We start from the raw sequence: 72,089 nt of genomic DNA, 5'->3' as shown, positions 1-72,089 counted from the left end.
GGGGGGCTCAAGTTCACACTACGATAATAATGAAAAAAAAAAAAGAATCATCATCCTTCTCCAATCGCAAAAATGGTTTTTTAAATCTTTTGGCTACTTCTAGCATTAGATAAGTCGAATTCCATCTCGTGGAAACATCTAGGCATACCAACTTTGTACAACCAACTTTCTTATTCTCTATACAATTTTTGAATTTCTCCATTGTTGCGGGAGATGATCTAACATACCTAACCGCAATGCGCACCCTTGTGATTGAGTCATCACAATCTTTTAGCCCATCATTCACAATGAGGTTCATAATATGGGTGCAACATCTTATGTGAATATATTTCTCATCCAACAAATGATCTCCTATGAATTTCCTCAAATACTCGATGGCGACATCATTTGAGGAAGCATTATCTGCTGTAACAGTAAATATCTTATCAATACCCCAATCTTATAGACATGAATCTACAAACTTTCCAATAGATTCTCCTTTGTGATTAGGAATCATACAAAATTTTATAATTCTTTTTTGTAGTTTCCATTCACAATCGATAAAGTGTGTAGTAAGACACATAATTTAAATTTTGAATCGACTTGCATGTGTCAGTGGTTAAACTAACCCGCCCAACTGTGATGGCCCTAGTTTTTGTCTAGGCTTGGCCCTTAGATTTGTTATAGGTTGCCATGGTATTTTAAGAGCATTAGTTACTTTCAAAGGCCTTAGAAGCCTTTCATGTAGTAACTTAAGCCTAAGAGAAGAGTGGCTCTTGTTTACTTTAGAATTTTGGCCTTATTGGGAATTTAGGTCCAACGGTTTAGGCCCATGATCCAATTCTAAATTTGCTAAGTGTTATGTAACCCAAGAATGTTATACTTTTAACCTAGTCTTGAAAGTGGGCTAAGGGGAAAAAAGAAGTGTAGGAAAGCACCAAGATAGGCTTGCACGCCTAGCCCATTGCTTTTTATCCAGAATCCAACTTCCAAGGTAGGTTTCTTAGAAAGGGGAGCCTAGGGAAGTGAAATGGTATCTTTCTAGAAGTTTTGCATAGGAAACTGAAGGGGGCCTTTGGGATTTCAAATTTTGTTAGGTTTTGCCATGTGTCAAGAGTGCATCAAGTTTCTAGAAGACTTTTAGGATGAAACTTTTGTATCAAGGACAAGTTTGCCCCTAGGGTTTTCGGCTAGCAAACCCCCAAGCATTTCATTTGCTTGCCACTTGTCACTTGGTGTATTTTGGACCAATGAAATGTGAAGGATCACCAAGGGAATGAATATTGGGAAGATGAAGCAACACCTTGGGAATGGAAAGTGAAAGGGATGGCTAGGGTTATGACACATGCCCAATGCCACTTGTCCTCTATGCTAAGAGTTCCTTGTTGGGAATAGGAAAAGACATGCACGGTTTTACCAAGTTACCCCTTGAGAAGACATTGACTTGTTAAAGGAAAGGAAGGGCATGAGAGGGAAATGAGATTTTCGGCCAAGGAGGGAAGCCAACACTCCACTTCCATGAATGCCCCTTCCCAATGCAATCTAGGTGGGGAACTCCAAGAGATTTTTGGTTTATGAGAGAGGAAGAAGAAGAAACCTTGCCACTTGTCTCAATTGTTTTGATTCAAACAAGGGGGGAAGTGAAGGGTCTCTATATAAAGAGAAGGGTTCATGCCTAGGAGGCTTTTCCCTTGCCATTTTTTAGATTTTGCATGAGTTTCCACTCTCTCCACTCAATTCTCTCAAGTTCTTTTGAAAACTCTCTCATTTTCTTGTGTTTTCTCTCCAACCAAACAAGAAGGATCCTTGCAAGAGAAGGATTTCTGCACTACCCAAGGATTTGCAAGGTAAGGTTCAGTTTTTCCTAAGTCTTGCTCATACACAAGTATTTTCTCAATCCAAAAATGAGATTCAAATCTCATTAGATTTTGAGAAATGATAGAACACACACTTTCTACTGTTTTCTTGGAAATAACCTAGGGTTTCTAAGAAAAGCCCTTGAGACCGAATAGTGAAGGGGGAATTTATCCTCCATGTTTCGACCATCACATGTATTCTTGGCTAGCTTAGGTTTTGATTTACCTTATGAATGAAATGAAGAGGGTTTTAACCTAATAACCCTAGAAGCCGAATGGTTTAAGACCAAGTGATACCCTCGAAACACACACGCACTCAAGAACATGAGATAGGGTTTTAGATGGTCTTTCTAATATGGTATGTTAGGATTTACAGCTTGCTAGAGTTTCTTTACAATGATTTTGTAAGTAAACACTTAACTTGCCCTTGGTTAATATTTGTATATGAATGTGTATATCTTTTCATTGCCATGTTTGCTTTGTTCACTATTTCATGATTGATTGTTTGATTATGTTAATATGATCTTGTATCAATCTATGGAAAGAATTATATGCTTTGAAATTGTGATGAATATGCTATGAAATACTTGTATATGTTTCGGTTTTCACATGTTTAAGAAGGATGAAATATGCATCATGATATTTCAGCCATACCATGTCTTGAATGATTCGGATCTTAGCCAAAAGTTATGATTTCATGCATTGTTTTACTATGCTTTGATCCCTATGTTATCTGCTTGAAGATTGGAACATGTTTAAGTGATGAACATCATGATTTTTACCCCTATATGTTTCGGCCTAAGCAAGTTCTTATGGTTCCATGAATATGTTTGGATGTTTCATGTGTTTCATGTTATCATGCCATGAATTGGACATGTTATGTTTGGCTATTTCATGCATAACATTCCATATGTCATATGTCAAGTATAAGTACGTATGTCTTAAATTCGATGTCACATGCATTTGGGAAAAATATTTTTAAAGGAAAGTGTTTTTTTCAATGAAAATAGTCTAAACGTTTTATCACAATCCCGAGTGCTAGGGTGTGGGAATGTCTTAGTGGAACTCCTCTGTCCACTCTGAAGTGCTTAAGAATGAAGTGGTAACCCCTGGGTCGACAAAGAATAGTCGACGAGTCTCGAATAGTTCCTTTTAAAGGATGCCGGAGCGAGGAAGCGCCTAACGCTAGTGGGTGCATAAGGCATGTAACCCGACGAAATAAGGTCGAGTTAATATGATTCTCTGTTTATGATGTATTCATCACGGTGTACGGACCGTTGATGGTGCGGTAACTAGTAGGAACACGTGGTATGTTGTGATATGTTCTAATAAGACAAGTTTTGAATAAGATCACATGAATAAAGAAAAAGTTAAGAAGTTTTCACGAAAAACTTAAGTCTCTGTTACAAGTCTTTTGCAAATGGTCAAGTGCATAGATCAAGTTCTGGTTAAGGCATAAGTCTAGTACATGTCCATGCATGCATATCATGATATACTTTTTGTATGCTTGTATTAACTGTGATATGTTGTGTGACTTTTTGTATGCTTGTATTAACTGTGGTATGTTGTGTGATAACTTGCTGAGATTTCTCGAAATTTCATTGTGGTAGTTTCCACTACCATTCCCCAACTATAATGGTAAAAGTTGTAACAAGTACCCCAAATACCCAAGAAACATGAACCAGGACGGTTCTCTGATAGAAGACGAGTTCACAGTTTAGGCTCATCAAGACTACACTGCGGATGTATTAATTCATTTGGCTAAACTACTCAGAGAGATCTTACATAGTATTAGTGAGACAGAAATTGACACTACGATCTATCAACCCTCTAAGAACTTGAAGTTTTGGTGGAATATGGACCAGTTGTCTACATATTTAGAGCGAGCCTCTAAGGCTTCAACTGACACGAAGACAGTAGTAAAGGATTTAGGTCTGTTACTGCCCGAGCCTCGGCAATCCCATGGGGTCTTTTGGTGTCTATCTCCCAATCGGACAATGGTTATAAATAGTACTAGAGTTTAAGTATTCTGTTTAAAAAGAAAAAAAAAAGGCAACAACATTTATGACCAACTTTGTGGATTTATGTTCTTTCGTGGGAATTCCCATGTTTTGGGAATTTTAAAATGATGCTTTATGCTTTCTTTTGGGATATTATGCATTTATGGCTTATATTTACGTTTGGGACAATGTTTGGGGTTATCATATTAGTTTATGGTGCCATGTACTTTGCAATTGCATATCGCGTTGCTTAGTTTACCTGACTTTTATTAATTTTTTCCCTGCACCATTATTGCATACTACTAATGTACTTAGGTGCATAGCATATTATTTGTCATTTACGAGAGGTGTGTAGTCCTGTGTTACATGTCCTGACGTCTCAGTCACCATCCAATCCCAAGCGGGGCCTAGGGGGCGCCACACCAACTATCTTAAATATTTTCTTTAACTTCTCATTCTCTATTTTAAATAGTTTAACGTAGTCTCTTGCTATAGTGGTTTGAGATGGAACTTGGAACCTTAGTTCAAGTGATCTACATACCTTCCTAAATCCCTCGGCTTCCACTATCATAAATGGAAGCTCATCACAAATTATCATTTCAGCAATTTCTATTCGTACATTTTCTGAATCAAACTTATGTGCATTTGCCGAGATATTGACATCACTATCTCTAACTCCCTCAAGAGCCCCTCACGGCTCATAGTCTGTTGATCTATAAGTCTAGTTATATAAGGATGTTGCTTACAAGTACCAAGATTTACTGACATCATTATCTCCAACTCCCTCAAGAGCCCCCTCACGACTCGTAGTCTGTTGATCTATAAGTCTATTTCTATGAGGATGTTGCTTACAAATACCAAGATTGTAACGACCCGACCCAATAATTCCAAGATCGGAATATTGATAATTTTTTTTGTTTGGGCCTAAGTTATGTTTAATGGGTCCAAAAATATTTCAATTGATTATAAAATTTTATTAGGCTTACTAATTATATTTAAGCCTATTTTATATTAATAAACCGTGAACTCCATGCCATGCACGTCTTCATCATCAAAGTTCACATGAATTCACATCTCAATTGAATTCCCTCTCACTAGGGATTACAATTCTATAGCCCTTCACATTAAAATTTTCAAATGTAATTTCCTTCTATATATATATATATATATATATTCCCATGTAACTCCATGCACATGCCGTTATCTTCCCCATGAACTTAGGGTTGTCAAACCAAATTGTCACACACAGAGCACTAGCCCCAACAACAAACTGCCTCCACCACAAACCACCCTTCTCATAATTTCCTCTCGGGTTTCCTTGTTGTTATAAGTCATAGCAGTTCCCTCAAGCCGCCAACCACTCCCTCAACCTTCTGTCGTGCAACAAAATCAGTAGCCTCCAAGAAGACCCACGCCGCTGCACCATGAGGTAAGCGAGTAATCCACGACACCACATGGAAAGTGCACTGTGAAAGCTGCACGTCCAACTGAGAACCCAATGTGCCCTTGACCCCTGCACCTTGGTAAGCTGCCAAGTACCTATTGCATCACCAGCAACCAAACCGAGAACCACCATAAAGTATCCCTGTTGCACTACCGGCTGTGAGTCATCCTCAACCCCTTGGAATACTCTATTTTCTATACCAAAAACAAAGCACCTCGAACGTCTTCTCCCTCTGCCACCATGTACCACTAAGCGACACCATTGTGTACAAGCTCTTTTCACCACCCAGAACCTCCCTCGTGACCACCACCGGAAGCCACCGTTGCCCTGCTTATAGGAAGCAAAATGGAGCGATTTTTCTTGCTCCTCCACCCTGCACTGCACCGGACACAACCCAGGCCACGAGGTTTCACGTAGATTCCACCGCACGTGGGGCCAACCACCATGCCTAGTTCTCCACCCCTCTCGTCCAAACTCTTTTCCTCACGTTAATTCTCTCTCCAGCCAATGCCTAGCCCCTAGCAAGGAGCTGCCGATAGTCGTTGGTCACAGTAAGCCCACTGGCCACTGCCTCTTGGGTAAGTCCATTTCCAAATGCATGAAACCATGCAGTAGCATGAATTTTAGGTGGGTTAGTTAAACTACAAGGATGCCCTTGCTTTTTAGGATTAACTGTTGAGAATAATTTAGTGTTAAGAAGATTTTAGGCTTAGGAAATATAGGTTATTTTAGTAGTTTAGATTTTAAATAAAATCACATGTTTAATTAGAAGTTTATGCAAATTACATGTTTATTTTTATAGGCGACCAATTACGCACCGAAAATAGTGGATTAGTGCTGCAAGGTAGGTAGCATGATTATGCATGTACACCCTCTATTGGAAGCCCCTTTTTATAAACCCAAGACATGATAAAATCATGAAAATCCATGATTTTATGAAAGGAGTTATGCATCAAAAGATTTATGAAAAGTTATGATTTTATGTGAGAGTTATGCATTAAAATAATTTATGAAAAGCCATGCATGATTTTATGTGAAAATTTATGTATTAAAATATTTATGAAAAATAATGATTTTATATGAGGAAACATGTATCAAAGAAACTATGAAAGAATGCGATTTGATTTGAAATCTATGATATAATATGACAAGTATGCATGCGATTTCTTTTGAAATATATGATATGACAAGTATGCAAGTATGATTATGATGAAGTATGACTGATAAGATATGTAACAGCCTATGTTATGATATGAAGACGGTACCTATATTATGGGTAGATTGCATTGCCAGGTTGTACATGCTAGTAGTGCACCCAATATGTCTTCCTTATGTATGCATTCCACAATCCGCGGCCACAGGCGAAAACGAAATCTACTTAGATTCGCTAACCCTAACTAATAGCAGTCAACAGTGGGTATCGGCCTATGATAAGTGAAAGATAAATTCTTGTTCATGTTCATTTTATTTACGTATGTATTTATGAGTATGCACGTTTTTCAAAAAACCTTATGTTTATTATGTTTATTGTATGTGTGTTGCTTATTGAGTATTCGACTCATTTTTATATATTTTTATGCTTTTAAACCACCCAGGTGATGACGTTTATGAGAATGAGACTGCAGGATAGGACTTGACCCAGGGAGGCGAGGCAGAGGCTTAGATAGTTTATGTCATGTTCAGTTTGTGAATTTAAGATTTAAATAAATTATTTTGATAAACCACCCAAACTCTATTTTAGATTTTAAGTATTTAATAAAGTTTGTTTTATTTATAGAATCTTTCGCATCTGGGTCGTCGTTAAAAATATTTTTTTTTTTTTTAAGTTCAAGTTAGTAGGCTAGCAGCACACTGGCTCCTCGAAAATTCTAAAAATATCTTTATTGGGGAGCAAAGTGTTACAAAGATGCTACAGTATACTTGATGTACCGCCTTTTGGGATGACAAGAGTAAATCTTGTGACAATAATTACACTTCGCTTTGGTCATTTAAAAGGCATCCATCTATTTTAGTAAAATGGTCTCACACTGCCGAGGGGTCCTTATTTGCCCTCCTTTTACTAGGAGGGAGACTTGTGTCACTAGACAAATTAATGTTTGAAGCTATTTGTGATCGGTTTTTCAAAGGAGTAACAGCCTCATTATCTCTTAAGTTTGTATGAGTGTCACTTTCGAAGCAATCCATTATGAACTAACATGTTATACATATAAAAATCAAGATATTAGTGAGGCATAGATGCATCCAGCCACACACAACAATAAAACTGGTATAAATTAAAAGAGAAGCTGAAATTAGTTATGTAAAGAGGAACCATCTTGGTTCAGGGAAGGTAATAAGTCAGCTGACTTTCTTGCCAGATTAGGGAGTAGTGGTTACTGGAATGCGTAAAGCAATATTCCCTCTCTTCTCAGAGGATTATTACATACAGATCGGAGTGGCATGCCTCACATCAGAATCTGCTAAGGTTCTTTTGTCCTTTTTTATAGGCCTGTTTAGATTGATTCTAGGCCTGTTAGATGTTTTGCAGCTTTTGTTTTGTTATCTTTGGCTTTGGTTGGTTTTTGGTACTTGGGTTTTTTATTTTTTTTCTATTTTTGTAACTCCCAAGTGGCTTGTTTGTTACTACGGTATTCCTCTGCCATAAGTGAGGGCTATTAATAAACTTGGAACGAGCCTACTATGTGGGTGGCTTCTGGCTCTTCCTTAAAAAAAATAAATAATAAATAAATAAAAAATGAAAAATAAATAAATAAATCTTGGTTCTTTCATGTTTGCATGCAGTAGTGATTAACAGTTCCGTGAAGAGGATATATCACAAGGATCAAACTGCATAATGTATGAACTCACTCTACGTAAAACTATGCACTTCTTTTCATTAAACACCATAAAAAAACCTCATAATGACCATAGAATAAAGCAAATGGAGACTGTTTGATTTTTAAGTTCGAAACTTTTCCCCAATTGGTTGTCCATATCCATCACGAATTCTAAAGTTCTAGACCCCTTGGTGTTTGGTATGCAATTAATAATGCAAGTATAAAATTATTCATAGCCTTTGCTTATCTCGTGTAATTGTCTCTTCCAATCTAAGTACAAACCATGCATATATGCATTATCCCAATGTCACACTGAATGGCTACTTCGTGCCTATAATGAGGTTTGGAAGTACTACTGTTCATAAGATAATAAACAAGTTGAAGAAAATCTGTCGTTTTAGTACTACTGGTTTGAATTTCAGTGCTTTTTTAGATGCATTCTCTGCCAGTTTCCATTCTCTTTATATTCTTCTATTCCCCTTCCCACCTGTTCCACTTCAAACTCCTAAAAAGATTCCACACCCACGATTCCCTTATCTCTTTCTATTTTTTCAAGACTAGGGAATTTAAAGAATTTTTCTATAACATTAATTCAATAAATGCATGCTAACAATTCAATAATGTGGCAAATAAACACCGAATCATGGTCCTTAACCATTCCAACATCTTCATCCTGCCTTGGAATTTTTTTTTTTTTTTCCTTCTAAGGAAGTTCAAGAATTCATCCAATTTTTAAGTTACTCAAATGCTGCCATAGAACCCATCAAAGTACTATATAAGTACTCTAGGAAGTGGTTTGGATTCAAAAATGAGTTGAGATGAGTTGAGATGGTTTGTGAATAGTAAAATAAAAATTAAATTATTTATTATATTTTGTGTGAGAATTTGGAAAATTTGTTTTGGAATTTGAAAAAAATTAAATTGTTTATTATATTTTGTATGAGAATTTGAAAAAGTTGTAATAATGAGATGAGATGAGTTAGGATGAGTTGAGGTGAGTTCTGAATGCAGACGAGGCCCGAACCCACAAATTAAGTGTATAAAGCAGTAAGTGATAATGACATCTAACTTGAACCTCTGAATCCCAAATACCTCAGTTGAGATAAAATCATGCCTATTTGAAATCTTCAAGTCATTTTAATTTATTCATAATTCAATGACTATCTAGGTAAGTTCAATCATTGGAATGAATCCCTACCATTCATTTAGAGAAAAAAAAAATAATAATAACACTACAACAAAATTGACTTTTAGGGATGAAATTATTTAGAGACGAACTAAATTTGGTCCCTAAAAGTTTTTTTTTAGACGAAATTCAACTAAAACTCATTTTTTGGGATAAAATTTAAATTTCGTTCCAAAAAATTGATGACTTTACAAAACCGTTCGACCGGATAAATATCCGTTCGAACGGTATTTTCTGTGATGAATTAAATCATCTCAAAATTTTTTTTTCGTTTGAACGGAAAGAAATGCATTCAAACAGAAAAATCTTGGCGGGAAAGTAATTTATTATGCCGAGAAAAGTTCAAAACCATTAGAACGATAATTATTTTTGTTTGAACGGAATATATTTAGTTCAAACATATTCAAGCACCACATTTATACATTCGAATGTATAATATTAATCTCGGTTCGTAACTCAAAATATAAAATATATATATCATATATACAAATTCATTAATTAATTTTATGTGATTAATTTAAAAATATTTTAATGATTTCTTTTATGTTAAATAAGAATTTTAGTTAAATAAATATTATCAGCCAAACATCACACAATATAAATCAATAATTACTCCAGAAACGATAAAATATTTAATTTAAAACTAAAGCAAATTATAAAAACACCATATATATTATCCATAACTATAACAAAAAAAATAAAAAATAGAAAATAATGTGATGCGAGATCTCTATACACATCCTAGACTATAGCTAATTGTCTCTCTACTTGTGTCAGTCGAGTACTGAGCATGACCTTAGTTGCATTGTTGGCATTAATCTCTGCACGTAACTCATTAATCTCTGTACATAACTCAAAGACGATAGCAGTAATCTCTGTATGCAACTCAGACATGGCAGTATGCACTGCATCGATCAACATTGATGTGTGTATGTCGATCTCAGCATGCAGTATGTTGGACATCTTCTCACGAGTAGATATGCGTGATGCCTTGGCCTGTGTAGATGCATCACCAGCCGATACTCCAGTATCTCCCTGCTGTGCATCTCTTTGAATATTATCCTTATCAGGAACATGTCCACGAAAATGAAATCTCGAGTGTCCCACGCTCCGTGACAGGGTGGTGTTGTCGATCTGTCCCATCGGCTCCTGCGCATGCTCGACAACTTCTGGCACGACCTTAGAATGTAGCAAAAACCGAGTGATCAGGATCCCAAATGGCAGTATATCTGTCGTAATGTACCGAGCCTCTGATCTGATCCTCTCATATATATATACCCCAGGAGGTCGATCGGAATGCCACGAGCGACCCGTATCATAAATCTTGCTAGATCCATGCCAACTTCAGTCTTGTGCTGCTTATGGCAATATTGTTGGCAATGATCAAATTCATGATCTTGAAGAAAGAAGATAAATCTGACTGCCTAATGCTCTTCATCCCATCATACACTGGAGCACTCTGGACCAACAATCAAGTCTCTGATCTCATGACTAATCTCATGATCAGCAAGTGTATCGATCTCATCTGTGTAAATTGGTCCCTCGTGCTAAGACATCTCTGCATCACTTGAAGGATCAGACCCTCTAGGCAGTAAGTTCGGATAGGCATCGAACAACCTAGGAATACCGAGATATGCAGCGAGTAGGTCCGCTGAAAACGTAACAGGAGCTCCTCGGACACAAATCCTATATGTTCCTCCATCGTCTAGGCTGGCACCACCAAACTCTTTATAGAACTCAGCAACAATATCAATGTAGGAAATGAGCTCCACTCCTTCTTCTTGCTTATCTAAAATTGGTGCCCAATCACGATCATTGAATACTGATGGGAGAGAATGACCCTTCCATATAACAGTCACAAAATTAGAGAGTTTTACCTGCTGTTCAAGTAAAGCAATCCGCTCTTGAACTATTTGGATGAAAGGTTTCCCTGATCTACCACGTTTACGGCTCCTATAAAACATTATTATGAACCTGAAATTTTAAAAATAAAATATATATATTCAACGTTAGTTATAAAATCTAATATGAGAAAAGATTTACAAAATTATATACTAATAGCAATTTAATAAATTAATTGATAGAACAATTTCATAAAACGATGAAAATAATTTAATAAGCTAATGCAAATTAAATCATTTGAACGTAATATAAAATGGTCGAACGGCAATTTTTACGTTTGAAAGACAAAAAAAGTGGTCGAACCAAACTATTCGAGCGTTTAAAAAAGTGTTCGAACTGTAGGTTAAAATCATTTGAACGGAAAATAAATCAAGCTCGCCCATGGTTGAGTCAACTCAGCGGCCATGAAAACAATTAAAAATGTATCGATTCCGTGGGTTTTTTCGACAAAACACATACTATTCTTCATTTCTAAACATCCTATGGTGGATTTGTGGTGTTCTATAATGACTATTGATGAAAAAATATAATTTCTCTAGAGAAAATGAATAAAACCATAAAAATAAATGGTAAAATAACTTTTAAAGTGCATATCTTCATTTAGGAGGAAGAGTGTTTGACGTAGGTGGTGGTTACGACAGCAGACGGCAATAGCTCTGCCCGCGATAACTTGTATCTGCAGAACTGTTCGAACATTATATTTAACCATTCAAACGGTTTTAAATTATTGTTCGAATGTTATTATTTACCGTTTGAACATATTTGTTTCAATTTTAGGAAAAATTTATATTATAGTTTATTATATTTATAATCCTATAATTTAATATAATATATATACTATTATAGTAGATTATATATACTATAATATATATATGTAATGTTATAGTATATTATAATATATATTGTGATAGTGTAATACTTTAAATGAAAACATAATAACAAGCTAGGATGTGGTCTGCTCCTCACAACGCTCAACCTTGAGTTTCTTCATCCACTCCTCACGGGACCTCGACTTTTCCTTTAGTTGCAAATGGGCACAGACAACTCGACGTACAAGTCCTCAACCTTCTCCTTATCTCTTCAATGAGCTGTGTTCTACATCGCCAATGCATCTTTCCCAGATTGGAGTTCTTGAAGGCGCTCGTCCAAGTCATGATGGACATCCACAGCTTCGGCCAGCGTGGCTAGATAGTCCAAACAATGTTGTTGAGCCTCTGTCACCTCATCCTCCTCCAAGCGCAATGCCTGCGCCTATTCCCGACCACTCTCCTCCGCAAGCCCTAACAGCAACCACAAGGAGGTGCCCGTTCTCGGCCTCAATCTCCTTGTAGGCCATCTCGACGTGCTCAAAGGTAGCCTTGAGCCAAACATCTCGCGATAGGCCTGCCTACTCAACTTGCGCAAGATTTCAGCCTCATTTTCTACCTCAGCCAGTCCGTCCATGACCCAGGCCACCAAGAACTCAAACCCCTGTAAAGCAAGGTAGAAGTAATTAGATAGACCAAATTCAAAATCAGATTTTCATGCTAAACAGAATGGGGAGAAGAGCCTCAATGGGGAAAGGATGCTATTGAGCTAGTCGACAACCCCCCATATCACCTTCGCCCTGGCCCCATCTGCAACCCCTCTCAAGGGGTGAGACGACGATGCAACATCCCCACTCTACAATCTAGACCTGCTAGGGAGCTCGAGGGCGGAGTCACAAGAAGCATCTAGAACGTGTGTCACTACTGGTTTTTCTATCCCAGGGTCACGAGTCATCCCCCCCCCCCTCTCAACCGTAAAGAGGGACAACCATCTGTAGACCTACCTGAGTGGGAAGTGCTGTCAAACTCGGTGGCAGCAACAATTCATTTTTATAATAAAAAGTGCATTCATTTCAATTTTCTACAAGAGGGGAAGAATCCTGCTTGACCAAAGGGTCAGTCGAGGATGGAGAAGACAAGGACCCATCTTCACTCAGAAGTACAGGGTTTTCGTGGGAAGGGCCCTTGGGAGCGGAAGGCTCGGGGGGCGTCACGCCAACATGAGCCACGCCTAAGCCGGAGCTAGTGGGATGTGGGATATCATCGCCATCGGCCTGGGCGATCCCTTCCGGCTGGCAAGAAACACCCATTAGGACCGACGTGGCCTCCCGATCACTGAATCTCGAAGACAAGCAAGTGTGCCTTGACACCTTTGGGCACTCGATGATGAAAGCCCCCCTGGGGGCTCCCAAACTCGATTGACGCAAGGCATCAAGGAACATTGCCTCCAACACTTCGTCATCCCGGTCATGACTGAGCTCCCTTTGCTCACCTAGTGGGGTAGTAGGAAAACCCTGGAAGAATAACGGGGTTGATGAGGCTCCTGGGGAAGAAGATCTAGAACGCCTTGAGCCGCTAGTAGGCCCCTCCAAATCAGAAGAGACTTCCTCACCTTCAAGGTAGAACCAATGTTTTGAATACTGTACCGGTCAAAGCACTGGAACGAAATATTTCAGTACCAGTACCGTTTCGGGATAGTCGATATATGAATAAATTATATATATATAAATGATATATATAAATATATGTATATAAATTATATTTTAAAATAATAGTCTATATATGAATAAATTATATACAAATACATATATGTATAAATTATAAATAGCCTAGTCTGAATTGAGGGTCAAAAAATGAGCTTGTAGTGTGAAAAAATGAAAAAAAAATTAAGACCGAAATATTGGCCTATACAGCAAATACTGGCTGTACCGGCCGGTACGGTACGGTATTAATAACATTGGGTAGAACCTCTTCGCCACACTCCCTGACTAGCCCTCTGGTGGCCCTTTCACTCCTCGCAACATCAAGCACTCCCCTAGGAAGTCACGACTCGCCATGTGAGACCGGTCAAGCGCGACAAGAAATTGGGTGATGTTTGCCTTGGTCAGGAGACCGTCAGTCTCCACCTCCTCCTCGTGCTTCCAAACCCATGAGTATACTAGCTGAATGCAGACCCGCTCATGCTTGAACAGGTCAAACCCTATCCTTTTGTCATCGGGGTTGACTCCCTAGTCAGATCGTATGGGGAACTCCTAGGTGGCGGCTTCCCCGAGGGGGAACTCCTATCCCTTGCCCAACACAAAGAAGAATTTATTTTGCCACCGTCTGGCATTGGAATGGCGACCCTCAAGCTGGGCAAGTCGGAACTTAGGGCACAAACAAAAGCTACATATATTCCCCTACAACGAGCGGACCGTGTGGGTGAACAAAAACTCTCAAGCAATCAGGTTTGTCTGACTAGGACCATACGCCATGGCAAGCAGCATGATGTCAGGATCCTTTAAGCATTGGGGTGCACCTAAGCCAGGGCCATGCCCAAGAAGTGCAAGACATCGCATATAGGGCAACAAAAGGGGAGCCTTGTGCCTCGTGACAACATGCTAGAGTACAAGGCTACCTTCTCGGCATTGCCCTTGACGTCAACGGCCCCACTACCGAGTGCTATAACCTCCAAGGTCACCAATTATGGGATTTTGTATGTGCTATGTAGCACATCGAGGGTTGTGGAGTAGATGACTATGGACCACCCGTGTCCATCGTAGAAGAGATTTGCTACAAGAAATACTCAGGGAGCCTATCATAAACGAATACGGAAAAGGGGGCTGAAGCAAGATTGCTAGAGGAGGAGAGAAATGCGATGGCAAAAGGAAGCAAGAGCAGGAAAACCAGTGAAAACCACTACAAAGGCATAAATGGGGAATAAACAGAAGAGGAGCAACGATTTAGGTGCCCCAACAAGAAGAGTGATGGCATGTGAAAATGCAATGGTTACGACAGTTCCCAAGATGTGGAAACTTGTAGCCATATTGCAAATTCAAGAGGGGAAGTGGGAGTATGCGGGAGAATAAAATTCCTTCCACATTCACGTGGCAGAAATTTACAGGGTAACTAGAAAGAGGACTTTGTACCTAGCCGAGTCGGGCTCAGGCCTCCCACGCCGAGGCCCAAAGTCCATGGTAGGACAGACCAGGAAAGGGCAAGGAAGAAGGCCCAAGTTGGCCCAAGATAGGGAAAATAGCCGACAATCTCCCCAGTCACACCGCTTTAATGAGAGACACAAGACTGGGATCCTGTCTCCTACTAGATCGGCCGCATTGAATGCAACTTGGAGTGGCCAACTCTAAGGTTGGATCCCTGTAGCTGACAGAAGCAGCCACATTGAATGCGATGCCACGCCACCAAGGACGCAACAGAAGGGTCTTATGAGGAATCGGATATAAATGGAGAAAGGCCAACGGCGAAGCGGAGGTTACACTCTTGATCACTCTCTCTAGCTCTCTACCATCTCTTGCTCCCTTTGCTTGAAAAATTCTGACTTTGGCATCAGAGGTGACGCGGCCACCCCCCTTGTCGCCCCCTTTCTTCTACGTTTACAGGTACAAGAGCACCATCATTATCGACGGCTACAAAACATGCCTCAATATACATAGTGCACCAAACATTAGCCAGCTTGAATTAATCACATTTTGAAGTGCAATCACAAGCCCACATATAGAGAGGAGAGTGAAATCATGCACATAATCAAACATGAATATAATAAAAATGAACAATTAATCACGGTGATATCCAAATGAAATCAATTTAACCCATAAATAGTTAAGAGATGCATGTTTTGTAGTAAATTTCATTGCCTCTAACTCTACCTCTATCATCACTGGAAAAAGGTCAATTGGATCTACCTCAACTATGCATGGGAAATGGAGAGGTTGATTTGTTTTGTAACAATGTCATTGCATGAGAAATGGAGATGCAGACAATTGGGAGAGAGAGACAGAGAGAGAGAGAGAGAGAGAGAGAGAAGGGATGCGCTATTGGGTAGTAGAAGAAATTAGGGTCAAGTAGTCATCTATACCATGTTTTATATTTTTTGAAGGTAGAACAGACTCCATTCATTCATAATGGGACATTACAATTTTGACCTGAGACATACAGAATAAAAGCTAACTATTGCTTTTAAAACTCCCCAATACACAAATTTCTTTGTAACTGACATGGTTTAGTCCATTGCTAAAACTTTCTACAAACAAACCGTCTGAGAGATAGCACTCTGTCATAAAACAGATTTTACAAACCCCACACTCTATCCTAAGATAGAATTAAACAATCTCACACTGTCTAAGACAAAGTAGAGGACACACTATGGACAAAATCCAAGAGACTAAGGGTGTTTAATTTTTTTAACCTAAAACAAAGAAAATAATAGAAAACATAAGAGACATGGGAGAATAGCAAATTATAGCTTGAAAATCTGTAGATTCGCATTTTCAACCTTATAGGAAATAAAAAATGCAAATACCGAGACTGTGGTGGCACGTGAGGGACACGCGTCACCCTGGAAGTATGGCGTAACGTCAGGTATGATGAAACTGATGGCCCTAGTCCCAAAATAGTCGTTCGTGGTGACGATAGAGCTCCCCTTACGGTGGGGCGTGGATGTCACACGCGCACTTTGGGCCACGCGTGTGGCTCACACACCGCTCCATTTGATGAGATTCTTCGTTCGTCTGAAAAATCGATGCCTTGGAAATCCTGTGGTGGGGTGCGTGGTGGTCGCCTGGATCCAGAGAAGAACAGATATGCATTTCACCCTACTTTGAACGAAGAACAAACAAAATTAGAAAAATAAAAGAAAAACTAGAGAGAAGAGGGAGGAAGGGAGGAGGGAGGGAGGAGCCAAACACTACAACAAAAAAACTTTTAGGGACGATTTTCTTTTGGAACGAAATGAAAATCATCCCAAGAAGTGAGATTTTGTGACGAATGTCAGATTTCGTCTCAAAAAATTGATGAAAGAACAAAACTGTTCGAACGGTATAATTAAGGACGAAATATTTTGTCCCTAATAATGATACCGTTAGAATGTAATGTTTTAACGTTCAAACGGTTAAATTTAACCGTTCGAACGTACATTTTGGCGCGTTAAGTAATATTATGATAGCGGGAAATTATTCCACTGTTCGAACGTGCAATTTTATCCGTTTGAATGATTAATAAGCACTGTTCAAACGTACATTTTGGCACGTTAAGTATAATTATTATAGCGGGAAACTACATTACATTCGAACGTACAATTTTACCATTCGAATGATAAATCAGCATTGTTCGAACGTGCAACTTGGCGCGTTAAGTGACATTAATATAGCGGGAAATTGATATAATGTTCGAACGTGCAATATTCACCGTTCGAATGATGAATCAATACTGTTCGAATGTTATTTTCATGGTTCGAACGGTGATCATATTTTTTTTTTTAGAATTATATTTATATTAACTAGTAATTATAAAAAATTTATCAATTTAATTATAGGAATAATATCAATCAATAATTAGTTTAGAAAATATAAACAAATACTAATTCATAATTAAATACTGAATTTACAAAACACTAAATATTGTCCATTCTAAAAATAAAATAAATAAATAAAATATAGAAAGTACTAAGACGCCAAATCTTTACATACTTCCTCGACTGCAGTTAAGCGTTCCTCTATCTGTGTCAGTCGAGTACTGATGGTGACCTGAGTCATAGACATGGCATCAAACTTCGTACGTAACTCAGAGATGGTACCAGTAATCTCTGTATTAATTCAGACACAGTATAACGGACCTTCATACGCACTGCATCGATCAACGGTGATGTCTGTCTGCTGATTGCTGCACGCACGACCTCGGCCATGTCCTCACGAGTAGCACTGTGTACTGATGCCTCGGTCTGTCTGGATGTCCCAGCGGCCGATACTCTGTTATCTTCCAACTGTGCATCTCTCTAAGGATCAATCGGGTCTGGAACATGTCCACTAAGACGCAGTCTCGAGTGTCCCGTGCTGCGTGAGAGGGTGGTGCTGTTGATCGGTCCCATCGGCTCCCGTTTATGCTCGACAACATCAGGCACGACACCGACAAATTGCAGAAATTGGATGATCAGGATCCCGAATGGCAGTATATCCGTCGAAATGTACAGAGACTATGATCGAATCCTATCGAATATATACCACACTAGGTCGATAGGAATACCACGAGCGACCCGTATCATAACTTTCGTCTGGTCAATGTCAACCTCTGTCTTGTGCTGCCGAGGGTCAATATTACTGGCGATTATCAAATTCAGGATCTTGAAGAAAGAAGATAGATATGCCTGCTTGATGCTCTTCGTCCCGTCATACGGGGGAGCATCTGGACCAACAACCAAATCCCTCACCTCATGATCAGCAAGGGTATCAACCTCATATGTTTAAGCTGGTGCCTCCTCCTCAGCTGTCTCCACCTCAGCTGAAGGATTAGACTCTCTAGGCATCACATTTGGATATGCATCTGGCAGCCTAGGAATACCGAGATGCTCAGTGAGTCCGTCCGGTGAAAATACAACTGAAACTCCTCGGACAGAGATCCTGTATGCCCCTCCGTCATCTGAGTTGACACCACCGAGCTCTCTATAGAACTCATAAACAATGTCAATATAGGAGATGGTCCCTCATGACTCCTCCCGCTCCTCTAAGATAGGTCCCCAATCACGTTCGCTGAAGACTGATGGCAGGGAATGACCCTCTCAGACAAGACTCTGGAAGTCAGAAGCTTCATTTGTCGCTCTACTGAAACAGTCATCTCCCTGCCTAGACTGATACTAGTCTCAGCTGGATTGCGTTGCTTACGTCCCACCCTAGAAGAAGACATTTTAATCAACCTAAACTTTACAATTAAAGAGTTTATCAATACATTAACGATAAAAATATAATAAATAACTAATCACTAAATTACATACGAATAGTAATTTAATAGAGTGAGACATTGTGAACAACAGAATTTTATAAAAATAATATCACATTATTTAATATTAATTAGATTAATATTTAATAGAAATTAAATATTTAACAAAACGTGATAAATTTCTATATTAATTAATTATAATATAATATCTAATCTCGTAAAGATTTAATAGAACTACAATATGGAATAAAAACATCGATTCACTAATGTTTCTAAAATTAATTATTTCGTTCGAAAGCTTAACATAGTGTTCGAACGGTATGCAAACCTGTTTGGCTGTTATACCGTTCGAACGGTCTACTACTTGTTTGGATCATAGCATTCGAACGCACTAACCAGGGTTCGAACGATATGCGAATTTAACTTAGCGCCTTCACTGAGCGACTCAGCCATTGAAATCCATGGAATCCTTCGATTCCATCAATTTTTCAACAAACAAATTGAAAGAGACTTAAATAAACCTTCCTACAATTGATTTAAGCAAATCTATGGTGAGTATTGATGGATAAATTATTTTATCCTAATTTAAACAAATAATCCATCAAAAACCTAAATTTAAACGGTAAAATAGTTAAAAAAATAGCATATCGGTGCTTAGGGAAAGAGGCTTCGATTGGGCACTATTCGCGATGCCAAAAGCGGAGATGGACGGTTCACTTGGAGGAAACGAAGTTTTGTTAATAGTTTGAACGTCCATGAAAATGACCGTCCGCGAGAACTTATTTATGCAATACCGTTTGAATGGTTAGTAAATACATTCAAACGGTCTACTTCAATACATTTAAATATTATACTAATATATTAATATATTATTATTTTAGTTATAGTCTAATTAGATGACACTATATATGATACTATATATATGTTATCTATAGTCTAATATATTAAGATATTAAGTATTTATGGCCTAATTAGATGACACTATCTATGTTAGTACTATAGATGACATTATATATGATACTATATATATGTTATATATATATAGTCTAATATATTAACATAATATATTCTAGTTATAATCTAATTATATGACACTATATATATGTTATCTATATAGTCTAATATATTAACATATTATATTTTCGTTATGGTCTAATTAGATGACACTATCTATGCTAGTACTATAGAAGACATTATATATGATACTATATATATGTTATACATATAGTCTAATATATTTGTGTTATAGTCTAATTAGATGACACTATCGATTATATATTATAATATGATATTACTATGTTACTAAACTATAATATCATCTAATATGTGTATATATATTAAGAGAAATTCTCTACTTACAGCCGCCCCTTGCGTAATCCCATGCAACTGGTGCCCCTTTTCATGAAAAAATTTATTCTTTTAACATTTCCGTCTCATCTTCTTATCATTTCGTTCCCTCTCTATTTCTCTATCAATTTTTTTGACCTTCTTCTTCCTCCTCTACATTTTCAACACTTGAGCTTTCTGAGAGTTGAGCCCTGCGCATAGTCTCCACTACATCTTTTTTTAGCTTTTCCATGCCTCTTAGCCTCTTGAAAAGCTTCACGTCTAGCCTTCCCAACCTTTACCATGGCTAATGTTGGGAGGGAATCCAGAAGTTTCTACGCTCTTGGTAATCCACCGACTCACCTCACCGTACGTAACTTCTAGAAATCACCCGAAGACACCAACCTTCCATCCCCCTTCCAATATACATTCTCCTGCGAGCCAATTCAGCAGCAACGAGTGTTTTGCATTATATCGGTTAATGTCCTCTTTGGTTTCTGCTTTGTCCAGACAAATTCACAAGCACTAGTGCAATGGCTGAAGACGGCACCGTCGCGGTCTACAATAGCAGCGCCATCACTGACTCCAAGAAGAACCCATTTTCCCTCAAAGCTGGACTAACCCAGATGCTGGCGGCGGGGCTATTCTCGAAGTCACAAGTGCCGGTCAAGCCAAGATCGCCGAAGAAGCCTGCGCTTGCTATCTTATTATATCGGAGCCTCTCCACCGAGGTATTTCCCCCATGCCCGACCCGTCCCTGATCAAGGAAATCAAACACACCGTCTTGATCCCTATAATGGCTAGAGCCCGTGTTGGTCATTTTGTAGAAGCCCAGATCCTCGAATCTATTGGGGTCGATTACATCTACGAGAGCGAAGCTCTTGCTATTGTAGACGAGGAAAACTTCATTAACAAGCATAACTTTCGCTGCCCATTTGTTTGTGGATGTCAAAATCTTGGGGAAGTGTTAAGGAGAATAAGAGAAGGGGCAGCGATGATTAGGACTCAAGGGGATTTATCAGGATCTGGAAATATAGCAAAGACTGTGAAGAAATTGAGAATAATAATGGGTGAGGTAAGGATTTTGAATAACATGGATGAAGATGAAGTATTCGCCTTTTCGAAGAAGATAGCGACGCCGTATGATCTCATGGCGCAAACCAAGCTGTTAGGCACTATAATGATCTGCATGTGTTGGTGGAGACTAGCTGCGGGTTAGAGGATAGCATGGCTGGTCTGAATCTCGGCGAGGACAGGATCGAACAGTTTGCAAATGAAGGTGCTTAATGGTTCAAGAATCACTGGAATGTCTGTCTCTTATATGTTATTAGGCATAGGGTTGTGTTTTGGTCAGTTTAGGTTGTTGAGCATGTGGCACTCTTCTTTTCTACTTCTTCAACATGATAATGTAGATGGTATAAGACTATATAAGTGTTCCGTCTCATCGTTGTGCTCATTTTACCATGAATCTAATTCCAATTTGGTACGTGTTGAATCTGATTTTGTGGGAGTATAGAAAAGGAACTTGAATAAATTCGTGAAATCTCGAGAACAATAATGTGGCAACTTGCATCTGCACAATAAACCAAATAGTCACTTCTGGATGAAGAACCCAGTTGTTGTTTACCATTAAGTGGTTTGTATAATTCAGTTTGAGAGGAGAATCCGTGTTAGTTGGTGCCAAAATTCCCATACTTCACTTGTAATGCATCGTTATGATATGATTATATTTCTTAAAATGGATATTCTTATGTTTGTGGAAATACATTGTACTCGACAAAATTCATGCATATGTGTTGTGTTCGGTTGCCTATTCCCGTTTCTCTTTTCCATGTATTTTTTTTCCTACTCTGTCAACTCTAGAGCGCAGAAACTTCTGGATTCCCTCCCAACATTAGTCATGGTAGAGGCTGGGATGGCTAGACGAGAAGCTTTTCAAGAGGCTGAGAGGCATGGAAAAGCTAAAAAAAGATATAGTGGAGACTATGCGCAGGGCTCAACTCTCAAAAAGCTCAAGTGCTGAAAATGTAGAGGGAGGAAGAAGAAGGTCAAAAACATTGATAGAGAAATAGAGAGGGAACAAAATAATAAGAAGACGAGACAGAAATGTTAAAAAAATAATTTTTTTCATGAAAATGGGCACTGGTTGCATGGGGTTACGCAAGGAGCGGTTGTAAGTACAATTTCTCATATATTAATGTTGTTCTTTTATTTGAAGGTATAGTGTTAAAAAAAATATTAATAAACATTTACCAAACCGTTCGAACTGTTAACAATAACGTTCGAACGGTTAATGATCAAGTGGGAATGCATCCATTAACGTTCGAACATACTATTTATACATTCGAACGTGAAAAGTTATAAGGGAATTTATTCCAGCTAAATATTTTCAGGTTCGAACCGTTCGAACAGGAAATCTTCTGCAAATACACGACAGAAGCTCACAATCTCGCTCTCCTTCTGCGCACCACTCTTAGTCTCTTACGAAACAGATCAACCCATTCGCGAACCAGAGTCATTCTTCCTAAACTAGCCCCCAAACTCAAAATATTAACATCTCACTAAATTATTCTCGGATTACTACTTGTTGGGGAGCTCCTTCGCACGTCATATAATCTAATCTCCTTGCATTTTTATCTCCAAAAATTCAGGTATGCCTTTTATATTCTCATTTTGATTTGAATATAATATTTTACAATGTTAAAAGTTTGTATGCTATTGATATTGTTGTTTATGTTGCTGTGAGAAATTTGTATTCTCGGATTAATGGGGTTTTTGGTTGTTGAAGACGACTAAAGTCTGGAATGAACACGTTCGAACGGGTTAGAATTACCGTTCGAATGTATATGTTATGTTCAAACATAGTGTAGCATCGTTCGAACGTAAACTATACATCAATGTATTTACAATTAGAATACAAATATATAAGGATAGTTGTAAATTCTATGTACTACTAAATCTTTAAATTAAAATACAATAGTTAAGATTTAATAATACTTAAATACTTAATTCTAAATTAATAAAATGAAGTTTGTAAATTATATGTACTACTAAATCTTTAAATTAAAATACAAATAGTTAGGATTTAAAAACACTTAAATAGTTAATTCTAAATTAATAAAATTTAATTTAAATTAAAATACTATTAAATCTTTAAATTAAAACAAAATAGTTAAGATCTAATAATACTTAAATACTTAATTCTAAATTAATAAAATGAAGTTTGTAAATTATATGTACTGCTAAATCTTTAAATTAAAATATAAATATAATTAGGATTTAATAACACTTAAATAGTTAATTCTAAATTAATAAAAGTAATATATAAATTAAAATACTATTAAATCTTTAAATGATACCTTCTAATTATGTTTTTGTTGTATTGTTGTATAAATAATATGTTGTTATTGTTTGACATATGTTAACATATCTTGTATTGTTTGTTCATCAAAATAAACCTTATACCCGTTCGAGAGTTATCAATCCGGATGAATGCTTGATTGATAACTCTTGAATTGTCCAGAGTGGACATTTTGAGATTGTAAGATCATTCTCGCAAACTATCGAATTATATCTGTTGTCGTCCAACATTATGATTTTGATAGATTCATCCCTTATTCTCCGGATATGCAGTTTCGGTGATGGTGCAACGACGTGTTAATTGTTAGTGCACACAACCAAACGAGCATATTTGGATAACTATGGGGAGATGCTGCCAAAGTTTTGTTAGACATGACGGACAATAGATCATAGGTTGGCGACTATGATCTTATAATCCCGAACGGGATAGGACCAACTACCCGATGAAAGCTGGCATATTCCTTGATTGATACATGGTGCATGCTTGTTTGCTGATGCACACGTGGTTGTTTGTAATGAATATAGTCGGCATAGATAAGAGTTGGATGAGAGTTAGCGATCGATTGGGTCAGAATTACAATATATATGCTGAAGGTGTTAAGAAATTCTTAGAGTTCGCATTGGGTACATGCGATAGTGATGGGCGTATCAGATGCCCATACAGAGAATGTAGGAATTTGCGTTCTCATAAGATAGACTTGGTGAGAGAGCATCTGTTTGTCAAAGGTATTGATAAGAGTTATACTGATTGGGTCTTACATGGCGAACCATATTCAACTTCATTTGAGGCTCCACATGAAGAAGAAGAGATCGATGAAGATGTACAACCAGAGGTTGTTGGAGATGAATACGGTGAGGATATGGAGCAAATGTTAGGTGACATCGGTGCGGGACTGTTTATGGATAAAGGTGATACGGACACATCAAGCTCAAATGATGGGCGCCATAACACTTTTGCACGATTATGAAATGATTCACAGCGTGAGCTATGTTCAGGATGCAGAAGACACAGTTAGTTGTCATTTACGGTAAGATTGCTTCACATAAAATCAATGTGTCGATTATCTATTAAGGCAGTCAATATGTTACTTGAGCTATTTAAAGAGGCACTGCCAACAGACAATACTTTACCTCGTAACTTCTATAAAGCAAAAAAGTTGAAACGAGGACTCGGATTTGATTACAACGTAATACATGCATGTAAGAATGACTGTATATTATTTTGGCGAGAGAATGAGCAGTTGAACGAGTGTCCCATATGCCACGAGTCAAGATGGACATCGGACATGCAAAATGTTCCGCAAAAGGTCGTACGCCACTTTCCATTGATACCTAGATTACAACGATTATTTATGTCACGCGGAATGGCTGTAGACATGACATGGCACTCATCAGACAGAGTAAGGAACGATGATATTTTGTCACATCCTGCTGACTCTCAAGTGTGGAAGGAATTTGATCAGGAACACCTATGGTTTGCTGAAGAACTGCGTAATGTAAGACTTGGGTTGGCAACAGATGGATTTAATCCGTTTCGGAACATGAGTACTAGTCATAGTTTTTGACCAGTTGTACTAATGCATTATAATCTACCACCGTGGAAGTGTATGAAAGATCCATATTTCATGATGAGTTTGCTCATTCTAGGTCCGAGGTCACCAGTAAATGATATAGACATACACTTACAGCCATTGATTGCAGAATTGAAAGATTTGTGGGAGAATGGGGTTGTCACATTTGATTCATCAATAGGCAAGTTGTTCAAGATGCATGATGCGGTGTTGTGGACAATAAATGATTTTCCCGCTTATGAAAATTTGTCAGGTTGGAGTACTAAGGGAAAAATGGCATGCCAACTTGTAACAAACATACAAAATCTGAATGCTTATGTACGAGAGGAAATTATGTTTCATGGGTCATCGTCGATTTTTACCTGCTAACCATAGATGGCGTGAAAATTCTAGAATGTTTCATGAAAGTGTTGAATGAAGCCAACCTCCACCATATTTGTCTGGCGAAGATGTACTTGCACAATTTATAGATGTTGGTTGTAATGAATTTGGTAAAAAATAATGAAAGAGAAAACGAGCTACGAATGAGCTGAATTGGACAAAGAAGAGTATATTTTTCAAACTCTGGTACTGGTTGAAGTTAAAATTGCGGCATAGCCTTGATGTTATGCATATTGAAAAAAAAATATGCGAATCCGTATTGGGAGCATTGGTGTCAATTGAAGGAAAAATAAAGGATACAATAAACTCAATGAAGGATTTTAAGCAGTTGGGAATAAGACGGGAAAAGCAATTGCAAGAAAATGGTCCGTCTGTCTACATGCCGATTGGGTGGTATACATTGTCAAGAAACGAAAGGATTACATTTTGAGAATGACTAATGAAGATAAAATTACTGGACGGTTATACCATCTAATAAGGTGTGTGAGAACAAATGATTGGAAAATAACTGGATTAAAAAGTCATGATTGTCATGTCTTCTTACAGTGTATCTTGCCTATTGGTATCCGTGGGTACTTGACGAGAGATGTGCGCGTGGCTTTGACTAAGTTGGGTGTATTTTTTAAAGACTTATGTGCTAGGACATTGAATGTAGAAGATTTGGATCGAATGGAATGAGAAATTGCCATAATATTGTGTAAGCTAGAAAGTATTTACCCGCTGTCATTCTTCGACATCATGGTTCACCTAGCCGTTCATTTACCACGTGAGGCTCGACTTGCAGGACCAGTTCAATATAGATTGATGTATCCCATTGAACAATTTCTTGGAAAGTTGAAACGTACAGTGGGTAACAATGCCCACCCAGAAGGATCAATTGCAGAAGCATATATTGACGATGAGTGGCATACCTTCTATTCCAAATATTTTCATAGAGTTGACACTCGGTTTGATCGGCCGGAAAGAAATTTTGACGTTGACCCAGCAAGACAACGGCATGTGTTTTCTGTGTTTTCCCAACAAGTTCATCCAATTGGTGCAGTGCGTGGTTATGACTTGTGTGGAAGAGAGTTCGAAAAAGCTCAGTGGTACATGTTGAGCAATTACCCTGAGATAGAGAACTACTTGAAGTAAGTTATAACGTTTTCTTAATTTAAATTCGCTCATTTACTTTAAAAAAAATCTAAGAATATAAAAGATTTCTGGTAATCATCAATTTCAGTGATCATATTAACATGCTCAAGGAACTGAGAGTAAATGATATAAACCAGAAACATGAAGAGGAGGTCCCGAGATGGTTTGAAGAACGGGTAATGACATTACATATGCTTTACTCAATAACCAATGAAAAAAATATTGATTTAAATTTTGATATAATATATGCTTTACTCAATATGTAGGTTGTACAAATGCATACGAATAATCCAAATGATATATCAGATAAACTGTATACATTGGCGGGTGGCCCATCGAGACACGCTGCTCGATATTCTGCATGTATTTCTCGGGGAAGTAGATATCACACAATGGATCGAGATTGTTATAGAAAAATCCAAAATAGTGGTGTCCTAGTCGAAGGAAGTCATGATGAAGAAAATATTGATTTCTATGGGGTTATTGTCGATATAATTGGAATGAAATATTTGGGAGAGCTTGCGGTGTATCTGTTTAAGTATGATTGATGGGATTTAAGCAATCCTCTACAGGAGTCCGTGATGATGAATATTTTTTTAGTGTTAATACATCAAAAAAATAGTATGAAGATGATCCTTTTTATTTTGGCTTCTCAAGCATCTCAAGTATTCTACTTAGATGACCCGAAGTTAGGAAATCAATGGCGAGTAGTACAAAAATATTATCCAAGAAATATATATGATGATATCCCTCAGGCGAAAGGATAAGATGAAGAAGAAGATGACCCCTCTACTCAAGAAGCATACCAAGAAAGTCAACCCGTCTTAAATTTGTTTGTGGATTTGAGCCAGTATGAGATGATTTCATTAAATAGAGAAGATATTGAGATTGAAATTGTTGATGAGACAGTTGAGGAAAATGTTGAATTATCTGAAATATCTACAGATGATGAGAGCGAATTGTCAAATGAAACTAATACAGATTGCGATTGACCAATTATGTGTTAACATTACACTTGATGACAAATATTTTACTTATTGAATGTATCAGTAGTTTGAAATTATGCCGCCAAAGAGGAAGGAAGTTCGCAACCATCTCCACCGGTTCCTAGCTCTCCTTCAGACTCACCATTAGCAATTGACTCTACAGAACAAGGTAAAAATCTAATACTCATAAAAGTTATTAATTAAGGTCCTATAATAGACATATAAATGAAATTGATTACAATATTATATTTTATAGAGTCTACAGTACAATCTCGTTAAGGTCGAGGCACCACTAGAGGGGTGACTTTAGAAAAATATCGGAAGGTGGGTAAGATCAAGGTTAACATTCCTGACGAACATACCGGGAGGGAAGGACAACCAGCAGCTTGGCTTGCATCGCATGTGAGTGCTCTTACACGAACTTACGCACCTTTGGCAACGACTTCATGGAAGAAAGTCTCCTAAGATGTTAAAGAGCTTATCAAGAAGCGTTGTTTGGTAATGTTTAAAACATTGATTTAGTAGAATATATTTCTATATTTTACTTAAATTTAGAATATTATAAATGACAATGTGTTTGTGACTATTTTTTTCAATGATGATTTCGAATTAAATTTTCTTCGGAGAGAGGAGCGTAAGACTGTGGAAGAGCTTATAGGTAATACATTCCGCAAATATAAGGTGAGGTGTCATGAGCATTATAATAAGTTTGAGAAGAAAGAAGATGCACGCTAACATCCTTTTCAGGATGTCCGACCTTCTAAGTGGGAAAAACTTTGTGACATATTTGAGGATCCATCATATCAGGTATAATTAAATTTAATTATTTTACTTGTCCTATTTGTCATTTCGCTTCATAATATTTTCAATTTTTTTGCAGGAGCGAAGTTTTATAAACAAAATAAATAGATCAAAATTAAAAATTAATCTTCATGCAGACTCAAGATCTTTCCATCGTCTCTCTAAGAAATTATATTGCTATTTTTTTTATTGAATATAGTTAATTATTTGGATGAATCATAATGACTTTATATCTTAACGCATTTATTGTAGCAAGATTCAGATACCAATTATGATCTGACAAAATTATATGCTGCATCGCACACTAATTGTAATGGAGAGTGGAGTCATCCTGATGCCCGTGAAAATTATGTAAGTATTATAACCTGTTTTCATTAAATATATTAGAATATTTATGACGATATTAATTCCTTATCTTATATATGTCTAGGATAAAATGGTTGCCCTACGTGTTGAATCTGCGTCAGATCAAAATTCATTAACAAGTGATATTGATATTTTTACACAAGTCCTGGGTCAACGTTCAAGATATTTAAGGGGTTTGGGTCGCTGTGTAAAGCCTTCTCCCTCTTTTTCTTCTTCTGGGAATGAATCTATGACTTCTATAGAACTAGAGAATGCGAATTCCAGAATCCAAGAATTGACTGTAAGGCAGCATGAGTTAGAGGCTCAACTGGCAAAACAAACAGATATGGAGATGCGCCTCAAACAACATGAAGAACAACAAGAAGAGTTCAGAAGACAGATACAACTCCAAATGCAGCAGCTTATGCAACAGTACAGGCTTCCAAGCAACTGATAGTTTTTGCATACAGATTTTGGGATTATCTATTTATGTACGAACAATGCCCGTCTCACGGTTATTTATTTAGTTCGCACTTATTATAAAACTTTTGTGAGTGTTAAACAATTTCTAATGTATTTTTTAAAATATTATGAATATCTATTTTTGTTTTCTATTATTGACTTTAAATAAAATAGTTATCGTTCGAACGAACAAATAACGTTCAGTAACATAATGTTCGAACGCAATTTATTTTCGTCGAGTTCGAACGATCACATAGCGTTCAAACGTCATTTATCTCCATAGTGTTCGAACATAACTTATACCGTTCGAATGCAAAGCTACATTCATGCCGTTCGAACGAATTCATGTTTGTTCGAACATATTTTGTAATCGTTCAAACGCGTTACTACTGTTCGAACGTAAAATTGTTTCCGTTCGAACGATATTCTGGGACGAATTTCAACCATGACAAAAGAAATTCCCGTTCGAACATGTTCAAATGGTTTCCTTCAATTTCGTCCCAAAAGATATTTTTTGGGATGAAATGGTGATTTTCGTCCCAATATACCTTTTGGCACAGTGTTGTTGGCACGAGCTTGGGACGACGTTCCAAAACATTTTTTGGGACTAAATGGCTATCTTTTGGTATGAAAATTTTCGTCCCAAAAGACCCTTTCTGCTATAGTGAAAGCTCCAACTCCCTCCTTTAGTCTGAGTTTTTTTTTTTTTTTTTGAGGGAATGATTTATTATTTTTAGGATTCCCTAAATTATAATGGCGCTTCATCCGTGTTTTTATATTAATTAATAATTATTGCACAGGCTAATGATTTATACGGTGTTTTTATAGTAAAAGAGTAAGATGGTTTCATGAATAGTGTAAGAGTGTCTAAATAGTATAAACATTTGCCAAAAGTCTTATAAGATTGGTTTTATAATTTTAAGAAAGTGGTGAGGACCCATTATAAAAGTATATCCGGATGTGTGTTTTAGAGAAATTTGAGAGACGATATAATAAATACTATTATGAATTTTTATTTAAATTATAACTTAACACAGTTCAAGTTTGCTCAACCGCCTCCGGTGGCAGAATCAGGAATTTTTTCAGGAGCCAACTTTTCTATTGTGTCACACTTTTATATAAAATAAAATAAAAACTAAAAAAAATTATAAAAATAGATCTATATATAAAAATGATCTCAATAGTCAATAATTTACTATATATACATAGAAATAAAATTTTAAAAAACACAACTTAATATATATTTCAAATTTTTAACGATAATGTTTCATGGAATAATATTAATCTATTATTATTTTTGTAATAAAATATTTAGAATTTATTTTCTTCATAAAAATTATTAAGTGATCTTTTAGAAGATCATCTTTCATTCTAGTATGTAAGCTAGTTTATCAGGTTTCATGCAAAATCTAAATATTTTTGTATCACATTAAGCATATAATGTTATCATTGAGACCTTAAATAATTTTTTTTTTACTCAATGAAGTCTAGATGATAAAACCTCTCAACTATTTTTCATGTAAATCCTCAATTTTAAATGATTTTTCTTATATTTTCACTTTAGATTTCATTTTAAGAAGTCTAATATTATATAACAAAAAAACTTTGAGATCCATACTAATAAGTTTATTATTTTTTTCTAAACTTAGTTTTAATGTCATTTTCGTGAGGCCATATCCTTGAAAATAAATAATATAGACAAATTATACATAATTTTGAGACTATAGGAAAAACAAATTAGAGAAAGAAATTTCTAGATATATTGAAATTTTATAAAATTTTAGAAAACATATGAGGACTGTAAATTGGGGGGAGGGGGGGTGCATTTGTATATTTATAGAATTATAAATAAAATTTAGGGTATATTTTAATATTTTTTTAAATCTTGGGAGGCCGATGGCCCCCTAATCATGACGTAGGTTTGCCGTCGACCACCTCGGGATTGTTGCCATCACAAGTTGGCCAACTTAATCACTACGATTGTCCAATTTAGGCTACTCATGTTAGGCCAAAAACCATGTAGCCACAATGTAGCCCAACCCTTGGTTGCCAAGGTGGCCACCAGGCAAGGGCAGACCTACATTGATGCTGTAGCCCCCAAAAATTTTTAAAATGTTTTTTTAGTATATGATTTTTTAAAGATGTCTTAGTATAAAGATCATTTGCCCCTCAAAATATTTTCAAAAATCTCATTTATTACTTAATTGTCTAGGTTTCTTTTAGTTTTTCAACATTTTTCATACTTACACCTATTTTTTGTCAATAATAAAATTTTACATTCTCATTTTTTTTCACATTTCATAAGAGGTAAGAAAATATCTTGGTCACTTTTTATAAGCTATTTGGTAAATCTACAACCTCATTTTTCCTATTTATTTACACTTTTATTTTCAAGTTTTTCACTAGCTAATTTATTAATTTGGATTAGTTTTGTTAGTAAGTACATATATACTACCATCAAAATAACAATTAGGAGTGAAGACAAAGATAAAACCACATAACTATTTTTTATTGCTTGTTTTCTTAATTTTTATCGTTTGTTTCAACAAGTCTCACATAACTATTTCTATCTTAATTTTTATCGTTTACTTAAGTCTGGTAGACCTTAAGTGAGAGGTTCAGATTGGCGGCTTGAATAATTTAGTTGTCTTTAAATAACTACCTTATATGGTTAATGTTAAATGTTGGTGACACACTTTACTATCTTAAATATTTGTTACCGTTCACCGCTACATGCGATACACTTTACTAATCACCCCTACACCAAATCATATTTCCACCTCTGCCACCAGGCATATGCCATGGTGGTCAAAGTATTCTAGTCACCACGCCAGTCTAATTTTGGGCGTCTATGGTCATTCGTTATAGCAGCCCCGGTTATATATATATTCTAGTATTTAAATTTAACTTTGAAAATAATTTTTTGAGCTTACTAAAACTTGAGAAAGTTTAGGCCCGTTAGTATTTAGAGATGAATTGAAATGTGTTGAGATGAGTTGAATAAAATATTATTAGAATACTATTTTTTAATATTATTATTGTTTTAGGATTTGAAAAAATTGAATTGTTTATTATATTTTCTGTGAAAATTTAAAAAAATTGTAATAATAAAATAAGATGAATTAAGATAAATTAATGTGAGTTTCGAATATAAACAGAACTTAACATTAGAAATATTATAATATCATAAATATCTTTTATCAGCGATCCAACCATGGCCTTAATAAAAATAATAATAATAACAATCATTGTCCACGTGGGTTTTCTTGAAAGCTCTTCTTAAGCCTTCGTTCTCTGCTAGGGTTGGTTTCCAGATTCACGTAAGGCCGCATGGCAGCCACTGAAAATGTAGGTCGACGATTGTTTGTGGATCTCGTCTTGGTGGTGCCCCAGCTACTTACCGAGTTGTCTGTGTCACACCGAGTGCCGAAAAATAAGGATGGGGAACTATTTTTTCAGTTCTAAATGGAGGAAATATATCGTTTGGAAGAACCCTTTAGGTTCTCAATTGTTCTAAAATTTCTTCGAAATCATCCCTCTTTAGATGCCATTCGGGCTTTCATTCGTAATCGCTTGAGTCCTGATGGTACTCCGGTTGTTTCTACTATGAGGTGTTCTCGGAATGTTTTTATATGTATATCCTCGAAGGAAGATTGCATGAAGGCGTTGCCTCGTGAAGCTTGCGACATTGATGGGGTTCCATACCATCCATTCCATTGGACACCAAAACTTAAGTAAGAAGAAGAACCATCGATTGTTCCGGTCTGGATCGTCTTGCCAGGTTTGCCTCCAAACTATTACCATGAATCTTTTCTAAAAATTCTTACAGCTCCGATAGGTAGATTTACCAGGTGTGATACCCCCACTTGTTGTGCGACTCGCACCGATGGTGCCCGTATCTGTGTGGAGATGGATGCTGTCAAGGAGCCTCTATCTCATTTTTGGATTGGGAGTCCTAGGATGGGTTCTAGCCGTAAGAAAGAAAGTGTACACGAAACTCTGCCCGCATTCTATTCTAAATGCAAAATTCAGGGGCATAATGTGCGGACTTGTCGGACTGGAAAAAAGATGTTTGAAAACAAAGTATGGGTTTGGCAACAAAAGCTTGTTGCTGCAGAACAGAAAGATACAACATTTCCTTCTGTTACTGCGGAAAAAGAGGTTGTAGAGAATATAGACCCTGAGGCAAATCTGGTAAAAGGGGAATCCTCGTCACCTTTGTTGATTGAAGAGTTGGAAGCAGATAAAGAACATGGTGAGGCTCCTATTACTGAGTGTTCTGTTAAGGAGAGGAAGAATAAGGTTCCACCAGAGAAGAATGAAGTGATACAACATACTTCTCCCTTGTCGAGGGAGGTGGAGGTGGACATAGACAGGCTAGAGGTTGAAGAGATTCTTATAAATGATAAGCACACAGAGCAGAGGGATGATGATCAATTATAGGAGGATGCTTTCTTTTTGGAAGAAGGGTCAATGTCGGATCCAAACTTGATTTACATGCTGAAGTTTTTTCGCAGGACAAAGAATACCATACGGAAATAGAGGGTGAAGCCGGAAACGAAAATATCATAAAAAGCATTTTTGAGAAAGTCAGGAGTTCCAATCGGGTGCTCACTCAAGCCAAAAAATTCTCTCTATGACAGGTCCCATATTTTTTTGGAACATTAGGGGGATTAGACCTTCTAAGGGATGCTTAAGGAATTTGCTCAAAAAGTTCAAACCGAAGATGGAAGTGTTGATGGAACCATTCCAGAATCTCGATAAAGCTCAAAGGTATATGCGGGTTCTTCATTTTGATAATGTAATAACCAATGAGGAAGTTGGTGTGAAAATTTGGGTCTTTTGGATGAATGATATGGACGTGCAGGTTGTCCGAATGGGATCACAGTTTTTGTCGTTACGTATAGCAGAGGGAACTTCTCATTTTTTGGGTAACTTTATCTACACTAAGTGTAATATGATTGAAAGGCAGATTTTATGGGAGGAGCTGAGGTTGAGTAGTATGGGTGCGGATCCTAGTTTGTTTGCTAGAGATTTCAATATTATTCGCTCGGATTTGGAAATGAGGGGTGGTAGACCAAGGCCAAGAGCTGCTATGGACGATTTGAACCTATGGATTCACCAAGGTGGGTTGATTGACATGAATTCACAAGGAAGAAAGTTCTCTTAGTGCAATGGTCAGCGTGGATTATCTAGAGCTTGGGCTAAACTGGATCAAGTGCTCCTTGATGCTAAATTACTGTCTACTTTTCCTAATGTGACTTGTTCGTATTTGCCTAGGACGACTTCAAATCATTGTCCCATGCTCATGGAGTTCCTTAAGGGTCCTTATTCCTATGGCCCTTCTCTATTTCGGTTTCAGCAAATGTGGACTGAACACCCAGATTTTATGGATTTTGTCCAGTATGTGTGGTCTGAACCAGCAGTAGGTACGGGGCTTGTTAAACTTGCTAGTAAGCTTGAAAAGGTTAAGGTGGCTCTTTGTGAATGGAACAAGAGGGCTTTTGGGAGGACCAATGCTCAGATTGCTATTCTTGAAGAGAAGGTCGAGGGTCTTGAATGTCGTCTGCAAAGAGAATGGGATGCAGATGCCGAAAGGGAGCTTGTGTTGGCCTTTGCTGAGTTGTCTTCTTGGAGGCGTAAGGAAGATACCAGATTGGCTCAAATGGAAAAAATCAGGTGGAAGATGGAAGGCGATCGTAACTCTAAATTCTTCCGTGTCTGTTTAGCCAATAAAAGGCGTAAAAGAATTCCAGAGAGAGAACTCTGGACGGGATTGAGTTTAATTCACCAGAAGCAATTCATCATGGTGCCATCCATTATTTTTCTGGTTTTCTCCAAAATACAAATCAGTCAAGAGAACTTCAGGATTTATCTTATTTAATCTCACAGGTTATTGAAGAAGAGGATTGTGTCCGTCTTTGTTGCACCCCTTCCTTGGATGAAGTCAAAGAGGCTCTCTCTTCTATTCCTATAAACAGTTCTCCATGGCCAGATGGTTTTGGTGCGAGTTTTTTTAAGAGCTGCTGGGAGGTGGTTAAGATGCATGTCTTGGTAGCTATCTCGGAATTTTTTCTCTCTAAAAATTTTTCGAGGTTTTATTCAGCTTCTTTCATTATGCTTATTCTGAAAATAGATGTGCCTTCGGGATTTGATAAATTTAGGCCGCTAAATATTTATTCGGTCTTCTATAAAATTTGTTCCAAAATTATTGTGAATCGTTTGACAGGTCTTCTTCCCAAATTGATATCTCTTGAGCAATGAGCTTTTATCCCTAGGAGTAGCATATTTGAGAATATTAGTCTTACTCAGGAAATGGTTCATTCCTTGAATAAGATGTCCCATGGTGGCAATATCATGATTAAAGTTGACATGGCCAAAGCATATGATCGGGTGGATTGGAATTTTTTGTTGGAGGTCCTCCATTGTTTTGGCTTCTCTCCTCCTTGTGAATTAATTCATGCTTGCATTTTGAATATTTGGTATTCTGTGATGCTAAATGGAATGACGAAAGGTTTTTTTCAAGGTGGTCATGGGTTATGCCAGGGGATCCCCTCTTGCCTTATCTTTTTATTATTCTTCAGGAGGTACTTTCTAGACTTTTGAAACATAGTGTGGCAACGAACAAGATTGGGCAATCCTCCCAAGCTCGAGGTACTCCTCAGATTTCTCATCTTATGTACGCCGATGACATTGTGATTTTTCTGAATAGTAGTAAGAAGTCTGTTACAGAACTTTTATTGATGTTTGAAAAGTATGAAGTTTGGTCAGGCCAAATGATTAATAAAGAAAAGACTGTCATATTTTTTCTCCAAAAATTGATTTTGTCTGTAAGGGAGCTCTCAAAAGGTTGACAGGGTTCTTGGAAGGTTATTTTCCCTTTAAATATCTAGGGTTTCTGATTTTCTTGGGGTGTCTCAAACATGTGCATTTGGAGGAGATGGTTAATAAAGTATGGTACAAAATCAGCAGTTGGAAAATGAAGACCCTCGCCTTGGGTGGCCATCTAATACTTCTTTGGCATGTTCTTTCTAGCATGGCTTTACATCTGTTTCTGTTTTGCAGGTTCCCCAATCTATTATTAAAGCTTTAAACCGTATGATGAACACATTTTTTTGGGGTGAGGTGAATGGTAAAGGAAAAAAAAAAAAAAAGTGGGTGGCATGGGACATTATTTGTAAGCCAGTAGAGGAAGGTGGCCTGGGCTTGCTCAACTTGGATGATATGCAAAAAGCCTTGCACATGCGGTTTGCATGGAACTTAATTCAAGGTAAGTTCTTATGGGCTAATTTCTTTAAGGGAAAATATGTGGGTTCTTCCTCTTGGTTTCTCATTGACATGAAAAAAGAAACGAGGTTTTGGAAAATGATCGTTAAAAGTATTCCTGGTGTCCTTAATAATTCAAAGTGGTGAGTTAGAGATGTGAACATTTTATTTTGGTATGATAAATGGAGGGATAGGGGTCCATTAATTGATGATTTCTAACTTGTGGGTAACCCGCTGATTAAAGTTAATGATTACAAGCTGTCTAATATTTGGGATGTGGAGCTGTTGACCATGTTAGTGGGATAGGATAATGTGGATGACAATATTGAGGCTTTGCCCAATTGTAAGGGGGTCTGATGTGTTAATTTGGACTAAGCACGAGAGTAGAAGTTTTTCTACTAAATCAACTTGGGATTGCATTCGCATACGGGGTTCAAGTATGGAATGGCATCCTTGGATATGGCATAAGTTGCTTCTTCTTACAATTTCGGTTTCTGTGTGGAAAGCATGGAATATAGCTTTGAGTGTTGATGATCATCTTCGACGTATTGGGATCCTGATAGTTTCTCGTTGTGATTGTTGTGATGAAGGCAAGTACAAAGACCAAAATCATGTATTGTTTGGAGGAGATTTTGTAGCTAAGATATGGCGTTATTGTGGCGCTATCTTTGGTCTTCCACTTGGTTGTACTTGGATGGAGATGGTGACAGACTAGTTTCGATGTGCATCATCCTACTCTCAAGCGGGGCTCTTTGTGGGGCTTCTTCCTTCTATTATTACTTGGCACCTTTGGTGCAGAAGATGCACTGACCGTATGGAGGGTCGCATTCAGTCTATCAGTTTGGTTTGGCGTACTATTAAGCGTTGGATGGGTTCAGCAAGTCAATACATGAATAAGGTTACTAAATGTTCTATGCACAATTTGCATATTTTACAAACTTTGCAAATTCCGGCTTTGGTTTCCGCTAGGTAGTATTTAAAGCTTGTGGCTTGGCAAAAGCCCGCTCAATGGTGGTTTAAGTTGAATATAGATGACAATAGTCTTAGCAACCCAGGCTTTTCAGGGGTGGGTGGTATTATTAGAAATGATCGAGGACATTTGGTTCACGCCTTTAATTCTCATATTGGTTTCGGTTTAAATAATAGAGTTGAGTTGTTAGCTCTTATTCAGGGTCTCAAAGCTTGTAAATATCTGGAGATTAATTTTGTGAAAATTGAATTAGATTTTCAAGTAGTGATCTCGTGGTGGAATAGGCGGAGATGTGGCATGTAGTACTTGGAGGATTTTTGGAAGGATATTATTGCCCTTACGGATTCTATGGTTTGCGTAGTTCGGCACGTTTATAGGGAGAGAAACAAAGTTGCTGACTAGTTAGCTCGGAGTGGTGTGGTTGGTCTTAACACAGAATGGAATATTATCAGAGATATACCTAGGATTCTTCGAGGATTAATTCTCTTGGATATACTGAGTTTTCCATCTTTGTGTTGTTATTAGCCATGTGACGTTTGGTTGTTGTGTTGGTTTGGTAAGATTTTACTTTTTGTTTTGTTGTGTTAACATCTTTTTTGTAGGTGTGGTTTTGTGCTCGTATTTTTGTTCGTCTTGATTCGTTATTTTTTTTTTTTTTGGTCAGAGGCTTCTAGGCCCTTTTTTTTTTTTTTTGATAAAAAGGATCTCATTCCATTCATTTAAGAGGACATACAACTTTGACTTCAAACAACAAGTCAATTACAAACGTTAGTAGAATCTCAGTACACTATTGTGATTGACATAGTCTAGTCCAGACGGCTTATCTCTAAAGACCGAAGTCTAAGAGATAGCACAACTCTGTTCCCAACAGAGTTCACAGTAACCAAACATAAAACTCCATACCCAACTAGGTTGAGTATGGAGAAACCAAACCCCAACATCACCGACTAAGCGGAGGGGGGACAACACCCTTTGGACCTAAGTCTGAAGGGACAAATGCTTTTGGGTTTTTTTGTTTTCTTGAAAATAAAGACAATGCATAAATAAATTACATAGAGAAAACACTGTAAAAAGGAAAAAACAATGCACAAAAAACGCTTCGGAAGGGAAAACCGACGGTCGGTCGTGGGAGATCCAGAGTCGCCGGTTCGGGAGCTGCCGTGTGTTGCAACCGCATAGAGCTCCTTGGTGGCGCGTGAGGGCCACGCGCCGACGAGCTTCGGAATTTTCGTCCCGCTCGTGCAGGCTACGCTCCACTCCGGTTGGGGCCGTGTTCGGTGGACGTGTAGATCGGCGGCTGGGCAACCTCCTGGTGGGGCGCGTGTTGGCTATAAGGATCCCGAAGACCACGAAAGGCGATTCTACCTTTATTTGGCCTGAAAAATGAAAAAGAAAAAAATAAAATACAAAGAAAAATCAGAGAAGTAGAGGGAAAGAGTGAAGGGGGAAGGAGCCGAAGCTCCCACCCCCTCTAGCCGGTCTGAATGAGTTGAATTTAGAGAAAAAGTTGCGGTCTGAATTTGAATTTAGAGAGAAAGAATATGATCAAGAAAGATTTTTTCGCTTCTAGGCCCTTTTGACATTTGGTTTCAGAACTTTTTTACTTACGTTGTAATTTTAGGTATCGTAATTATAATTTTTCTCCATTATAAATAAAAGTATATAAATAAAAATGAAGACGGGATCACTTTTAAATAAGAGCAGAACGGATTTCAATACTAGGCCAGAGAAATGGGCCCAGCTGTCCAACGCCGATCATATCGATTTAGAGAGAGATATCATCATCCATTTAATACTCGAATCAATGGGAGGGAGACTGAAGAGCCCAAAGAAGACAAAAAGGGGATGGGGTTACAGCTGATGTTGCTCGCTGCCGGCATCCATCCATCCTTTCGTCCTCGTCTTTTAACTTCCATGTGCTCTGTTCATATGCCTTTGCTCTTGCACATGGCTTATCTCAGTACCCCCAACTCATCAATAATTAGCTTTCCCATTCTCACTCACTCTCAGATCTTTACACGTCATCTCTCCATGTTTTCCTGTAGTTGATATCCTCTCCACGTGTACTTTCTTCTGTTTATTTGATTATCCATATTGTTCTCTTTTCCCTCCAAACTCTATTCATCGAGTTGTGAGTTTGCAGAGTTGTCTATTTTTGGGACTATGCATAACTAACTTCCCATGTTACTTCTCACATCACTCAACTGCACAGGCCTTTTCTGTTCCAACTTCACCCTTCTAAATTTCTCTATTTTCTTGGAGTTTTTTTTTGTTTTCTTTTGTACAGTGGTACCAATTAATAAGATATAAATTAATTATTTTTGTTTATATTAATAACCGAAAACAATGAAATTCCAGAACTTGCAAATCCCATGCTCAACTTGCCAATCAACTCAAAACATGAAATTTGAAGTATCGTTTAATTATATAGATGAGATGATATAAGAATTAAAAATTAAATAAAATATTTTTATAATATTATTTTTATTTTAAGATTTAAAAATTTTGAATTATTTATCACATTTTGTGTGAAAGTTTAAAAAAATTATAATGATTAGATGAAATAATTTATATAACCAAACGAAGTTTAAATTACTTCAAAATATATTTGCATCAAAAGAAATGAAATATGTTTATATAAGTATTTCAATTTTTTTTATGGTTATGGATTTTAAATTAATAGAAAGACATAAAATTAATTATTTAAATTATATATTAACATATATTTTTTATTTCATTAAATACGGATCTTGTGAAGTTTCAAGAAGTAAAGTCTAATGCATTTACAATGCAAATGAAGAGAGAATCGGTTTTGATTGGTTCATTTTGTGTAAATTTTATCAAGCCCCAAATCTCAAGTGCATAATCTAATGGATACAATGGGAAAACGACTCCAACAAAGATCGTAAAGTATAGTGTACCAATGGATTAGACAGACATGCAGTACAATCTTCTGTTGGCCGTATCCCTCTAAGAGCTCTATTTATAGCCACCTATTGGCACTGATCTGAATTATGCCCCAACTACCTAGGCAACTTGAACCACCTCTCTCTCTCTCTCTCTCTCTCTCTCTCTCTCTCTCTCTCTCTCTGCCTGATATTCTTGGCAATGGCTAAGCTTCTCTGCATTCTGGTTATAGCGCTTCTTGGCGTTTCCATGGTTGCAACTTAGGTAACTTTCCCTGTTGGTCACCCTCCATGTCAATGATTTCACAATTCATTCATTATCTACTTGTAATTTTTGTACCATTTTTTTTTTTTTTTTGTTTTTTGTAGGCCATGGGAAAAGAAGCCCAGTACCACTGGGATGGTGTTATAAGTTTTTTTTTTTTTTTTTTTGGGAAAAAAAGTACTTTGTTTTATGATGTTTTGAGAAAATGTATGTTATTTTCAGGGGCAATATGGACCTGGGAGTCTTAAGAGTTCTCGTAAGTGATCATCCACAAAACATTATTCACTTATTTTACTTTAAAGTTCTTACAAATTATTATGTAAATGTATCATTCACATATATATATGCGTTGTCATATATCATCATATTTTCTTCACCAATAGATGAACACGTCATGTGAATGCTACTGTTATTTAGGTTAGGTTTGGATACCAGAAAACATCTCATCTCATCTCATCTGATTATTACAACTTTTTAAAACTCCTATACAAAATGTAATAAACAATTTAACTTTTTTAAATTCTAAAATAATAATAATATTTTAATGATGTTTATTATTTTCTAAGAATATGAATACCACATGAGCTTCTAATACCACATATCTATCTCTCTTTGTGTTAAACATGAATTCAATTCAGTCAACAATTAGAGAGAATATAATTTAAATTGTGTTATATCTATTATAGAAAGAAAAAAAGATGGTTTAACATTGTTTCCGAATAATTGATGATATGAAAAACTGACATGTTTATTATAACGTTGCAAATGAAACAACCAGAATGCCCATCACAATGCTCAAGAAGATGTAGTCAGACGCAGTACCACAAACCATGCATGTTCTTCTGCCAAAAATGCTGTGCCAAGTGCCTCTGCGTCCCTCCTGGCTATTACGGCAACAAAGCCGTCTGCCCTTGCTACAACAACTGGAAGACCAAGCGTGGAGGACCCAAATGCCCTTAATTAAATCAACACTTACGTCTTAATTGTATTCGTGTCATCAACTTAATGACCAGTTTTTTATTCTTATTTATTTCGGTGCTCCACGGGCCCAGCTCTAAACCCCGTTTGAGAGCACTACTGTAACCATTTTCAGTCATTCTCATTGTCATCATGTATGCCAGAGTACTATCTTATGAAGAATAAATTCTGCATTAGTTTCTTCGATTACAATACACATTTATTTTTAGTTTCTCAAGATAAACTCATTAAGATGCATGTGTTTGAATGTAAATAAATTGATAAATGTATTTAAATATATGAAGTAGGTTGAGAAGGATTTAATTTTTTTTATAAAAAGATGAAAAAGCAGGAGATGAATTGAAATGAGTTCGTGTTTCAAACATAACATATAAACCTCACTTAGGTGATGCGTTTTGCCAAAGCGTATTTTTCACCTACTTAGACTACTGCTAGGTGTTAGTTGGAAGGCAGCTTACATCTTGTTCGGCGCAAGATCATCAATTATTTTATTTACAGTATATTCTAGAATATATATATATATATATACACACAGATATATATATATATATATATATATCTATATAGTGTTTGTGTTATGAACCTTGAAACTGGGTAACGTAAATTTTCTAAACTGTGTAAAGATTGGATAGTAATAGAGGAAATACTCATAAACTTTCATTTATTGAGATTGTTAGATAGGGTATTCGAGGTCCCTCAGTCCTCTAGGAAGAAGAATATGGACACTTGAGATTTTTCCAGAATAATCCCCCAAAACAACTCCCTTCAATACATGTGCTAAAATGCCATAAGGCCCTGGGCCAAAAAAAGGAAAGGCCGAATGTCAGTTATGGAAAAGCCACTAAACAAAGAAGACTAAATATCACTAACGGCCCAAGGAATACTATTCCGGCCCATCTACTAACAAAGACTAAACACTAATGGACTACATAATAGGGGCCCATCCGCTTGGCCCATTACCGAAGTAATTCTCCAGCCCCACTATTTGACTTAGTTTGAACCTAATTAGCGGGTTCATTACGTCCCGGAACCTTATCCTCAAAGTTTAGATCAACGATTATTCTCCTAACTCACCAAAGAGCATGAAACAAACACTGCCCCAGCAACAACCAATGGCCCAGAGTAGGATAGCAAGACCAGCAAAAAGTGCACATATTGTCTCCTAGAAAGGGCCTTCATGACCAATAAGGTCTTGAAACAAACAGTGTCATTCCTTCAAGAGCATGTAAGGGCCTTTGCAAATGGCAACGAGTGAGATTAAGGGCAAATCAATGATGAAACAAAGAGCTCCAGCTATAACTGCAGCAGGAAGGTAAAGCAATCTATTATCATAATAGTCCACATTTGGAGCCCCTTTTGTCGAAGGTCATCCAGATATGAGAAGTAGGAATGGTAACAGACGTCCCCAAAATCTGTGACAGTAGTGTAATTGTAACCAGAATTTTCAGCTGGAGCTGCAGCACCAATTGTCATTGTAGCCTATGAATAGATTCTAAACTGAGCAAATTTCTAATGGCATCATCTTGAGGATTACAGAAAATAGTAGCGAGGTCATTGTATTCTTTCTCCTTACTATAGTAAAAATTTATGTAACTCCCATACATTTTCGGAGGCCTTGGACATTCTATACCGAAATTAGAATCTGTTTTAGAGCATGGACTCCATTTTCTCAGAAGTGGTAATCCAAATAAAATGAATCAGATTATCAAGGAAACAAGACATGCTTTAATATTGTGTAAATGATTTATACGCCAATAAGATATATAAAGAGTACTAAGCTGATCAAATAGTGCTCCTAGCAAACCTCTCATAACTCCAATAATTGACATTGGAAACAGCTCCCAAAAGGATAATCATGTTGGCCATCTGATGTGTCCCATATTCTAACTACATGATTATCAATGGTAATCAGCTTTGGTTGTACAGAATTTAGAGTACAATGACATTTAATATCCAATATTGGGTTCCGATACATGTGATGCTTCACTCGACTTGGATAAGATGAACGCAAAGCATCACTCAACACCTTTCTTGTGCTGCTTTCTATGGCCAATTGGAATCCTTGTAAGTATATTACAATGAGGAAGATCAATGCTATAGCAAGCAAGTTTGTCACATTTAGAAGATTCTAGAGGTAGTGGGAAGCTATAGCATAGAAGTTGACTAGAGGTAAATTCAAGCCTATGGACTAGGCAATTAATGTTGCTATCGATTCTAACTTTTGAAATGGAAGAGCTTGAGTAGGTCAAAACATAACATTTGAACTTACTGGGTAGGCGCTTTATGACGCCCCCAAATTTCACTTGGGATTGGACAGACATTTGAAGCGTCGAGACATGTGACACAGGTTACCTGCCCCAGTTCAGGACGTATATGATGCAATGTTCTTAACATGCATCTAGCATTATGTAATATTCGTAGTAGATAATTTTTTTCTTTAACAATACTATGCACCAAACTGACATACTAAACAACTGAGATTACAACGCTAGTCTAAAATGGTTATGATCAAAAGAGTACTGGAGATTTAACTCCATCAGTACAAGTAGTAATTTAAGTTAACTACTATACTATCATCGATGTCGCACCGTCGCTTAGTCTACTGTTTCCAGTTGGTCGATTCCCGGCTCTCCTTTAGATCCTGTAACAAGATCTATCATTCCCGCCGGGTGGGGGGGGATGGTAGTTGGGACTACCACAGTGAGATTTGTTTACAAATCTTAGGAAGTTAATGAGAAACCTCCACACAGGTTAATGATGCATGCATGACAGTAAAAGCATAAATGAATAATCAAAGTCATAAATAATCAAAGCACAACTTGACATATAATATGACATAATTTAAACTGAAATGTGAATTGAACTTAACTTACTTAAACTGAGACTTGAATTGCCATGAACTTGATTTGAAACTTTACTTAACATGATCTTGGACTTGAACTGAAACTTAACTTTACACTTGAATTGAAACTTACCTTTACATGAATTTGAACTAACTTCTTTACTTAACATGAACTTGAACTTGAACATGACATGAACTTGATTTGAGACTTGACTTCTCATGGAGTTAACACGAAGCTATTCTTGTCTCATGTGGTTACCACAATTTACTAAAAACCATAAACTAAACAAGAACTTAATTGCACGATGACGTACATAAACTTGAAATCTTGTTTTTTAACTGATTAAACTTAGCTTCTTGGGTGATACATGGGTCCCCTAGAGCCATGTGTCCCTGCCGATTACCACATCACAACACAGGTATCTGCACCAGCTGTGAGTGTGTTGTATGTGCCACACTTACTGTGGACCCTATACTTCGTGTGCCACACTCACTATAGACCCCACGAGAACTGAAACGTGGCTCCATTGGAGTTAGTGTCTTGTACGCTCTAGTGACCAGCTAATTAGGCCCCGCCCGCTACCCGTTGACAGTATTTCGTTAACTCAAAAAATTTCACACTTATTTAAACACTTCAGCGTCAACACAGGAGTTTCACTAACATATTACCCCATCCTAGCACTTAGGATCGTGATTGACATGAATAACTTGACATGACTGCTCTCGAAATACACAAACTAAATATTTGAGATGAAACATGACAGGAATACGAAAGGACAGAAGCTTTGACGTAACTCAACATGATTTGAACGTAACTCGAAAGATATAAGTTACTTGAGATAGAAATATTTCGTAACATGGCATAACATGTAACTACAGGGGCACTGGTCAATCCCCAACGACTGCGGATGAAAGCTCTTATGGCTTCTAAAGATGGCCACTGCCGAAGGAATTTTAAAACCAATGAAAAGCAAAAGGTAGTGCAGTTTTTTCTATCTCTCCCGCAGAGAATAAAAAGCAAACATCACCATCAATTACTTTTGTACAGAAAGGGACATCCATCTCCTACAAAGGCTGCAACACTGTAACGACAAGGTCGGCAAACGAACGAGTATGGCCAACAGTGAGCGGCAAGGCCTCACTGGCAACCATGCAACATGAACAACCCTAGACAGAAACAATGATAGACAGAAACCCTAACAGAGCAAACTTTTTTCATATAATGAAACTTTTGTATCGTGACAAAAATTTTAATTACATCTACATTATAATATATACATATATAATAAAAAAAAAAGAGGCAATAATAAACGCTCCATCCCAACTAATACAGTACAAGAAAATAAAATAAAATGGAGATATGGGACCAATAGCTTGATCCACACCCATTTCTTTCAAGAAGGAGCCGCCATTAACGGTTTTGATATCGTCCATTTCGAACTATCATATCACGGTTTAAAAGTCTTAATAGTTTGGATTGATGGAAGAAGAGTTTCACTTCCTCTTACTCATAAATCATGATTGTTAGAAGCTAGAATATAAGAAGATAGTATGCAACAAATGGTTTAGATCGCTGACAAACGACCTTCAGTGATTTTACATAGGGCTGAGCAAAAATCTAAAAATCTGACTCCGAACCGACTTCTCTCCGGCTCCATTCTTACTAGATAAGTCGGAGTTTTTCTAACCAAGAAAGTCAGAGTCGGAATTAGAGTCGGAGTTGAAGTCGAAGGTGGTGATGTATCGGCTTTGACTCCGCTCTGACTCCGACTTCAATATTGTACATATTTTTTAAAAATATATGTATTTTTTATATATTAATCATATATATTTTATATAACTATAACTTATATAATTAATTAAATTCAATAATATACTAATATCAGCAAATTATTATAAAATAATATGCTTATACTAAATATAAATAGTCTAAATTCACTAATAATAGTTTAGTATATGTAAATACTATACTATTAACTATTACTACCATGTAACACTAATGTATAATAACAACTAATATATAAACACTAATATACAATAACTTGTAATACTAATTATATAATAACATTTACTACTAGTGTATTATGTATAAATACAAATATACACATTTATAATAACGTGTAATACTAATATATATTAACTAAAGTTTAATGACATGTACTAGTAATGTATAATAATCAATGTATAATAACATGTAATATTAATGTATAAGCATTAACATATAATAACATATAATATTAATGTATAATAACAATAATTTGTACAATGATTTATTTTTTCTATTTTGGTTGTGTTTTAATAAAATTGAAATTGAAAAAATATTTTTTAAAAAAAAATTGAAATCTGGAAGCCCAAATACGAATAGTGAGAGTCCAAAATTATCGAATTGAAATTTCAAATGAGTTAAGAAAAAAAGTCCAAATCTGACTCTGCTTCGACAAGTAGGAGAGAGAGTCAAATCAGAGGCTATGTGAATCAGAGTCGGAACCGGAGGTCAGATTCGACCTTCGACAAAGTGGGAGTCAAAGTCAGAGGTGGGGCACTCCGACTCCGACATTGTCGATGCTCAACTCTAATTGTACCTATGCATGGGGGCCACGCTCAAGAGGAGAGTAGCAATGTCAATCGGATATGAAAGACCGAAGTGTTATTCTAAGGGGTGTGTTCACTAAACGGTGTACCCCTTAGAATGACTTTCTCTAACATGGTGATGGCTCTCATGAGAAGTGATATTTAAGGAAGTGTCAAGAGACACAACCTTTTGCTTAGTCAAAAGGTTGTGTGTGACTAGTGAAGTATCAAGAGACATAACATTTTAATCTAGTCAAAAGGTTGCATCACTTCTTAAGTTTGTGACCTTTGGGTTACCATGTATTTATCAATGGAAACACATAAGAACTCTTGAATGGAAATTGAAAGGGGATGTAACTCCAGTTCCTTCGGAAATGGTAAGATCTTTGGCACAAGAAGAATAGGTTGATCCGTATCATCTTGACTTGGTTCTGATTTCTCTATTTTTTTAAGAATACTGAGTTGGGGTATTGAGCATTTACCTGTAAGAACTGAATCACTTGCATTCGTTTGATTTGTGCTCGAGCCGGATGATGAAAAATTATCATGTCCGGTTCCCTCGGGGGATGGATCCATAATAATTCACCTATCCCAATAACAAAAAATAGGGTCATTGGTTCACAAATGAATGCACTTAATTCCTTTTATTCATCACCAACATGTGAGAAAAATACCATCATAGGAGTGTCACCATATTGCCAAATTTCACTTCTATTTGTTCTTCATTATTCAACAGTGGTATCAGAAACAGGTTATGTCAGAAGGAATTTTTTGTGTGTATTGTGAAGACGATAAATAGGCAAGTACTTGTTTTGACAACCACACTTGCATATTATAATCATCTTTATTTGCTTGAAAAATCGAAAGGGAAACTTTTTCAAATCATGGTGAGAGAATTAGAGTACATTGGGAATCTTCAAAATCTTGTAAGTTATTATTTTGAAGACAATTATTTGAATATTTTTACACAAAGAAATAGTGCATTTTCTAATTTTTCATCGCCTACTGTTACTGTTCCGGGGGGTCGTCGGAGTTCATCACCACTGCCAGACTTCATGGACCTCGGGAGCACATCAAAATCCTCAAAGCTGGTGACCATTTCGCCAGACAGAAGTGAAGATACAATATTTTCAGTTTCGGAAGAAACTCAGCTCGAGGAAGAAGAAGGTGGACGAAACGGTGGTCCAACAGTAATATATTTTCAAACTTATCTTGTCTACTTTCAATATTCTCCTTATTTAAAATATAATAGGAGAATTTCTAGGCTACCACCTTGGATTAAATCCAAGGGTTATTATTACTATTAAGTTTGTAATAGTTTTAATTTTTACACAATTGAACTATTATATTTAAATAGTACACGTTTATTATTTCTACATTCTTCTTGTTGATTAATTTTTAAGGTTTATTATTTATAGTACCGAAGAAAAGTATTGATCCCTCAGGAATAAAAAAACTGAATGGAAAAAATTTTCGAGGCTAGAAAAGACATATAACTTTTCTTCTGACCCATGAAAGGATCTTATATACATTAACAATAGGAAATCTATGAGAAGAAATTGTAAAAAAAGATGAAAGTGAAAGTGGGAACAGCTTTTCAAATAAAGATAAATGGATAGAACACAATGCATAGGCAAAGTCTTTAAGTTTGCATTGTATGAGTGATCACATTATTCCTTTATTTGAAGACTATGAAACTGCTAATGAAATTGTGGATGCAGTTGAAACAAAGTATGATTTAAGATCGAATACTTATATACAATTATTATTGGATAACTATAACCGGACTTGTATGAAAGAGAATGATGATATTGGCAATCATGTACTTAAATGGAGTTAATTGCAAAAGAATTACATGACGCTGGTCATCATCTCATTGATAAAATGCAAGTTACAACCATACTAAATAGTCTTCTTTCATCTTGGGATCACATTGTTACTTCTTTAACAACAGTAGAAATGAAATAACAATGATATTGCTTCTAGTACTTTTAGTACTTGAATGAGAAAGGATGAAGAGAAATAATAAAAATAATGAATCATCCAATTTGTTGATGGCTCAGGATAAACGTTCTATACAAAACAAGATGAAGCTAAAACAGTTTTAGAAAAAGAAAAGGTTAAAAATGAAACAGAATAAACTATTTTCTGGAAATTGTTTTTTTAAGTGTGAAAAGAAGGGACATTGCAAATTACAATGTCCTAATAAAAAAAAGCACAAGAAAGTAAGGAAATTGTGATACAATCTCAGAAGTAATGCTAGTGGAACCAGAGTCAGATACATGATGGGTTGACTCTGCATCAACAAGACATATATGCAGAAACAAATATATGTTTGTCAAACTTGAAGATAAACAAACAGGAGAGCACATAGTGTATATGGACAACAATACATACTGCGATATCTTGAGGCAAGGTACATGTAAATTCAAAGTGAATGATTCTGTTATTTTACTTAGTGATGTTTTATATGTACCTAGTATTCGTAGGAATTTAATATCAGTGTCTGTACTAGATCAAAAAGGCTACACAATTAAGTTTAAGTCTGGAACTGTTGTAATAAGTAAGGGCAATGTATCAGTGAAAGGCGTGAAAAATCAAGATATGTATGTACTGAATGTTGATATTAATAAAGTACCTATTTCTGATTATTTAAATGTGTCTACAGATTGTGCATATTTATGGCATTTAAGATTAGGCCATATAAATAAAAGTAAGATGATTAGAATGTGCAAAAGTGGATTAATACCACAAATAAATTCAAATAATTTTGATATATATGAACCATGTATCAAAGGAAAAATGAGTAGTAAATCTTTTTCAAAAATTTGAAAATCGATAGATTTACTAGAAATTATACATTCTGATATTTGTGGACCTTTTAAAACAAAAACTCATAGAGGAATGGAGTATTTTATTACTTTCACATTCAAGATATGAGTATATCTACTTACTCAAGCATAAATCGGAGGCAATTGAGAAATTTAAAGAATTTAAATTAGAAGTAGAAACCCTATTGGGTAGGCCCATTAAAAGTTTGAATAGTGATAGAGGAGGAGAATTTGAACATATCTCCACAGAGTCTGGCAATGAAAATTTTGATATTATTCAAATCTAGAATAATCAAAATAGAATAAAGTCAGACGAAAATCAATTTTCAGGTATTAATGTTGGAGATAGTGGGAGTAAAAGATTCATAAGACCATCAATATTATTTCAAGATCATTATGCACTAAATACCAGTTTAGAAAATTTAGATAATGATCCTGAAATTTTTTCTGAGGCAATCAATAGTATTGATTCAGATAAATGGCTTGAGGCCATGAAAGATGAAATGGAATCAATAAACAAAAATAATATTTGGGAGTTAACAGATCTTCCAAAAGATAGAAAATCTATTGGTTGTAAATGGATTCTCGAAAAAAAATTTAAAGTTGATAGTAGTTTGGAAATGTACAAAACAAGGATAATGGCCAAGGGATATACTCAACAACAAGTGTAGACTTTATGGATATATATTCGCCTGTGGCGAAGTTCACATCCGTAAGGATCATCATGTCCATTGTTGTCAGAATGAATTTGGAATTACATCAGTTAGATGTAAAAACAACTTTTCGCAATGTTGAATTAAAAGAGGATATCTTTATGATTCAACCAGAAAGATTCAAAATTAAAGGACATGAATAGAAAGTCTACAGGTTGAGGAAGTCACTGTATGGACTTAAGCAATCTTCAAGACAATGATACTTGAAATTTCACCAAGCCATTTTGGAAATGGGATATGAAATGAGTCCACTAGATCATTGTGTATACATATGGAAAAATGATAATAAATTAACATTATTATCATTGTATGTTGATGATATATTATGGCAAGTAATTATTTAGATATGATGCATGAAACAAAAGAATTCTTGAAATCTAAATTTGAAATGAAAGACATGGGCGAAGACACCTATGTTCTTGGTATAAAAATTTCTAGAGATAGAAATTCAAATCTGTGCTGTATTTAGATCAAGAAAAATATGTAGAAAAAGTGCTTAAAAGATTTGGTATGAAAAATTGTAAACCTTTAAATACGCCTGTTTGCAAAGCTCATACTTTAAATAAAAGTATGTGCCCAAAAGATGATGAGAAAATAAGTGAAATGCTTAAAGTTCCCTATGTTCAAACTGTTGGAATCCTCATGTATGCACTGACAAGTATCAGACTATATATTTGTCATGCAGTAGGATTGGTAAGCAGGTTTCAATCCAATCCAGGTAAATAACATTGGCAAACAGTATAGCGTATATTAAGATATTTACAAGGTACCAAAAATTTGAAATTGTGCTTTGGGAACAGTGATCCAGAATTCATTTGTTATAGTGATGCTGATTTTGGAAGTAATGTAGATGATAGAAAATCTATAACTGAATATATATTTCTATTTGGTGGAACAACAGTTTCTTGGCTAAGTAAGAAACAAGGTTGTGCTGCTAAGTCTACTATAGAAGCAGAGTATATTGCTTGTAGTACTACAGTGAGTAATGCGGTGTAGATAAAATGCTTTGTTGAAAGCTTGAATTTGAGTACATCTACAAAACTAATCAACGTGTTTTGTGATAATCAGTCTGTCATTTCATTGAAAAAAAGTGGAACACAGAATTTCAAGGGAAAACACATTGATGGGCATTATAACTATATTTTAGATATAGTGGAAAGATGTGAGGTCAAGGTTAATTTTATTTTCCCGACCGAGTTGGTAGCAGATCTGATGACCAAAGGTTTATCTTTAGAGAAATTCAGAGAACATGTGACTAGAATGGGATTGAGAGAAACCTAGGTGAAGCAATCTTATGGTTGACATGCATAACTCAGTAAATTCTGGAGATGCCTAGAAACTTGGAGTTATAGTGATACCTAAATGAAAATTTCAGTCATTTATAAAGTCACTGATAAGGTGATCAAGAAAAACCTTAGGAATGGCCTTAGGGTGAGTACTTGACAAAATTTCAGTGTACGTTGATTAACCAAGTAAATGGTTGATCATGATAAAGTTGCTGATAAGGTGATTAAGGAAAGACTCAGGTAAGTAAGTACTTAACGAAAATTCAATGTCATTCACTAGAGTTTTAGTGAGATGTGATTTGATTACCCAACTAAACGGTTAATCATTTGCAAAGTCGTTGATAAGGTGATTAGGGAAAACCTCATGGGAGTATCATCACTAACTTGTGGGACAAATATCTTCACGGGAGTATCACCATATTGTCAAATTGCGCTTCTATTTGTTCTTCATTATTCAACACAAAGTATACTCAACCCTCTTATTCCGCAAGTGGTGGTAGAAAGCCTTTCATAGAGTGACAGTGGGTGGATCTCACGAGCCGCTCTTTTTGTTAATTTTCTTCCACTAGTCGAAGAAAATGAAGATTATGGATTTAACTCCCTCCCCCAATGTAACCAAAAGAGACTTGTACGTAAGACGACGTGTATGGATCGTTAGTGGCCAAAAGGCAGTAAATCAGATTATCACTATGCTATATACGAAAACCAAGAAAAAAAGTTAGAAACAAAACTACAAACAGTACAAGGGTGGACTGCATGAGTAGTAGAGGAGGGAGGGTGTATATATGGAGATCCTCTGGTCGGAGGAAACCGGGTATTTGGATTTTGCCTGGAGAGACAAAGAAAGGACTCTAATTTTTTGTATATTGTTTAATTTAACTTGGGAATATATATTTATAAGAAGAGATTAATTTCACTTGGGAATATATATCTTTATTTCTGTCAAATAAAGAAGAGAGTATAAAAAATAGACAAAAACTGTAATATATATTTATAAGAATGCTTTGAGTGGTTGAGAAAGCTTGGATCAATATATAGAGTATTTCTATACATCAGCCTATAACCGCAACACACTTCACATTATTTATTTATTTTTTACCGGGCTGACACAAATACATTTTCCAGTATATATTACAGATTCATTTAACCCTACAGACTCACATATATATATATATATATATATATATATATATATATATATATATAGACTTGGTCACTCAATCATTAAGCCAGGCCCACCTGTTGATTGTTGTCCAATATCACAATCACGGCTCTTGGCTTCTCACCCAAAATAACCCAGGCTTGCGCTGGCTCATGTTCGACACATCTATTGATCAAAAGGTGATGGCTTAAAAATTAAACTCTGGTGTACATCTAAATAAGAGTTCGTTGTGTTTTTAGTGAGTCGTTCTATTATCAGATTTTAGTTTGAATCTATATGGATTCACTTTAAATTAATAGTATTAGCTGCGAAAAGATTTATTGAATTTCTTAATGATGTTGGGGCCGGTCTAAGTTATTACTCGAATCCGATTTAAGTGAACGCCCGCAGCTTATTACCATCTAGGCTCATCCTATCCAATTTACAACGGATACGATGCTACTATAGTCATGCCCAATTACGGAAGCCACCTTAGATTGCACCCTCATATTGTTTTTTATTTAGTTAAAAAAGAGTCATTCTATTTAGGGAGCTGCTATAGACATAAAGGTTTCCAACACATTGAAGTGGCACACTGTGAGTGTGTCACGTCTACCTTTTTCTTTTCTTTTTTCTTTTTTTATTTTTTCTCCCTTCTCGTGTGTCTCCCCCTTCCTATGTGTCTCTGCCGCCTCTGCCCTCTGTTGCTGCCATAGTGGTAGGAGACCACCTCAGGGCCGGTAGAAGCTGCTGTCGTCTCCCCTCCCCTCACTGCAGCGCCTCTCCCGTGGGTCTCCCCTCCCCTCCTCCCCCTTTCGCTCTCTGCCTCCGTCTACCTCAGCCTCCCCCGGTGGCCATGGTGGTCGAGGACCACCTCAAGGAGGGCAGAATCTGTTGGCGGTCCAGAGCTATCGTGCACGGGAGCTCTCATCCCCCCGCCAGATGGTGTCGCTTGGACCGCAGGTGGATTCTACCTGCCCTAAGGTGGTCCCTGACCACCATGATTGCCACAGGGTGGCGGAGGCAGAGAGGGAAAGAGGGATCAGAGAGAGATGCACGAGAGGAAAAAAAGAAGGGAAAAAAAAAGACGTGGCACACTGTGAGTGTGAGTGTGCCACATAAATGTGTGTGATCCATTTGTATCTATAGTTTTTTCCTTCTAATTTATAAATCGACATATAAACACAATTTATTATCAGACTCATTACAATTATTAAAATATAGTCAAAATATAAATACTTTTTCATACTAGCTAATATATTAGGCTTACATGTCATAATATATATATATATATATATATATATATATATATATTTGGAATGTCAATAAACGAATTTGTAAATAGATTTTTTCTTTCTTTCTTAGTCGGTGAGCATTAGTTAATAACCTATAGTTTGGTATCTTTCCCAACTTGAGTTTTGATGTGCTATGCACAGTGTTCCCTAATTAATCTATTTTTAATTTCCAGAAAAGACAAGAAAAAAAAACTGTATTTAATAGGAAAATTAACAACAAAGAAAAATCAATATGCTATCAATCCAAGTCACGTGCTTAGAAAAAAAAAAACAGAAGTACATTTGTCTGTATATGTCCGAATTAAGAAAAAAATCATTAAAGACATGCAAATTTTATTTTTATTATTAAAAAAAGTTGTAACGACTCATTTGGGATTTTTATAGATCAATACTTTTTATTTTTAAACAAGAATAAAAAGTTACTATTTCCCACCACTTTGTAAAAGTACTTGTAGTTAAACTCATGAAACTCGCTTAAAAAAAAGTGACAGCTCGAGAACATCATGCATGGTGCATATATGTCCGAGAAAAAATAGATATAGCGAGTAAAGAAAAATAGAAAAGTAAAAGGAAAAAAAAGTAACTCACAACAAAACGTCACAAAGACGATTCAGATTTAACTAGAACAATCATATGATCTACGGTCTAGAATTAAAGGCTTATCATTTCAAATGATGCTTTGAATTAAAATATTAAAAAAATAATTATTTGTGATGAGTTATTTGTAATGCGAATGATCGTTTCGTTTGCAATTAGAATTAGTGTATTCCCTTAAAAAAATTAAAAATTATTGTATAAATTAAGCGACCGTTCATATATATAATAATAACGTCCTATCATCCACTACCACATCTTCTTAGTGCTGGTTTTCTTTTCTTTTGACTCTTTGAAGATGCTTGATATATAATTGCAATCTTTTTCATGATTTGAATCCCACTTTTTCAATATTATATTATAAATCACATCAGTAGTGACCAAAATTCCAATAGAACCTCATGACTTCCTAGCGTGCATGTAAAGGCAGGCATATATGCAAATATATGTGTGATCTGGAACTGTCTACCACATGGGACATTATTAAAGGTTCCCTGCAAATTTCGCTTGAGCCAATCTAGTTTATCCTTTTCTTAAGCCATGCAAAATCGACTCGACGTTATAACATCAACAATTATTATATTTTTTATTCCAGATTTTATAATTCCTATTTACACATGACAATGCATGTTCTACATTTTAAATTATATTTACCACTTAAATGGAAAGCAACTAACTAGAATGGGTCACATTAGCAGGTATAACTCATTTCAATGATAATATCTAAGATGCATAACAATATTTTACACCAAAAAATGGATATTTTTCATCGATCATTAACAAACTAGATTGATTGTGCTCCAAAAAGTTACAATTGCCTCACATCAAGTGTAGGAAAGTGTTGTTAATGGTTTGGACATCCAATGCATGTCTATATACTTGAGTAAGTTGGCTAGCAAATACGACTGATTTAGTTAGTTCATGTCAACATGAGGGGACTATATATATTAGCATATTTCTTTTTCGAGGATAATTATTTAGAAGGTTTATTCATATTGCTAATTGTGACGACAAAGATTTTTACTAAGTTCTTTATGCATTTTATTATATATTATTAAATTGGGCTAAGAAATTAGGAGTAACTCATTGAGAAATTAGATTGGAATAAAAGGACATTTGAGTTCTTCTTGAAGGCCCAAGCCCATGAGGAATTCGGCTTTGTAGTGGAATTAGGGTACACACCTACCCTAGGGAATGGATTCCCCCTTGCCATGTGTCATATATGCAAGAAGGCTTTCTTGTGAGGTGATAGAATGGTCACACTTGTCACTAAGGGGGAAGAGCTTCTAGAAGGAAGATGAAGAGACATAAAAAATTTAAACTTGAGGGAAGCCTAAAAGGCATGCAAGGCAACCATAGAGAAATGAGATTTGCTTTCTGTCATGTGCCATGCATGCAAATGGAAAGTGAAGAATTTTGCCTTGAGAAATGGCAAAATTTTGCTTGGGAAGAGAATGCCTACACACCTATGAGGATTCTAGAAGAATCTTGTGGAAGACACACTTGAAATGGACGGCTAGGGCAAGGGAGCTTCTACATTTTTGCGACCCACCATGACAATTCACACAATGTCCAAAATATTGGTGAAAAAAAATCTTCTTGGGAGGAGATGGAAATTTTGGCCACCATGCACACACACACACTCTTCACATGCCACTTGGCACACGTGCACACTTGTAGGAGATTGAGGAAGATCCTAGCAAGATGAAAGACCATTCTTTTTTTTTTATTCTCACATGAGCAAACCCATACACACACTCGGCTAGATTAGGGTTTTTTTTTTTTTTAAAGGGATGTAGACTCAATTCCATTTGCTTTAAGCTCAAAAGCATGATGTTTTGAGGAAAGAAGGCCACGACTTTAGTGTTTTTATGAACTAGGGTTTTGTTTTATGTAAGATTCTAACTTGAGGAAGGGAAGTCCGAACATTGGGAGACTTTCTTGGAAATATGTCAAGAGCACAACACTCACACACACAGATTAGGATTTTGGATAACTGATCCTAATAATTGTTATATATATTTTCAGCTCGCTCACTTATCGGTTATGGACTTTTGTAAGTAAATTTATAACTTGTACTTGGATATTTTATGTATATACCATGTGAACTCGTTTGTTGTTTGGTTGCATGTGAAATGATGATATTCTTCCATGTAATATAATCGATTCCTTGTATGATTGTTCAATATATGGGTGAAATGGTTTACTGTTGTTAGTTTATATCATAAAAATGGAATGAGAGTTCATATTTAGGGTTCGGATTGCGTGATTCTTAACATGTTCATGGATATTTCTTATATGACCAAATCTTTTATAGGATTAAGCCCATAAATTACTTGCCTTTCCTTAAGTATGTTCGCTAGTATGTTTCGGCTACACATGCATATTCATTGATAAAGTTTTATTAAACGTATTATACAATTTTAAGTTCATGAAAAGTTGGTGTAATGTATATTACAAAATTGTTGGGTCTCGGCCATGACCATGGATGAAGTATTAACATTATGTGATTAAAGTTCTAAAGACATAAAACCAATTCTCGAGCAAACTATAGTTTATATGTTTTGGCCATTGCATAATACATGTGAAGTTTTGAATGTTTGGTTCTTGCTTGTTATTCAAATGCACTACGAATTTATGCAAAAGAACATAGTCACATATTCTAATATTTTCAAGCAGTAACACGAAATGTACATGGATATGCATGATTGTTTGTTATATGGTCATGATTAAGTTTCGGCATTACATGTGTCCCATGAAAGTTATAAGTTTCATAGTTCATGTCACATGCATTGGGATTGTGAAAATATTTCAAAAAGAAAATGAGTCTTTTAAAAATTTTGTCACGACCACAAAGGCTAGGATGAGGAAATGTTTCAGTGGAACTCCCCTGTCCACTCAGGATTGTCTAAAATGGAGTGGTAACCCCTGAGTCGATGAACTACAGTCGGCGGACCACGAATGGTTCCTAAAAGAAAATGATACCGAAGCGGGGTTGCACCTAAATATAGTGGATGCCCTACGGTGAAGGTGAAAAGTGAACTGCTGTAATATGAATGATTAAAAGTAAGACGTAGCCACTTTGGTAAAAATGGACTAATAGTTGATGCGGTTACTAGCGGGGAGCACACGGTACATAGGGGAGCCATGAGGTATCCATTTATAAGTTAAAAGTCAAAGAAAGGCCTTGAGCTCAAAGTTATGCTATGATATATGAACAAGAATCCGAGCTCACGAGTATGTTAAATGAATAAATATGAAATGATGAAAGATGTTTTATGAAAGAAAAGAGTTATTATGAAAGCCATGACATACATGGTGTTTTCGAAAAAGTCAAATGCATAAGTAAAGTTTCATGTCCATGCATGCATTTCAAATTTGCTTACATATGCCTACGATATCTATTACATGTTATTTGTTTACTTACTGAGATTTATCAAAATCTCACTGTTGTAATTTTCACTACTATTCCCCTACTCAGAATAGTTGAAGTTGTGACAGGTATCTAACAGGATAGTAATAGGGAAACGCAAGAGACCAGCTCCCCAGATCCCTAAGGAGTCTCCAGAGAGACGCAAGGTCTCTCATAGTCTATTTTGGAAAGGTTGGAAATTACCGACTAATTCATCACTGAGATATTGCAGCTTTTAGCGCAATTGAGGAGGATTTTGAATTAGGACATGACCAAGTAGGATGGCCTCACTAAAGGACTTATGTTATGGGACCCTTTTTTATGAATGATTTATTTTGATAACACTTGATATAGTGGTCCCAAGTTTAGACTGATCGTAAGAGAGGGATGCCTTACTCTCCAGGAAAGAATATGGGGAAGAAGAAGATCCCATATACTTCGGATAAAGGAAAGAGGAAGGTAGTCGGTAATGTGGTGCCTTTTATGCCACCACCATGTCGCAGTTGCGGACGTAGACACAATGGTGAATGTCGTTTCACCACCGAAGCATGCTTTAGATGTGGTCAAACTGGCCATATGATTCGAGATTGTCCATGTAATATGATGGGAGGAGCATCGACTCCAAGAAGCAAAGGAAAGACCCCTGCAAAGGCTAAAGTCTATGCAATCACTCCAGGAGAAGTGGATTTGGAAGCTGAGGAAGCTACGGATGCTAAAGTAATCACTAGTAACATTCCAACCCTACTATAGTTGGTAGCTGGTGTTTGCTAAGAATTCATAATTAACTTTAGTTACCCTAGTAGGTAAGGTTAAGTTGATGCAACAGTTGGTTTGTGCTCTGTTTGATTCTGGAGCTTCGCGTTCCTTTGTGTCATATGATTGTGTGAGAAGATGTAAGTTGAGTGTGGAATCCTTGTCTCAAAAAGTTTTAGTAGCTATACCAGACGGGAGGGTAGTTGGATGCACTCGAATAGTTAGGAATTGTCTGTTGGAAGTCACAAGACTGACCCTAACCACGGATTTGATCGTTTTCCACTTAATGGAATTCAACTTGATCTTATGAATGGATTGATTGTCTAGGAACTATGCTAAAATAAATTACCAAAAAAAGAAGGTGATCTTCCAGTTACCCTCGAGGGACAGAATTTGTTACATGGGAAAGGTAGTGAAGTCGACTCCTCAACCTTAACAGTAGGATGAGCAAAGAAAGCCTTGAAGGAAAGAGCTGATGCATATCTAGTGGTTATAACTAGTGTAGCGGAAGAACCTAAAGAAGTTGGAGGGACTCCTGTGATAGAAGAGTTTCCTGAAGTTTTTACCGATGTTCTGCTTGGATTACCCCCCAAATTGGAAAACAGAGTTTGTAATTGAGTTGGTGCCAGTTGCGGCCCCAGTATACAAGGTAGCTTATCGAATTGCCCCAGCCGAGTTGAAGGAGCTAAAGGTTCAAATCGAGGAACTCCTTGAAAAGGGATTTATTTGCCCGAGTTCGTCCCCATGGGGTGCACCAGTCCTAATTGTGAAAAAGAAGGATGACAAGATGAGGATGTGCATTGATTATCGGGATTTGAATAAAGTAACCATTAAGAATAAATACCCTTTACCTTGGATCGACAACTTGTTGGATCAGTTATGGCGCCTCCGACCCCCATGTATGGAAACTCGGGAATCGAGACGCCCGGATGATGACAACACGGTCACGTATCCCAACGATAGTGGCAAGTGTGTGTACATGCAATAGTGTACAATGAACAACGCAGCGGATAATATAAGTAAGTCAACTAAGTACCAGAATTTTTAATACAAATTTACTTATGTAAAACGTTTAAAAAGAGTTATATAGTTATCCCAAAATAAAATATAATACAAGGTCCAAATACAAAAACGAGTGATCCCATATCACTCCTTGGGCGGAGCCGAATCCTCAGACTCACCCTTAGCATCATCTGCATCGAAATCAGTGTTACCATAAAATGGTACCACAAGTAAGTATAATCTAAACAACCCTCGAGAATAAAAATGCATGCATATGATGAAATATGCATTAGTTCCAAAACCTCATTTTCCCTGAAAATGAATATTTTCCAACGCATGCCAAAATCCTATTTGGCCCAAAATATTTCCATAAAAACATTTTCCCGCCAAGAAATGGCCCAAAAAAATAATTCATTTTAACTGTATGCACCATGATCTCCCCTAGGGATCATCCGTACACCCTGACTCCCTTCGTCACACCACGGGTAATGACCGTGAGAGTGACTTCCTAACAAGCGATGCCTAGTTCCGCGCCCAGCGCGTTCATGGCCAAACATCCTTTAACCCCCGCCAGCAGAGGGGCCACGGAGTTAGCACGAGAGCGTTACCATTCTATCCAATCCCGTTGTCGCCCAGCGACAACCTAGGGGACATCACTCAGTATATTCCGCTCTCGAGTGACCAGAGGAGCTACACCGAGATAATGCCTCATCTCAGCTTGGGGTTGTGATACACATGCACCCAAAAACCATTTATCACTTGAAAACCCAATTTCTAAAATACACATGAACATGTATGCAATTATGCGAAAACTCAATTTTTATTTACAAACATAAACATGCGTGCAAATATGCAATGTATATGAAATGACACAATATCCAACAACCAACAACTAACAAATCCCAACATAGTCTAATCACACAAATAACTCCATCTTCCAATCCATCCGACCTCTTTACTCCTCGGACTCAGTCCGGCACAACCAACCAGATCACAATAAAAATGAGTTAGTACAAAAATATATTTAAATCACGAAATTTCATTGAAAAAATACTTACACTCTATAATATAATTTTTGAAGGATCACGGAGGTGCTAGAAGTGGCGGTACAACAACGTAACAGTGCAAAATGCACTATGGCTGTGGGTCTCAAAATACAAGATTTTGAACGGAGACAAATGAAGAGTTGAGATTACAAGGGAAGGGTTTAGAGATGTCGGTGAAGCTAATGGTGGTGGTGGTTGGCCGAGGGTGGCGGCATGGGAGGTGTTTGGAGGCCAAAATTCTCAAATCGGAAAAGTAGATGGTGGAGCTTCACCAACGGCAGATCGGAGCTAGGGATGGGTGGTTTAGATTGCTGGGAGGTCGATGATGGTGTGGTGAAAAGATGGCGGCCAATGGTGGTGCGACGGCAGCGCTGGAACGAATGGTGGTCGTGGCTTAGAGTGGCGCGTTGGGACAAATGCCGGCAAGAGAGAAAATGAAATTGGAGTGGGGTGGTCGCCGGCCGGAGAAAAAGAGAAGGAGAGGGGCGGTGACAGCAATGGGTGGCGCACGGCGGCACTAAGGGAGGAAGAAGAAAATGCATGGTGAGAGGGAGAGAGTGGCTCGTGTGCGAGGGAGGAAGCAGGGGAGAGAGGAGAAAAGAAAATGAGGGGAAAAAGAAAAGAAGAAAAAAGAAAAAGAGGAAAAGAAAAAAAGAAAAAGAAAAAGTGAGGGAAAGAAATGAGGTCAAATTCTCACATCTTGGGTCACAAAAATAATCTAACAAAAAAGATTTGAAAACAGCAAGTCAATTAAAATAATTTAAACGTAGTGATTAAATGAAAATAAAATAATTAAACCCAATAATAAACTAATTTAAAATAAAGAGCAATTTAAATACATAACAATAATTAATATTAAGAAAGCATACCAAAATAATTTTTACAAATTAAAAATCATAAAAATAAACCAACTAAAAATCCGATAAACTTAAAACAAGAGAACAAATATTTAAATTAATAAAAATAATATTTTAATTAAAAATACACTAAAATACGGGGTGTTACATCAGTTGCATGGAACGTCGGTATTTTTAAAGATAGACCTATGATCAGGATATCATTAGTTAAAGAGTAAAGATCAAGATATACCTAAAATGACTTTTCGAACTCGTTATGGACACTTTGAACTTTTAGTAATGCCTTTCAAACTAACAAATGCCCTAGCAGCATTCATGGATTTGATGAATCGAATATTTAGGCAGTATTTGGACAGCTTTGTAGTATTGTTCATTGACGACATTTTGATTTACTCCCAAAGCGATAAAGAACATAGAGAGCACCTGAGGATAGTGTTGAGGATCTTACAAGAACATTAGCTTTACACAAAGTTTAGCAAGTGTGAGTTCTGGCTTAGAGAGGTAAAATTTTTGGGACATGTTAGTTCCAGTAAAGGTGTGGTTGTAGATCCTGCTAGCATAGAAGCAATAATGGATAGAAACGGACCAATGCCCAAGAGATTCGTTGTTTTTTGGATTTGGCAGGATATTACTGAAGATTCGTCAAAGGATTTTCTAAACTGTCTAGTCCCTTAACAACATTTACAAAGAAGAATGTCAAGTACGTTCGGAGTGTGGAATGTGAAAGGAGTTTACAGGAACTCAAAAGGAGGTTAACCATGGCACTTGTGTTGGTTTTACCTAAGCCTCATAAGCCGTATGTGGTTTATAGTGATGCCTCTAAGATGGGTTCAGGGTGCGTATCAATGCAAGAAGAGCGAGTCATTACTTATGCCTCTCGACAACTCAATAATCACGAGCGGAATTACCCTACTCACAATTTGGAACTTGCTGCCGTAGTCTTTGTGCTGAAGATCTAGAGATATTATTTTTATGGAGAAAAGTGTGAGGTGTACACTGAACATAAAAGTCTCAATTATCTATTTAATTAGAAAAACCTGAACATGAGACAGAGAATATGGGTTGAGATGATCAGCGATTACTAGTGTGAGATCAAGTATCACCCTGGAAAAGCCAATGTGATAGAAGATGCCCTTAGTTGGAAGACTCAGGCCGACGTGCAATCACTTTTGGCAAGAATGCGGGAATTGCTGATAGGAAAGCCGCCAAGAGATATCAGGTTAACGGTGGTGCAGGAGATTGTACCATTAACCAATGAGGAAATTATTGAAGGACAGGGTAAGGATGATAAAATGGAGAAACTTTGGCAAAAAATTTTGAAATTCGAAGGACCACAACATTTCTCGATTGCTAATTGCACACCATATACTGCTCATCCTGGTAGCACCAAGATTTGAAGGGACAATTTTGGTTCTATGGAATAAAAAGAGATGTGGCAGAATTTGTTGCGAAATGTTCAATTTGCCAGTTGGTAAAGACTGAGCATCAGAGACCAACTGGAGAATTGTAACCATTATCGATCCCATAATGGAAGTGTGAGGATGTGTATACGGATTTCATGATAGGTTTGCCAAGGACATTGTCAGGGAAGAATTGATCTGGGTCATAGTTGATCGATTGATCAAAAGTGCACATTTCCTACCGATTGCTAATACAAACTCGTTGAATAAGTTTTCTCGAGTTTATGTTAAGGAGATAGTCAGGCTTCATGGAGTGCCTAAATCTATAGTATCTGACAAGGACACACGGTTCACTTCACATTTCTGACAAAGTTTACAAATGATGTTAGGCATGAATCTGAGGTTTAGTAGTGTCTATCACCCACAGATAGACGAACAGACAGAACATACTATCCAGACATTGGAGGATATGTTACGTGCTTGCATAATGGAATTAAGTGGTGATTGAGAAAGCCAATTGCCATTGATAGAATTTGCTTACAATAATAGTTTTGAGGCAACAATACAGATGGCACCTTATGAAGTATTGTATAGAAGGAAGTGCAAATCCCCTTTATATTGGGATGAAGTCGGTGAAAGAAAGTTGTTAGGACTAGAGTACTTGCAAGATGTATGAAAGCAGGTGGAACTAATCCGAGAAAGGATGAAAGCAGCCCAAAGCCGTCAAAAGAGTTATGCAGATAAACGACGAAGGAATTTAGAGTTTAATGTGGGAGATTGGGTGTATGTCAAGGTATCGCCCATGAACATACGGTTTGGAAAGAAAGGAAAATTGAGCCCCAGGTATGTAGGACAGTTCGAAATTATGGAAAGAGTTGGGATAGTGGCATATCGATTGGATCTACCAGCTGAGATGCAAGGAGTGCACAATATCTTTCATATATCGTCATTAAATAAGAGCTTTACGGAGAGACAACATGTGGTGATGGAAGCTGGTGGTATACGACTTTGACCGAACCTATATGATGAAGAATGACTTGTACAAATTGTGGATAGCAAAGACCAAGAGCTAAGGAATCGAAAAGTATCTTTAGTAAAAGTACTTTGGAACAACCCAGCTTTTCAAAAACTGGCGTGGGAAAGAGAAGATTTGTTGAGGACTCAATATCCTCATTTGTTTGTAACTTAGTAACTTGTATATTCATGAATCTCATTTATGAATGATTGTTGATTGTAACTTGTATATTCATGAATCTCATTTATGAATGATTTTTGATTGTACCTTGATTTCTTGTGTATGAATGTCTCTATGTTATCTGTGAATTCTAGTGATGATATGTGCATCTACCATACTCGTGAACAGGGCATGGCTCATAATAGGAATAGCCCTCGCATGTTTGTATCCTCAATAGCACAGATTAGAGCAAGACACAAAAGCAGTCATAGGAACCGATGAGTAAGGATGGATCGAATGATGAGTGCTCACTAGCAGCAGATGCAAAGATTCGAGCATCACCGCACTCATGTGTTGGGTGTGGATTTTCGAGGTAATATTTTTCTAAGAAAAGACTTACCACATGAAGAGCATAAACCCCGACACTTTGGTATGGAAAGACGCAAAAAGATTACGTCTACTCAGACTTAACCTGAGGCAGAATCCAGTTGCGCTGTAGAAGCTCACGCTTTTAAGATATGAGCCTTTTGAAACTTTAGATACCTCTACTGACCGTATTCAGCGAGTAGATTTGTATTATGATTATGACTTGGACACAACATTCTATTTATTGCAAAATTCAATGACAGAACAAGAAAGCAAAGTACCACTTCTGTCATCATCTAAGAATTCTACCGCAGCCAGTGCGAGAGGTACAAATGAGGATTAGTTGTCTTTCTATTAATAAATTTGTTTTGTGACTACAATATCGATTTCGAGGTCAAAATCTTTTTCTAAAGGGAAGAATGTGATGACCAAGATTTTTGCAAAACTTTTTATGCATTTTATTATATAATGTTAAATTGGGCCAAGAAAGGATGAGTAACCCACTGAGAAGTTAGGTTGGAATAAAAGGCATATGAGATCTTGAGGAAGGCCCAAGCCCATGAGGAATTCGGCCTTATAATGGAATTACGATTTTGGAACCCTAGGGAATGGATTCTCTATTGCCATATGTCATGCATGCAAGAAGGCTTCCTTGTGAGATGATAGTATGGTGACACTTGTCACTATGGGGGGAGAGCTTCTAGAAGGAAGATGAAGAGACATGAAAAGTTGGAACTTGAGGGAAGCCTAAAGGGCATGCACCATAGAGAAAGGAGATCTGCTTTTTGCCATGTGTCATGCATGCAAATGGAAGGTGAAGAATCTTGTCTTGGGAAAGGGTAAAATCTTACTTGGGAAGAGAAGGCCTACACGCCTATAAGGATTCTAGAAGAATCTTGTGGAAGTATGCCTGAGATGGACGGCTAGGGTAAGAGAGTTTGTGCATTTTTACCTCCCACCATGACCAATCACACAATGTCCAAAATATTGGTGAAAGAAAATCTTCTTAGGATGAGATGGAAATTCCGGCCACCATGCACACACACACTCCTCACATGCCACTTGGCACACATGCACATTTGTAGGAAATTGAGGAAGATCCTAGCAAGATGAAACTTCATTTTGTCATAAGGTTCACTAAACTAAGACACAAGATGAAGGGAATTTAGAGGATGGAGGATTTTGGTTTTGAGAGGGAGGCGACACTTGTCCAAAAGGCTTCCTTGTGTTCCCAACACAATCCAATGATGGAGAAGGGGAAGAGGCTCAAGGGTTAGGTGCCAAATGGCATTCATGCAAGAAAGTTTAGCTTGTTCAAGAAGCCTCTTATGCCTACAAAATGGAGAGGAGTTGAAACTCCAAACCTTTTAGTCACTTGGTGAATTTCTCTTGAAGCTTTCGGCCACAACATTTCTCTCTACTTTCCACCACTTTCTCTCCATCCAAACACTATCCACACTACACTCACTTCTTTCAAACCCCATTTTATATGCAAGAAACGCTAGAGGGTACTTTCTAAGAAGGGAGTCACGCAAGGTAAGAAGCAAGAACAATTTTCTTTCCTACACTACACACACGGCCAAAGGAAGCAAGTTTCGAACTTGACAAAGTTCACCCTGAACAAATGCTCAAACACATACGACCAAAAAGAATATAGTATTGGTTCTTGTGAAGTTTCTCACACGAGCATATCCATACACACACTCAGCTAGATTAGGAATTTTTTTTCTTAAGGGATATAGACTCAACTCCGTTTGCTTTAAGCTTGTAAGCATGATATTTTGAGGAAAGAAGGCCACGACTTTAGTGTTTTTATGAACTAGGGTTTTGTTTTATGTAAGATTTAGACTTGAGGAAGGGAGGTCTGAACATTGGGAGTCTATTTCTTGGAAATACGTTGAGAGCACAACACTCTCACACAGAGATTAGGGTTTTGGATAAACGATCATAATGATTATTATATATTTTCTACTTTCTCACTTATCAATTGTGGATTTTTGTAAGTAAATTTATAACTTGTACTTAGATATCTTATGTATATGTCATGTGAAGTCGTTTATTATTTGGTTGCATGTTGGTACTTGAAATGATGATATTCTTCCATGTGATATAATCGGTTTCTTATATGATTGTTCAATATATGGTCAAAATGGTTTATTATTGTTAGTTCATATCATAAAAATGGAATGAGAGACCACGTTTAGGGTTCGGATTGCATGATTCTTAACATGTTCATGGATATTTGTTATATGACCAAATCTTTTATAGGATTAAGCCCATAAATTACTTGCCTTTCCATAAGTATGTTCACTAGTATGTTTGGCTGCACATGGATGTTCATTGATAGAGTTTTATTAAACGCATTAGACAATTTTAAGCTCATGAAAAGTTAGCGTAATGTGTATTACAAAATTGTTAGGTCACGTCCATGATCATGGATAAAGTATTAACATTATGTGATTGAAGTTCTAAAGACATAAAACCAATTCTCGAGCATGCTAGGGGTTATATGTTTTGGCCATTGTATAATATATGTGAAGTTTTGAATGTTTGTTTCTTGCTTGTTATGCAAATGCCTAAAAATTTATGGAAAAGAACATGGTCGCATGTTCTAATATTTAAAATGTACATGGACACATGTATGATTGTTTGTTATATAGTCATGATTAAGCTTCAACATTGCATGTGTCCCATGAAAGTTCTAAGTTTCATAGTTAATATCACATGCATTGGGAATGTGAAAATCTTTCAAAAAGAAAATGAGTCTTTTAAAAGTTTTGTTACGACCCCTAAGGCTAGGACGAGGACATGTCATAGTGGAACTCCTTTGTCTACTCAGGAGTATCTAAAATCAAGTGGTAACCCCAAGGTCGATGAAGTACAATCGACGGATCTTGAATGGTTCCTAAAATAAAAGAATACCGGAGCGAGGTTGCACCTAAAGCTAGTGGATTCCCTATGGTGAAGGCAAAAAGTGAACTGTCGTAATATGAATTATTAAAAGCAAGACATAGTCACCTTGATCAAAGTGGGCCAATGGCTAATGCAGTAACAAATGGGGAGCACACGGTGCGTAAGGGAGCTGTGAGGTGTCCATTTATATGTTAAAAGTCAAAGAAAGGCCTTGGAGCTCAAAGTTATGCTATGATATATGAATAAGAATCCGAGCTCACAAGTATGTTAAATGAATAAGTATGAAATGAAGAAAGATGTTTATGAAAGAAAAGGGTTATGAAAGCCATGACATACATGGTATTTTCAAAAAATTCAAATGCATAAGTATTGTTTCATGTCCATGCATGCATTTCAAGTTTGCTTACATATGCTTACAATATCTGTTACATATTTTTTGTTTACTTACTGAGATTTCATAAAATCTCACTGTTGTAATTTTCACTACCGTTTCTCTACTCGGAGTGGTAGAAGTTGTGATAGGTATCCAAGATGATAGTTATAGGAAAATGCAAGAGACAAGCTCCCTAAATCCCAAGGAGTCTCTGAAGAGACGCGAGGTCTCTCAGGAGTCGTCTGTTTTGGAAAGATTGAAAATTACCGACGAATTCATCATTGAGGTGTTGCAGCTTTTAGAGCATTTAAGGAGGATTTTCAATCAGGACGAGACCAAGTAGTATCGCCCTCACTAAAGGACTTATGTTATGGGACCCTTTTTGATGAATGGATTATTTTGATGACACTTGATGTAATAGTCCCAGGTTTTGGGAATTTCTTTTGGAACAATTAAGTCTTTTGATGACTATTATGAAAATTTCTACTTTGGGATTTGTGTCTTGTTTATTTGACCTAAGTAGAATTTCCACTATGATATACTGCATACTGTTATATATCAATAGGTGTATTGCATTTTAACTGTCATGTACGAGGGGTTTGTAGTCTTGTGTTATATGCACCGATTTTTCAATTACCTTTCAATCCCAAGCGAGGGCTGGGGGCGTCACACTAATGAAAAGCCATTTGAAAAATGACATGATTATAGTTATAAGAGATATATAGTCAAGGATTGATTTTAGGCCTTGATCAGGTTAGATGTTGTTTGGATCAAATGTAAAGATGAAAGGAAGGCTAGGTGTTATAAGGAATATTTAAACATGCTAATATATAGTTAGGAAAAAAAATCAAAATGTGTTATATTTTTTATATAATCATGTGATAAAAAAAAAAAGTACATTTTGACTAACAAAATTTGTGACGAGCCCGACTTTGTCGAATTTCAAATATGAACTCCAACTCTGATTTGTGTAGTCTCCAATCCGACTCCGACTCAAAGTTGAGTTGGATTTGGACCTTTAGTTTTGGATTTTTTTTTTTTTTAGCTTCATATTTAGCCCATTTAGAAAAGAATTTTTTGTGAGCTTTCAAATATCAATTTTTTAAAAAATTAAAAATTAAAACTAAATCATTCACTGCTAATTTACTTCTATACTAATATCTAACGTATTTTTGTACTACACATATACTATAGTGTCTAATTACATGTTATAATACTATAGTATTACATATTATTTTTAGTGTTTAATTACATGTTATTATATTATAGTTTTACATGCTATTATATTATACTATTGTCTAACTTATTTATAATTTATTTCTATACTAGACTTATTTGTAGTATCTAATTAGATGTTATTATACTTTAGTAAGTTAGTATTATGTTTTATTAACTTATTATACTATACTTAGTAGTTATTTCTGTACTAGTATCTAATTTATTTTTATACAAGACTTCTGCTGTGGTATCTAATTACATGTTATTATACTTTAGTAAATTAGTATTATGTATTATTAACTTATTATACTAGGCTAATTTAAATACTAGTGTCTAACTTATGTCTATACTTGATTATGTATGGTAATAATACTATAATGTTTACAAATACTAAACTATCATTAGTCTATCTATATTATAGTATAAGTATATTAGTTTATAATAACTAACTCATATTAGTATATTATTGAATTTAACTATATAAGTTCTAGTTATATAATTATATAATTATACTAGTACATATGATAAATATATAGATAAATATATATATATATATATATTTATAACATATATACAATATTGGAGTTGGATTTAGAGTCAGAGTCAAAGTCGGAGGGAAAAGTCAGAGTTGGAGTCGGAATCAGAGCATAGAGTCGGATCGTATCGAATTGAAGTCGGAGTTGGTCCAGTGACACCTATGACTCTGACTCTGACTCCGACTAAAAAATTAAAAAAGAAATCTGACTCTAACTCCATTTTGTTAGAGTTGAAGCGGAGTCGAATTCGAAGTCAGACTTTCAGATTTTTGCTCAGCCCTACCTCAACCTATGTCAAACGGGTCAAAATTGGTATTTGTGATGTCTACATACCATTCAAGATTGTCGCTTGTAACTCTGCAACCAACAACACAAATCTTCGAGATAATTTCACTCATATTTGCATTCACCGTTTTGCTAAGAGAGCTTGCCCAGTGTGTTGCTAAGAACTTTCGCTCAACATCATTGCTCAAGATGGCCTAGCATAGTGCTCCATTGGCACACTTGCACGAAGCTATTGGGCATTCGAGCAACTTGCTCAGAAAGGCCATTTGAGCCACTTGCTCGGAAATGACTCCGAGAAACTTACTCAAAAAAATAACATTAAGGTTGCGGCTGACCATGTGATCGATGACTGATTTTGGTGCTGAAATTCCACTGGACCTAGGGTGTCAGAGTATGGGTAACATGGGTTTTAACCGATTGTAAACTTTACGTCAGCCTTAAAGACTCCATTTTTTAAAGACCCTGCTAGCTGGCCGCCCAACGGTTACTGCTGGGTGCATCACTAGTTGAAAACTTTTTTATTTTTTTTCTTATATTGTTTCAAATATATTTAGTATTCTTAATCATTAAGAAAAAATTAAAAAAAAATGCACAATTTCATTAATAATCACTTCTTTAATCATTAGGTAAATAAAATAAAATAAAAAATAATGCATAAGCGGTAAGATTGAGAGGGCAAAATCATGGGATTATCTACCATTTTTCTTTGTTATAAATGGAAAATGATACTATGTCCAATGATTTTGACCCCTCATTTTGACCACTAATATATTTATTTATTTTTAATTTTTTTTAACTTCATGGTTAAGGAAAGGACTATTAGTATGTTTGTATTTTTTTTTTTTAAATATTTAAAGATATTTCAAAAATATGAAAAAGAAAAAGAAACAGAAATAAAAAAGTGGCATTTTGCCTAGGCGGCAAGCCCAACAGTGACTGTTGGGTGGCATAGTAGCAGCCCCATATAAATAGGGGTGAGGTGAAAAGACGGAATACGTGAAAGGAATGTAAGTAGGAGTTGGAACAGCGTACAGAGTGAGAGTGTTGTATGGATATATGAAAGCAAGATTGGGCGAAATTCGAGTCAATGGGATTGTAAGCAAGGAAAGAAGAAAAAGAAAGTGGGAGAGTAAATTTAATAGTAAAAATGTGAGGAAGGGAAGAGAGTTATAAGCGAGACTAGGCGAGATTCAAAAGGGAACCCCATGGGAGAAGAGAAAAAGGGAGGAAAAAAAACCCTACCCAAACGGTTGTTAGATTTTTACCGATTGATGTAATTGGGAACTGTGCCAGTCCTATAAACAAACCTATAAATTATTTATTCATTATCTATTATCACATTGTGGATCTAACTAACCATTTCTTGTCGATTTATTTTGGATTCATGACTAACTAATAACTATTGAAATAATATTGTTTTTGTGATCATTAACTGTTGAAATAATATTTGTCTCTGTGATGATTAACTATTGAATATTTGTTTTTGTAATGTTTAGTTGTTGAAATAATATTTGTTTATGTGATGATTAACATTTCAATTATGAATCTATCAATTAATTAACCATGTCCCTACAAAATGCACTCATTATATTACACCTACAAAATACACTACTTCCAACATGTTTCTATATCAAACTATATTTTCGCATAAAATACATTGCTCTAAACATATCACTATATCAAGTCGATGGAATTATGCATACAAGGTTAGCCAATTGAACATAATTAAAATACTCAACCAGAGATGTTTTGGTCTTGAGATTGATACCAGATTTGATTATGGACAATGCAATACATCCAATAGTGTGGACATAGTC

General features: G+C 36.4%; 1 protein-coding gene and 1 long non-coding RNA gene across 2 annotated transcripts; both read left to right on the top strand.

Annotated features, from left to right (window-relative positions):
• The first annotated feature begins 21,035 nt into the window (after positions 1–21,035).
• LOC121236573 (pyridoxal 5'-phosphate synthase-like subunit PDX1.2) lies at positions 21,036–22,262 on the top strand. The gene is made up of 2 exons (XM_041133021.1): positions 21,036–21,406; positions 22,103–22,262. The coding sequence occupies exons 1-2, from the start codon at positions 21,036–21,038 to the stop codon at positions 22,260–22,262; spliced, it is 531 nt and encodes a 176-aa protein (XP_040988955.1).
• Positions 22,263–30,662: 8,400 nt separating this feature from the next.
• LOC121237951 lies at positions 30,663–41,415 on the top strand. Its single transcript, XR_005935018.1, has 3 exons — positions 30,663–30,700; positions 36,628–36,634; positions 41,070–41,415. It is a non-coding gene; the product is annotated as an uncharacterized LOC121237951 (long non-coding RNA).
• Positions 41,416–72,089: the final 30,674 nt, after the last annotated feature.

This window comes from Juglans microcarpa x Juglans regia, chromosome 6S (assembly GCF_004785595.1).
Source record: "Juglans microcarpa x Juglans regia isolate MS1-56 chromosome 6S, Jm3101_v1.0, whole genome shotgun sequence".
NCBI classification, from domain to species: Eukaryota; Viridiplantae; Streptophyta; class Magnoliopsida; order Fagales; family Juglandaceae; genus Juglans; species Juglans microcarpa x Juglans regia.
The sequence above is the reverse complement of the archived record's forward strand: the minus strand, read 5'-3'. Positions and strand labels throughout refer to the sequence as shown.

What these genes read in the sequence shown, in the direction of transcription:
- LOC121236573 (XM_041133021.1), top strand. Translation starts at nt 21,036, where the DNA reads ATGGCTAGAGCCCGTGTTGGTCATTTTGTAGAAGCCCAGATCCTCGAA. An exon ending in CTCATGGCGCAAACCAAGCT is followed by an intron (nt 21,407 to 22,102) that starts GTTAGGCACTAT and finishes TGTCAACTCTAG; the next exon opens with AGCGCAGAAACTTCTGGATT.